Below are 72089 nucleotides of genomic sequence, written 5' to 3'. Positions count from 1 at the left end.
GCCAACCAAGCAAGCTTGCAAAGGAAATCTGCACTATAATGAAGTCTCACTTCCCCCCGGTCAGAAGGGCCATCTAAAAAAAGTGTAAAATCCAGAAAGGCAGGACAGGCCATGGAGAACTGGGAGCCTTGTTATGCTGATGGGCGTGATGTAAATTGCCAACAGCCACTCAGGAGAAATGTATGGTGTTTCCTGAAACAACTAAAAAACAAAGCAACAAAGCCTAGGGCACTTCCACTTATGGTCCTATAGCTTAGGGAAATTAAAATCAAAAAGACACAGCCACCCCAAAGTTTGGGACGGCTCTGTTTACAACAACCTCGTTTACGGGACAGTTCAATATTGCAGAAAGCGAAAAATGGATAAAGAACTTGTGGTACTTACGTACAATGCAATATCACTCAGCAAACAAATCTATGTCATCAGGCCCGTAGCAGCATAATAAGTGGATTCAGGTATTATGATTCTAACTGAAATAAGTCACACAGAAAAGGAAACATCATAAGATATCACTAATACACGGAATGTAAACTTGGCTACACAGGAACTGAATTACAAAACAGAACAGGGTCTCAAATTTAGAAAACCAACTTATGCTTGCTTAAGGGGAAAGGTGAGTAGGGGTCCTGCATAAAAGCAGAGATTGAAATGAGTACAGATAAAGTTCCTTAAGCCAAATATGTAATAGACAAGAGCTACTCCTTGCTCAACGAAATGGACTCAACACCCCATATTAAACGCCTAAGAATGTACCTGACTAGTAAGTATCTGAAAACCTATGGATTGCTTGTCTCTGAAAGAGAATCAAGTGTGTTTACAGGGGCATAAACGCAGCAGTGATAGGATTGGAGAGGTTCGCTGAGCAAATGAAGACCCTTTGAAGTCATATTGCATGGTACCCATTCCACAAGTCTCAACTCTCCAGGTTTAAGGGATTCTTCCTTCAGCTAAAACATGCATGTGGAGCCCAGAGTATGATCAACCATGTGATCGGGAGACGTGTTCCATTATGTCACAGTTCTGGTCCCCTGGTACTCGGGTGCAACATTCCAGACGCTTTACTAACACTCTCCCGACTTGGAGAGTCAGTGCCTTTAACCTCCTGTTTTGCGCAGTTTGCAATTTCTGCGGAAGACGAACAGGAATAGGGAGAACCAATGAGAGACTAGCTGGAGGTGTCTGGAAGGGAAAAATTTAACTCTCATTTCCCACCAGGAAGAGGAATTAACCAAAGGCTCAGCGTGCTGTTGCAGAACCAGATTAGGGCCTGAAGCAATCCTGCGGTGTTGCGGCCAGCTCACAAGAAGGCGAGTTGAAGAAAGGAGCTCAGGGGCACTGTAATTCACAAACCTGCAGAGTTATAAATGACAGCTATCGTCCAAAAATATACTGAAGTAAGGCTGCCAAGAGGACTTGAAAGCGGGGCAGAATTGCAGGAAACCGATTTCAGGAGGTAGACTGGAATTGCATTTAAAGCATAGGAAAAGAGGCAGAACGTCAACAATGATGCACTTGGCCAAAAAGTGCGTATGCGTTTTTTCTTGGATATATTCAGGAGAAAACGCATACGCCCTTTTTGGCCAACCAAGCAAGCTTGCAAAGGAAATCTGCACTACAATGTAGTCTCACTTCCCCCCGGTCAAAAGGGCCATCTGAAAAAAGTGTAAAATCCAGAAAGGCAGGACAGGCCATGGAGAACTGGGAGTCTTGTTATGCTGATGGGTGGGATGTAAATTGCCAACAGCCACTCGGAAGAAGTGTATGGTGTTTCCTGAAACATCTAAAAAACAAAGCAACAGATCCTAGGGCACTTCCACTTATGGTCCTATACCTCAGGGAAACTAAAATCAAAAAGACACAGCCACCCAAAATTTGGGACGGCTCTGATTACAAGAACCTCGTTTACGGTACAAGTTCAATATCGCAGAAAGTGAAAAATGGATAAAGAATTTGTGGTACTTACGTACAATGCAATATCACTCAGCAATGAAATCTATGTCAACAGGCCTGTAGCAGAAAATGAGTGGGTGCAGGTATGAGGATTCTAACTGAAATAAGTCACACAGAAAAAGAAACATCATAAGATATCACTAATACACGGAATGTAAACTTGGCTACACGGGAACTGGATTACAAAACAGAACAGGGTTTCAAATTTAGAAAACCAACTTATGCTTGCTTAAGGGGAAATGTGAGTTGGGGTGCTGCATAAACCAGAGATTGAAATGAGCACAGATAAAGTTCCTTAAGCCAAATATGGAATAAACAAGAGCTACTCCTTGCTCAACGAAATGGACTCAACACCCCATATTAAATGCCTAAGAATGTACCTGACTAGTAAGTATCTTAAAACCTATGGATTGCTATGTCTCCGAAAGAGAATCAAGCGTGAGTACAGGGGCAAAAACGCAGCAGTGATAGGATTGCAGAGGTTCGGTGAGCAAATGAAGACCCTTTGAAGTCATATTGCATGGTACCCATTCCACGGGTCTCAACTCTCCAGGTTTAAGGGATTCTTCCTTCAGCTAAAACATGCATGTGGAACCCAGAGTATGATCAACCGTGTGATCGGGAGACGTGTTCCAATATGTCTCAGTTCTCATCCCCTGGTAGTCGGGTGCAACATTCCATACACTTTACTAACACTCTCCCGACTTGGAGAGTCAGTGCTTTTAACCTCCTGTTTGGCCCAGTTTGCAATTTCTGCGGAAGATAAACAGGAATAGGGAGAACCAATGAGAGACTAGCTGGAGGTGTCTGGACGGGCAAATTTAACTCTCATTTCCCACCAGGAAGAGGAATTAACCAAAGGCTCAGCGTGCCGTTCAGGAACCAGATTAGGGCCTGAAGCATTCCTGCGGTGTTGCGGCCAGCTGACAAGAAAGCGAGTTGAAGAAAGGAGCTCAGGGGCAGTGTAATTCACAAACCTGCAGAGATATAATTGACAGCTATCATAAAAAAATATACTGAAGTAAGGCTGCCAAGAAGACTTGAATGCGCGGCAGAATTGCAGGAAACCGATTTCAGGAGGTAGACTGGAATTGCATTTAAAGCATAGGAAAAGAAGCAGAACGTCGACAATGATGCACTTGGCCAAAAAGGGCGTATGCGTTTTTTCCTGAATATATTAAGGAAAACACGCATACGTACTTTTTGGCCAACCAAGGAAGCTTGCAAAGGAAATCTGCACTACAATGAAGTCTCACTTCCCCCCGGTCAAAAGGGCCATCTGAAAAAAGTGTAAAATCCAGAAAGGCAGGACAGGCCATGGAGAACTGAGAGCCTTGTTATGCTGATGGCCGGGATGTAAATTGCCAACAACCACTCAGGAGAAGTGTATGGTGTTTCCTGAAACATCTAAAAAACAAAGCAACAGAGCCTAGGGCACTTCCACTTATGGTCCTATAGCTTAGGTAAATTAAAATCAAAAAGACACAGCCACCCCAAAGTTTGGGACGGCTCTGTTTACAAGAACCTTGTTTACGGTACAAGTACAATATCGCAGAAAGTGAAAAATGGATAAAGAAGTTGTGGTACTTACGTACAATGCAATATCACTCAGCAATGAAATCTATGTCATCAGGCCCGTAGCAGCATAATGAGTGGATTCAGGTATGATGATTCTAACTGAAATAAGTCACACAGAAAAAGAAACATCATAAGATATCACTAATACACGGAATGTAATCTTGGCTACACAGGAACAGGATTACATAACAGAACAGGGTCTCAAATTTAGAAAACCAACTTATGCTTGCTTAAGGGCAAAGGTGAGTTGGGGTGCTGCATAAAACCAGAGATTGAAATGAGCACAGATAAAGTTCCTTAAGCCAAATATGTAATAGACAAGAGCTACTCCTTGCTCAACGAAATGGACTCAACACCCCATAGTAAACGCCTAAGAATGTACCTGACTAGTAAGTATCTTAAAACCTATGGATTGCTATGTCTCCGAAAGAGAATCAAGCGTGTGTACAGGGGCACAAACGCAGCAGTGATAGGATTGGAGAGGTTCGGTGAGCAAATGAAGACCCTTTGAAGTCATATTGCATGGTACCCATTCCACGGGTCTCAACGCTCCAGGTTTAAGGGAATCTTCCTTCAGCTACATCATACATGTGGAACCCAGAGTATGATCAACCGTGTGATCGGGAGAAGTGTTCAAATATCTCTCAGTTCTCGTCCCCTGGTACTCGGGTGCAACATTCCAGACGCTTTACTAACACTCTCCCGACTTGGAGAGTCAGTGCCTTTAACCTCCTGTTTGGCCCAGTTTGCAATTTCTGCGGAAGATGAACAGGAATAGGGAGAACCAATGAGAGACTAGCTGGAGGTGTCTGGACGTGCAAATTTAACTCTCATTTCCCACCAGGAAGAGGAATTAACCAAAGGCTCATCGTGCTGTTGCAGAACCAGATTAGGGCCTGAAGCAATCATGCGGTGTTGCGGCCAGCTCACAAGAAGGCGAGTTGAAGAAAGGAGCTCAGGGGCACTGTAATTCACAAACCTGCAGAGTTATAAATGACAGCTATCGTCCAAAAATATACTGAAGTAAGGCTGCCAAGAGGACTTGAAAGCGGGGCAGAATTGCAGGAAACCGATTTCAGGAGGTAGACTGGAATTGCATTTAAAGCATAGGAAAAGAGGCAGAACGTCGACAATGATGCACTTGGCCAAAAAGGGCGTATGCGTTCTTTCCTGAGTATATTCAGGAAAAAACGCATACGCCCTTTTTGGCGAACCAAGCAAGCCTGCAAAGGAAATCTGCACTACAATGAAGTCTCACTTCCGCCCGGTCAAAAGGGCCATCTGAAAAAAGTGTAAAATCCAGAAAGGCAGGACAGGCCATGGAGAAATGGGAGCCTTGTTATGCTAATGGGCGGGATGTAAATTGCCAACAGTCACTGGGGAGAAGTGTATGGTGTTTCCTGAAACATCTAAAAAACAAAGCAACAGAGCCTAGGGCACTTCCACTTATGGTCCTATAGCTTAGGGAAATTAAAATCAAAAAGACACAGCCACCCCAAAGTTTGGGACGGCTCTGTTTACAAGAACCTCATTTACGGGACAAGTTCAATATCGCAGAAAGTGAAAAATGGATAAAGAAGTTTTGGTACTTATGTACAATGCAATATCACTCAGCAATGAAATCTATGTCATCAGGCCCGTAGCAGCATAATGAGTGGATTCAGGTATGATGATTCTAACTGAAATAAGTCACACAGAAAAAGAAACATCATAAGATATCACTAATACACGGAATGTAAACTTGGCTACACAGGAACTGGATTACATAACAGAACAGGGTCTCAAATTTAGAAAACCAACTTATGCTTGCTTAAGGGGAAAGGTGAGTTGGGGTGCTGCATAAAACCAGAGATTGAAATGAGCACAGATAAAGTTCCTTAAGCCAAATATGTAATAGACAAGAGCTACTCCTTGCTCAACGAAATGGACTCAACACCCCATATTAAACGCCTAAGAATGTACCTGACTAGTAAGTATCTTAAAAGCTATGGATTGCTATGTCTCCGAAAGAGAATCAAGCGTGTGTACAGGGGCATAAACGCAGCAGTGATAGGATTGGAGAGGTTCGGTGAGCAAATGAAGACCCTTTGAAGTCATATCGCATGGTACCCATTCCACGGGTCTCAACTCTCCAGGTTTAAGGGATTCTTCCTTCAGCTAAAACATGCATGTGGAACCCAGAATATGATCAACCGTGTGATCGGGAGACGTGTTCCAATATGTCTCAGTTCTCGTCCCCTGGTACTCGGGTGCAACATTTCAGACGCTTTACTAACACTCTCCCAACTTCGAGAGTCAGTGCCTTTAACCTCCTGTTTGGCTCAGTTTGCAATTTCTGCGGAAGATGAACAGGAATAGGGAGAACCAATGAGAGACTAGCTGGAGGTGTCTGGACGTGCAAATTTAACTCTCATTTCCCACCAGGAAGAGGAATTAACCAAAGGCTCAGCGTGCCGTGCCGGAACCAGATTAGGGCCTGAAGCAATCATGCGCTGTTGCGGCCAGCTCACAAGAAAGCGAGTTGAAGAAAGGAGCTCAGGGGCACTGTAATTCACAAACCTGCAGAGTTATAAATGACAGCTATCGTCCAAAAATATACTGAAGTAAGGCTGCCAAGAGGACTTGAAAGCGGGGCAGAATTGCAGGAAACCGATTTCAGGAGGTAGACTGGAATTGCTTTTAAAGCATAGGAAAAGAGGCAGAACGTCGACAATGATGCACTTGGCAAAAAAGGGCGTATGCGTTCTTTCCTGAGTATATTCAGGAAAAAACGCATACGCCCTTTTTGGCGAACCAAGCAAGCCTGCAAAGGAAATCTGCACTACAATGAAGTCTCACTTCCGCCCGGTCAAAAGGGCCATCTGAAAAAAGTGTAAAATCCAGAAAGGCAGGACAGGCCATGGAGAAATGGGAGCCTTTTTATGCTAATGGGCGGGATGTAAATTGCCAACAGTCACTGGGGAGAAGTGTATGGTGTTTCCTGAAACATCTAAAAAACAAAGCAACAGAGCCTAGGGCACTTCCACTTATGGTCCTATAGCTTAGGGAAATTAAAATCAAAAAGACACAGCCACCCCAAAGTTTGGGACGGCTCTGTTTACAAGAACCTCATTTACGGGACAAGTTCAATATCGCAGAAAGTGAAAAATGGATAAAGAAATTTTGGTACTTATGTACAATGCAATATCACTCAGCAATGAAATCTATGTCATCAGGCCCGTAGCAGCATAATGAGTGGATTCAGGTATGATGATTCTAACTGAAATAAGTCACACAGAAAAAGAAACATCATAAGATATCACTAATACACGGAATGTAAACTTGGCTACACAGGAACTGGATTACATAACAGAACAGGGTCTCAAATTTAGAAAACCAACTTATGCTTGCTTAAGGGGAAAGGTGAGTTGGGGTGCTGCATAAAACCAGAGATTGAAATGAGCACAGATAAAGTTCCTTAAGCCAAATATGTAATAGACAAGAGCTACTCCTTGCTCAACGAAATGGACTCAACACCCCATATTAAACGCCTAAGAATGTACCTGACTAGTAAGTATCTTAAAAGCTATGGATTGCTATGTCTCCGAAAGAGAATCAAGCGTGTGTACAGGGGCATAAACGCAGCAGTGATAGGATTGGAGAGGTTCGGTGAGCAAATGAAGACCCTTTGAAGTCATATTGCATGGTACCCATTCCACGGGTCTCAACTCTCCAGGTTTAAGGGATTCTTCCTTCAGCTAAAACATGCATGTGGAACCCAGAATATGATCAACCGTGTGATCGGGAGACGTGTTCCAATATGTCTCAGTTCTCGTCCCCTGGTACTCGGGTGCAACATTTCAGACGCTTTACTAACACTCTCCCAACTTGGAGAGTCAGTGCCTTTAACCTCCTGTTTGGCCCAGTTTGCAATTTCTGCGGAAGATGAACAGGAATAGGGAGAACCAATGAGAGACTAGCTGGAGGTGTCTGGACGTGCAAATTTAACTCTCATTTCCCACCAGGAAGAGGAATTAACCAAAGGCTCAGCGTGCCGTGCCGGAACCAGATTAGGGCCTGAAGCAATCCTGCGGTGTTGCGGCCAGCTCACAAGAAAGTGAGTTGAAGAAAGGAGCCCAGGGGCACTGTAATTCACAAACCTGCAGAGTTATAAATGACAGCTATCGTCCAAAAATATACTGAAGGAAGGCTGCCAAGAGGACTTGAAAGTGGGGCAGAATTGCAGGAAACCGATTTCAGGAGGTAGACTGGAATTGCATTTAAGGCATAGGAAAAGAGGCAGAACGTCCACAATGATGCACTTGGCCAAAAAGGGCGTATGCATTTTTTCCTGAATATATATTCAGGAAAAAACGCATACGCGCTTTTTGGCCAACCAAGCAAGCTAGCAAAGGAAATCTGCACTACAATGAAGTCTCACTTCCCCCTGGTCAAAAGGGCCGTCTGAAAAAAGTGTAAAATCCAGAAAGGCAGGACAGGCCATGGAGAACTGGGAGCCTTGTTATGCTGATGGGTGGGATGTAAATTGCAAAGAGCCACTGAGGAGAAGTGTATGGTGTTTCCTGAAACATCTAAAAAACAAAGCAACAAAGCCTAGGGCACTTCCACTTATGGTCCTATAGCTTAGGGAAATTAAAATCAAAAAGACACAGCCACCCCAAAGTTTGGGACGGCTCTGTTTACAACAACCTCGTTTACGGGACAGTTCAATATCGCAGAAAGCGAAAAATGGATAAAGAAGTTTTGGTACTTACGTACAATGCAATATCACTCAGCAATGAAATCTATGTCATCAGGCCCGTAGCAGCATAATGAGTGGATTCAGGTATTATGATTCTAACTGAAATAAGTCACACAGAAAAGGAAACATCATAAGATATCACTAATACACGGAATGTAAACTTGGCTACACAGGAACTGAATTAAAAAACAGAACAGGGTCTCAAATTTAGAAAACCAACTTATGCTTGCTTAAGGGGAAAGGTGAGTAGGGGTCCTGCATAAAAGCAGAGATTGAAATGAGTACAGATAAAGTTCCTTAAGCCAAATATGTAATAGACAAGAGGTACTCCTTGCTCAACGAAATGGACTCAACACACCATATTAAACGCCTAAGTATGTACCTGACTAGTAAGTATCTGAAAACCTATGGATTGCTTGTCTCTGAAAGAGAATCAAGTGTGTGTACAGGGGCATAAACGCAGCAGTGATAGGATTGGAGAGGTTCGCTGAGCAAATGAAGACCCTTTGAAGTCATATTGCATGGTACCCATTCCACAAGTCTCAACTCTCCAGGTTTAAGGGATTCTTCCTTCAGCTAAAACATGCATGTGGAGCCCAGAGTATGATCAACCGTGTGATCGGGAGACGTGTTCCAATATGTCTCAGTTTTCGTCCCCTGGTACTCGGGTGCAACATTCCAGACGCTTTACTAACACTCTCCCGACTTGGAGAGTCAGTGCCTTTAACCTCCTGTTTTGCGCAGTTTGCAATTTCTGCGGAAGACGAACAGGAATAGGGAGAACCAATGAGAGACTAGCTGGAGGTGTCTGGAAGGGCAAATTTAACTCTCATTTCCCACCAGGAAGAGGAATTAACCAAAGGCTCAGCGTGCTGTTGCAGAACCAGATAAGGGCCTGAAGCAGTCCTGCGGTGTTGCGGCCAGCTCACAAGAAGGCGAGTTGAAGAAAGGAGCTCAGGGGCACTGTAATTCACAAAGCTGCAGAGTTATAAATGACAGCTATCGTCCAAAAATATACTGAAGTAAGGCTGCCAAGAGGACTTGAAAGCGGGGCAGAATTGCAGGAAACCGATTTCAGGAGGTAGACTGGATTTGCATTTAAAGCATAGGAAAAGAGGCAGAACGTCGACAATGATGCACTTGGCCAAAAAGTGCGTATGCGTTTTTTCTTGAATATATTCAGGAGAAAACGAATACGCCCTTTTTGGCCAACCAAGCAAGCTTGCAAAGGAAATCTGCACTACAATGTAGTCTCACTTCCCCCCGGTCAAAAGGGCCATCTGAAAAAAGTGAAAATCCAGAAAGGCAGGACAGGCCATGGAGAACTGGGAGTCTTGTTATGCTGATGGGTGGGATGTAAATTGCCAACAGCCACTCGGGAGAAGTGTATGGTGTTTCCTGAAACATCTAAAAAACAAAGCAACAGAGCCTAGGGCACTTCCACTTATGGTCCTATACCTTAGGGAAATTAAAATCAAAAAGACAAAGCCACCCAAAATTTGGGACGGCTCTGATTACAAGAACCTCGTTTACGGTACAAGTTCAATATCGCAGAAAGTCAAAAATGGATAAAGAATTTGTGGTACTTACGTACAATGCAATATCACTCAGCAATGAAATCTATGTCAACAGGCCTGTAGCAGAAAATGAGTGGGTGCAGGTATGAGGATTCTAACTGAAATAAGTCACACAGAAAAAGAAACATCATAAGATATCACTAATACACGGAATGTAAACTTGGCTACACAGGAACTGGATTACAAAACACAACAGGGTCTCAAATTTAGAAAACCAACTTATGCTTGCTTAAGGGGAAAGGTGAGTTGGGGTGCTGCATAAAACCAGAGATTGAAATGAGCACAGATAAAGTTCCTTAAGCCAAATATGGAATAAACAAGAGCTACTCCTTGCTCAACGAAATGGACTCAACACCCCATATTAAACGCCTAAGAATGTACCTGACTAGTAAGTATCTTAAAACCTATGGATTGCTATGTCTCCGAAAGAGAATCAAGCGTGAGTACAGGGGCAAAAACGCAGCAGTGATAGGATTGGAGAGGTTCGGTGAGCAAATGAAGACCCTTTGAAGTCATATTGCATGGTACCCATTCCACGGGTCTCAACGCTCCAGGTTTAAGGGAATCTTCCTTCAGCTAAAACATGCATGTGGAACCCAGAGTATGATCAACCGTGTGATCGGGAGACGTGTTCCAATATGTCTCAGTTCTCGTCCCCTGGTACTCGGGTGCAACATTCCAGATGCTTTACTAACACTCTCCCGACTTGGAGAGTCAGTGCCTTTAACCTCCTGTTTGGCCCAGTTTGCAATTTCTGCGGAAGATGAACAGGAATAGGGAGAACCAATGAGAGACTAGCTGGAGGTGTCTGGACGTGCAAATTTAACTCTCATTTCCCACCAGGAAGAGGAATTAACCAAAGGCTCAGCGTGCTGTTGCAGAACCAGATTAGGGCCTGAAGCAATCCTGCGGTGTTGCGGCCAGCTCACAAGAAGGCAAGTTGAAGAAAGGAGCTCAGGGGCACTGTAATTCACAAACCTGCAGAGTTATAAATGACAGCTATCGTCCAAAAATATACTGAAGTAAGGCTGCCAAGAGGACTTGAAAGCGGGGCAGAATTGCAGGAAACCGATTTCAGGAGGTAGACTGGATTTGCATTTAAAGCATAGGAAAAGAGGCAGAACGTCGACAATGATGCACTTGGCCAAAAAGTGTTATGCGTTTTTTCTTGAGTATATTCAGGAAAAAACGCATATGCCCTTTTTGGCCAACCAAGCAAGCTTGCAAAGGAAATCTGCACTACAATGAAGTCTCACTTCCCCCCGGTCAAAAGGGCCATCTGAAAAAAGTGTAAAATCCAGAAAGTCAGGACAGGCCATGGAGAACTGGGAGCCTTGTTATGCTGATTGGCGGGATGTAAATTGCCAACAGCCACTCTGGAGAAGTGTATGGTGTTTCCTGAAACATCTAAAAAACAAAGCAACAGAGCCTAGGTCACTTCCACTTATGGTCCTATAGCTTAGGGAAATTAAAATCAAAAAGACACAGCCACCCCAAAGTTTGGGACGGCTCTGTTTACAAGAAACTCATTTACGGGACAAGTTCAATATCACAGAAAGTGAAAAATGGATAAAGAAGTTGTGGTACTTACGTACAATGCAATATCACTCAGCAATGAAATCTATGTCATCAGGCCCATGCAGCATAATGAGCGGATTCAGGTATGATGATTCTATCTGAAATAAGTCACACAGAAAAAGAAACATCACAAGATATCACTAATACACGGAATATAAACTTGGCTACACAGGAACTGGATTACAAATGAGAACAGGGTCTCAAATTTAGAAAACCAACTTATGCTTGCTTAAGGGGAAAGGTGAGTTGGGGTGCTGCATAAAACCAGAGATTGAAATGAGCACAGATAAAGTTCTTTAAGCCAAATATGTAATAGACAAGAGCTACTTCTTGCTCAACGAAATGGACTCAACACCCCAGATTAAACGCCTAAGAATGTAGTTGACTAGAAAGTATCTTAAAAGCTATGGATTGCTATGTCTCCGAAAGAGAATCAAACGTGTGTACAGGGGCATAAACGCAGCAGTGATAGGACTGGAGAGGTTCGATGAGCAAACGAAGACCCTTTGAAGTCGTATTGCATGGTACTCATTCCACGGGTCTCAACTCTCCAGGTTTAAGGGATTCTGCCTTCAGCTGAAACATGCATGTGGAACCCAGAGTATGATCAACCATGTGATCAGGAGAAGTGTTAAAATATGTCTCAGTTTTCGTCCCCTGCTACTCGGGTGCAACATTCCAGACGCTTTACTAACACTCTCCTGAATTGGAGAGTCAGTGCCTTTAACCTCCTGTTTGGCCCAGTTTGCAAATTCTGCGGAAGATGAACAGGAATAGGGAGGACCAATGAGAGACTAGCTGGAGGTGTCTGGACGGCAAATTTAACTCTCATTTCCCACCAGGAAAGGAATTAACCAAAGGCTCAGCGTGCCATGCCGGAACAAGATTAGTGCCTGAAGCAATCCTGCGGTGTTGCGGCCAGCTCACAAGAAAGTGAGTTGAAGAAGGAGCTCAGGGGCACTGTAATTCACAAACCTGCAGAGTTATAAATGACAGCTATCGTCCAAAAATATACTGAAGTAAGGCTGCCAAGAGGACTTGAAAGCCGTGCAGAATTGCAGGAAAACGATTTCAGGAGGTAGACTGGAATTGCATTTAAAGCATAGGAAAAGATGCAGAACGTAGACAATGATGCACTTGACCAAAAAAGGCGTATGAGTTTTTTCCTGAATATATTCAGAAAAAAACGCATACGCCCTTTTTGGCCAACCAAGCAAGCTTGCAAAGGAAATCTGCACTACAATGAAGTCTCACTTCCCCCGGTCAGAAGGGCCATCTGAAAAAAGTGTAAAATCCAGAAAGGCAGGACAGGCCATGGAGAACTGGGAGCCTTGTTATGCTGATGGGCGGGATAAAAATTGCCAACAGCCAGTCGGGAGAAGTGTATGGTGTTTCCTGAAACATCTGAAAAACAAAGCAACAGAGCCTAGGGCACTTCCACTTATGGTCCTATAGCTTAGGGAAATTAAAATCAAAAAGACACAGCCACCCCAAAGTTTGGGATGGCTCTGTTTACAAGAACCTCGTTTACGGTACAAGTTCAATATTGCAGAAAGCGAAAAATGGATAAAGAAGTTGTGGTACTTATGTACAAGGCAATATCACTCAGCAATGAAATCTATGTCATCAGGCCCGTAGCAGCATAATGAGTGGATTCAGGTATGATGATTCTAACTGAAATAAGTCACACAGAAAAAGAAACATCATAAGATATCACTAATACACGGAATGTAAACTTGGCTACACAGGAACTGGATTACAAAAGAGAACAGTGTCTCAAATTTAGAAAACCAACTTATGCTTGCTTAAGGGCAAAGGTGAGTTGGGGTGCTGCATAAAACCAGAGACTGAAATGAGCACAGATAAAGTTCCTTAAGCCAAATATGTAATAGACAAGAGCTACTTCTTGCTCACCGAAATGGACACAACACCCCATATTAAACGCCTAAGAATGTACCTGACTAGTAAGTATCTTAAAACCTATGGATTGCTATGTCTCCGAAAGAGAATCAAGCGTGTGTGAAGGGGCATAAATGCAGCAGTGATAGGATTGAAGAGGTTCGGTGAGCAAATGAAGACCCTTTGAAGTCATATTGCATGGTACCCATTCCACGGGTCTCAACTCTCCAGGTTTAAGGGATTCTTCCTTCAGCTGAAACATGCATGTGGAACCCAGAGTATGATCAACCGTGTGATCAGGAGACGTGTTCAAATATGTCTCAGTTTTCGTCCCCTGGTACTCGGGTGCAACATTCCAAACGCTTTACTAACACTCTCCTGACTTGGAGAGTCAGTGCCTTTAACCTCCTGTTTGGCCCAGTTTGCAATTTCTGCGGAAGATGAACAGGAATAGGGAGGACCAATGAGAGACTAGCTGGAGGTGTCTGGACGGGCAAATTTAACTCTCATTTCCCACCAGGAAAGGAATTAACCAAAGGCTCAGCGTGCCGTGCCGGAAACAGATTAGGGCCTGAGGCAATCCTGCGGTGATGCGGCCAGCTCACAAGAAAGTGAGTTGAAGAAGGAGCTCAGGGGCACTGTAATTCACAAACCTGCAGAGTTATAAATGACAGCTATCGTCCAAAAATATACTGAAGTAAGGCTGCCAAGAGGACTTGAAAGCCGCGCAGCATTGCAGGAAAACGATTTCAGGAGGTAGACTGGAATTGCATTTAAAGCATAGGAAAAGAGGCAGAACGTCGACAATGATGCACTTGGCCAAAAAGGGCGTATGCGTTTCTTCCTGAATATATTCAGGAAGAAACGCATATGCACTTTATGGCCAACCAAGCAAGATTCAAAAGGAAATCTGCACTACAATGAAGTCTCACTTCCCCCCGGTCAACAGGGCCATCTGAAAAAAGTGTAAAATCCAGAAAGGCAGGACAGGCCATGGAGAACTGGGAGCCTTGTTATGCTGATGGGCGGGATGTAAATTGCCAACAGCCACTCGGGAGAAGTGTATGGTGTTTCCTGGAACATATAAAAAACAAAGCAACAGACCCTAGGGCACTTCCACTTATGGTCCTATAGCTTAGGGAAATTAAAATAAAAAAGACACAGCCACCCCAAAGTTTGGGACGGCCCTGTTTACAAGAAACTCGTTTACAGTACAAGTTCAATTTCGCAGAAAGTGAAAAATGGATACAGAATTTGTGGTACTTTTGTACAATGCAATATCACTCAGCAATGAAATCTATGTCATCAGGCCCATAGCAGCATAATGAGTGGATTCAGGTATGATTATTGTAACTGAAATAAGTCACACAGAAAAAGAAACATCATAAGATATCACTAATACACGGAATGTAAACTTGGCTACACAGGAACTGGATTACAAAAGAGAACAGGGTCTCAAATTTAGAAAACCAACTTATGCTTGCTTAAGGGGAAAGGTGAGTTGGGGTGCTGCATAAAACCAGAGATTGAAATGAGCACAGATAAAGTTCCTTAAGCCAAATATGTAATACACAAGAGCTACTCCTTGCTCAACGAAATGGACTCAACACCCCATATTAAACGGCTAAGAATGTACCTGACTAGTAAGTATCTTAAAACCTATGGATTGCTATGTCTCTGAAAGAGAATCAAGCGTGTGTACAGGGGCATAAACGCAACGGTGATAGGATTGGAGAGGTTCGGTGAGCAAATGAAGACCCTTTGAAGTCATATTGCATGGTACCCATTCCACGGGTCTCAACTCTCCAGGTTTAAGGGATTCTTCCTTCAGCTAAAACATGCATGTGGAACCCAGGGTATGATCAACCATGTGATCAGGAGACGTGTTCCAATATGTCTCAGTTCTCATCCCCTGGTACTCGGGTGCAACATTCCAGACACTTTACTAACACTCTCCCGACTTGGTGAGTCAGTGCCTTTAACCTCCTGTTTGGCCCAGTTTGCAATTTCTGCGGAAGATGAACAGGAATAAGGGGAACCAATGAGAGACTAGCTGGAGGTGTCTGGACGTGCAAATTTAACTCTCATTTCCCACCAGGGAGAGGAATTAACCAAAGTCTCAGCGTGCCGTGCCGGAACCAGATTAGGGCCTGAAGCAATCCTGTGGTGTTGCGGCCAGCTCACAAGAAAGCGAGTTGAAGAAACGAGCTCAGGGGCACTGTAATTCACAAACCTGCAGAGTTATTAATGACAGCTATCGTCCAAAAATATACTGAAGTAAGGCTGCCAAGAGGACTTGAAAGCGGGGCAGAATTGCAGGAAACCGATTTCAGGAGGTAGACTGGAATTGCATTTAAAGCATAGGAAAAGAGGCAGAACGTCGACAATGATGCACTTGGCCTAAAAGGGCGTATGCGTTTTTTCCTGAATATATTCAGGAAAAAACGCATACGCCCTTTTTGGCCAACCAAGCAAGCTTGCAAAGGAAATCTGCACTACAATGAAGTCTCACTTCCCCCCGGTCAAAAGGGCCATCTGAAAAAAGTGTAAAATCCAGAAAGGCAGGACAGGCCATGGAGAACTGGGAGCCTTGTTATGCTGAAGGGCGGGATGTAAATTCCCAACAGCCACTCGGGAGAAGTGTATGGTGTTTCCTGAAACATCTAAAAAACAAAGCAACAGAGCCTAGGTCAATTCCCCTTATGGTCCCATAGCTTAGGGAAATTAAAATCAAAAATACACAGCCACCCCAAAGTTTGGGACGGCTGTGTTTACAAGAACCTCGTTTACGGGACAAGTTCAATATCGCAGAAAGTGAAAAATGGATAAAGAAGTTGTGGTACTTACGTACAATGCAATATCACTCAGCAATGAAATCTATGTCATCAGGCCCATGCAGCATAATGAGCGGATTCAGGTATGATGATTCTATCTGAAATAAGTCACACAGAAAAAGAAACATCACAAGATATCACTAATACACGGAATATAAACTTGGCTACACAGGAACTGGATTACAAATGAGAACAGGGTCTCAAATTTAGAAAACCAACTTATGCTTGCTTAAGGGGAAAGGTGAGTTGGGGTGCTGCATAAAACCAGAGATTGAAATGAGCACAGATAAAGTTCTTTAAGCCAAATATGTAATAGACAAGAGCTACTTCTTGCTCAACGAAATGGACTCAACACCCCAGATTAAACGCCTAAGAATGTAGTTGACTAGAAAGTATCTTAAAAGCTATGGATTGCTATGTCTCCGAAAGAGAATCAAACGTGTGTACAGGGGCATAAACGCAGCAGTGATAGGACTGGAGAGGTTCGATGAGCAAACGAAGACCCTTTGAAGTCGTATTGCATGGTACTCATTCCACGGGTCTCAACTCTCCAGGTTTAAGGGATTCTTCCTTCAGCTGAAACATGCATGTGGAACCCAGAGTATGATCAACCATGTGATCAGGAGAAGTGTTAAAATATGTCTCAGTTTTCGTCCCCTGCTACTCGGGTGCAACATTCCAGACGCTTTACTAACACTCTCCTGAATTGGAGAGTCAGTGCCTTTAACCTCCTGTTTGGCCCAGTTTGCAAATTCTGCGGAAGATGAACAGGAATAGGGAGGACCAATGAGAGACTAGCTGGAGGTGTCTGGACGGGCAAATTTAACTCTCATTTCCCACCAGGAAAGGAATTAACCAAAGGCTCAGCGTGCCATGCTGGAACAAGATTAGTGCCTGAAGCAATCCTGCGGTGTTGCGGCCAGCTCACAAGAAAGTGAGTTGAAGAAGGAGCTCAGGGGCACTGTAATTCACAAACCTGCAGAGTTATAAATGACAGCTATCGTCCAAAAATATACTGAAGTAAGGCTGCCAAGAGGACTTGAAAGCCGCGCAGAATTGCAGGAAAACGATTTCAGGAGGTAGACTGGAATTGCATTTAAAGCATAGGAAAAGATGCAGAACGTAGACAATGATGCACTTGACCAAAAAAGGCGTATGAGTTTTTTCCTGAATATATTCAGAAAAAAACGCATACGCCCTTTTTGGCCAACCAAGCAAGCTTGCAAAGGAAATCTGCACTACAATGAAGTCTCACTTCCCCCGGTCAGAAGGGCCATCTGAAAAAAGTGTAAAATCCAGAAAGGCAGGACAGGCCATGGAGAACTGGGAGCCTTGTTATGCTGATGGGCGGGATAAAAATTGCCAACAGCCAGTCGGGAGAAGTGTATGGTGTTTCCTGAAACATCTGAAAAACAAAGCAACAGAGCCTAGGGCACATCCACTTATGGTCCTATAGCTTAGGGAAATTAAAATCAAAAAGACACAGCCACCCCAAAGTTTGGGATGGCTCTGTTTACAAGAACCTCGTTTACGGTACAAGTTCAATATTGCAGAAAGCGAAAAATGGATAAAGAAGTTGTGGTACTTACGTACAAGGCAATATCACTCAGCAATGAAATCTATGTCATCAGGCCCGTAGCAGCATAATGAGTGGATTCAGGTATGATGATTCTAACTGAAATAAGTCACACAGAAAAAGAAACATCATAAGATATCACTAATACACGGAATGTAAACTTGGCTACACAGGAACTTGATTACAAAAGAGAACAGTGTCTCAAATTTAGAAAACCAACTTATGCTTGCTTAAGGGCAAAGGTGAGTTGGGGTGCTGCATAAAACCAGAGACTGAAATGAGCACAGATAAAGTTCCTTAAGCCAAATATGTAATAGACAAGAGCTACTCCTTGCTCACCGAAATGGACACAACACCCCATATTAAACGGCTAAGAATGTACCTGACTAGTAAGTATCTTAAAACCTATGGATTGCTATGTCTCCGAAAGAGAATCAAGCGTGTGTGAAGGGGCATAAACGCAGCAGTGATAGGATTGAAGAGGTTCGGTGAGCAAATGAAGACCCTTTGAAGTCATATTGCATGGTACCCATTCCACGGGTCTCAACTCTCCAGGTTTAAGGGATTCTTCCTTCAGCTGAAACATGCATGTGGAACCCAGAGTATGATCAACCGTGTGATCAGGAGACGTGTTCAAATATGTCTCAGTTTTCGTCCCCTGGTACTCGGGTGCAACATTCCAGACGCTTTACTAACACTCCCCTGACTTGGAGAGTCAGTGCCTTTAACCTCCTGTTTGGCCCAGTTTGCAATTTCTGCGGAAGATGAACAGGAATAGGGAGGACCAATGAGAGACTAGCTGGAGGTGTCTGGACGGGCAATTTTAACTCTCATTTCCCACCAGGAAAGGAATTAACCAAAGGCTCAGCGTGCCGTGCCGGAACCAGATTAGGGCCTGAAGCAATCCTGCGGTGTTGCGGCCAGCTCACAAGAAAGTGAGTTGAAGAAAGGAGCTCAGGGGCACTGTAATTCACAAACCTGCAGAGTTATAAATGACAGCTATCATCCAAAAATATACTGAAGTAAGGCTGCCAAGAGGACTTGAAAGTGGGGCAGAATTGCAGGAAACCTATTTCAGGAGGTAGACTGGAATTGCATTTAAAGCATAGGAAAAGAGGCAGAACGTCCACAATGATGCACTTGGCCAAGAAGCGCGTATGCGTTTTTTCCTGAATATATTCAGAAAAAAACGCATACGCCCTTTTTGGCCAACCAAGCAAGCTTGCAAAGGAAATCTGCACTACAATGAAGTCTCACTTCCCGCCGGTCAAAAGGGCTATCTGAAAAAAGTGTAAAATCCAGAAAGGCACGACAGGCAATGGAGAACTGGGAGCCTTGTTATGCTGATGGGCGGGATGTAAATTGCCAACAGCCACTGGGGAGAAGTGTATGGTGTTTCCTGAAAAATCTAAAAAACAAAGCAACAGAGCCTAGGTCAATTCCCGTTATAGTCCTATAGCTTAGGGAAATTACAATAAAAAAGACACAGCCACCCCAAAGTTTGGGACGGCTCTGTTTACAAGAACCTCGTTTACGGTACAAGTTCAATATCGCAGAAAGTGAAAAATGGAAAAAGAAGTTGTGGTACTTACGTACAATGCAATATCACTCAGCAATGAAATCTATGTCATTAGGCCCGTAGCAGCATAATGAGTGGATTCAGGTATGATGATTCTATCTGAAATAAGTGACACAGAAAAAGAAACATCATAAGATATCACTAATACACGGAATGTAAACTTGGCTACACAGGAAGTGAATTACAAAACAGAACAGGGTCTCAAATTTACAAAACCAACTTATGCTTGCTTAAGGGGAAAGGTGAGTTGGGGTGCTGCATAAAACCAGAGATTGAAATGAGCACAGATAAAGTTCCTTAAGCCAAATATGGAATAGACAAGAGCTACTCCTTGCTCAACGAAATGGACTCAACACCCCATATTAAACGCCTAAGAATGTACCTGACTAGTAAGTATCGTAAAACCTATGGATTGCTATGTCTCCAAAAGAGAATCAAGCGTGTGTACAGGGGCATAAACGCAGCAGTGATAGGATTGGAGAGGTTCGGTGAGCAAATGAAGACCCTTTGAAGTCATATTGCATGATACCCATTCCACGGGTCTCAACTCTCCAGGTTTAAGGGATTGTTCCTTCAGCTGAAACATGCATGTGGAACCCAGAGTATGATCAACCATGTGATCGGGAGTCATGTTCAAATATTTCTCAGTTCTCATACCCTGGTACTCGGGTGCAACATTCTAGACGCTATACTAACACTCTCCCGACTTGGAGAGTCAATGCCTTTAACCTCCTGTTTGACCCAGTTTACAAATTCCGCGGAAGATGTACAGGAATAGGGAGAACCAATGAGAGACTAGCTGGAGGTGTCTGGACGGGCAAATTTAACTCTCATTTCCCACCAGGAAGAGGAATTATCCAAAGGCTCAGCGTGCCATGCCGGAACCAGATTAGGGCCTGAAGCAATCCTGTGGTGTTGCGGCCAGCTCACAAGAAAGCGAGTTGAAGAAAGGAGCTAAGGGGCACTGTAATTCACAAACCTGCAGAGTTATAAATAACAGCTATCGTCCAAAAATATATTGAAGTAAGGCTGCCAAGAGGACTTGATAGTGGGGCAGAATTGCAGGAAACCGATTTCAGGAGGTAGACTGGAATTGCATTTAAAGCATAGGAAAAGATGCAGAACGTAGACAATGATGCACTTGACCAAAAAGGGCGTATGAGTTTTTTCCTGAATATATTCAGAAAAAAACGCATACGCACTTTTTGGCCAACCAAGCAAGCTTGCAAAGGAAATCTGCACTACAATAAGTCTCACTTCCCCCTGGTCAAAAGGGCCATCTGAAAAAAGTGTAAAATCCAGAAAGGCAGGACAGGCCATGGAGAACTGAGAGCCTTGTTATGCTGATGGGTGGGATGTAAATTGCCAACAGCCACTTGGGAGAAGTGTATGGTGTTTCCTGAATCATCTAAGAAACAAAGCAACAGAGCCTAGGGCACTGCCACTTATGGTCCTATAGCTTAGGGAAATTAAAATCAAAAAGACACAGCCACCCCAAAGTTTGGGATGGCTCTGTTTACAAGAAACTCGTTTACGAGACAACTTCAATATCGCAGAAAGTGAAAAATGGATAAAGAAGTTGTGGTAATTACGTACAATACAATATCACTCAGCAATGAACTCTATGTCATCAGGCCCATAGCAGCATAATGAGTGGATTCAGGTATGATGATTCTAACTGAAATAAGTCACAAGAAAAAGAAACATCATAAGATATCACTAATACACAGAATGTAAACTTGGCTACACAGGAACTGGATTACAAAACACAACAGGGTCTCAAATTTAGAAAACCAACTTATGCTTGCTTAAGGGGAAAGGTGAGTTGGGGTGCTGCATAAAACCAGAGATTGAAATGAGCACAGATAAAGTTCCTTAAGCCAAATATGTAATACACAAGAGCTACTCCTTGCTCAACGAAATGGACTCAACACCCCATATTAAACGCCTAAGAATGTACCTGACTAGTAAGTATCTTAAAACCTATGGATCGCTATGTCTCCGAAAGAGAATCAAGCATGTGTAAAGGGGCATAAACGCAGCAGTGATAGGATTGGAGAGGTTTGATGAGCAAATGAAGACCCTTTGAAGTCATATTGCATGGTACCCATTCCATGGGACTCAACTCTCCAGGTTTAAGGGATTCTTCCTTCAGCTAAATCAGGCATGTGGAACACAGAGTATGATCAACCGTGTGATCGGGAGACGTGTTCCAATATGTCTCAGTTCTCGTGCCCTGGTACTCGGGTGCAACATTTCAGACGCTTTACTAACACTCTCCCGACTTGGAGAGTCAGTGCCTTTAACCTCCTGTTTGGCCCAGTTTGCAATTTCTGCGGAAGATAAACAGGAATAGGGAGAACCAATGAGAGACTAGCTGGACGTGTCTGCACGGGCAAATTTAACTCTCATTTCCCACCAGGAAGAGGAATTAACTAAAGGCTCAGCGTGCAGTGCCGGAACCAGATTAGGGCCTGAAGCAATCCTGCGGTGTTGCGGCCAGCTCACAAGAAAGCGAGTTGAAGAAAGGAGCTCAGGGGCACTGTAATTCACAAACCTGCAGAGTTATAAATGACAGCTATCGTCCAAAAATATACTGAAGTAAGCCTGCCAAGAGGACTTGAAAGCGGGGCAGAATTGCAGGAAACCGATTTCAGGAGGTAGACTGGAATTGCATTTAAAGCATAGGAAAAGAGGCAAAACGTCGACAATGATGCACTTGGCCAAAAGGGCGTATGCGTTTTTTCCTGAATATATTCAGGAAAAAACGCATACGCACTTTTTGGCCAACCAAGCAAGCTTGCAAAGGAAATCTGCACTACAATGAAGTCTCACTTCCCCCCGGTGAAAAGGGCCATCTGAAAAAAGTGTAAAATCCAGAAAGGCAGGACAGGCCATGGAGAACTGGGAGCCTTGTTATGCTGATGGGCGGGATGTAAATTGCCAACAGCCACTCGGGAAAAGTGTATGGTGTTTCCTGAAACATCTAAAAAACAAAGCAACAGAGCCTAGGGCACTTCCACTTATGGTCCTATAGCTTAGGGAAATTAAAATCAAAAAGACACAGCCACCCCAAAGTTTGGGACGGCTCTGTTTACAACAACCTCGTTTACGGGAAAAGTTCAATATCACAGAAAGTGAAAAATGGATAAAGAAGATTTGGTACTTACGTACAATGCAATATCACTGAGAAATGAAATCTATGTCATCAGGCCCATAGCAGCATAATGAGTGGATTCAGGTATGATGATTCTAACTGAAATAAGTCACACAGAAAAAGAAACATCATAAGATATCACTAATACACGGAATGTAAACTTGGCTACACAGGAACTGGATTACAAAAGAGAACAGGGTCTCAAATTTAGAAAACCAATTTATGCTTGCTTAAGGGAAAAGGTGAGTTGGGGTGCTGCATAAAACCAGAGATTGAAATGAGCACAGATAAAGTTCCTTAAGCCAAATATGGAATAGACAAGAGCTACTCCTTGCTCAATGAAATGGACTCAACACCCCATTTTAAACGCCTAAGAATGAACCTGACTAGTAAGTATCTTAAAACCTATGGATTGCTATGTCTCCGAAAGAGAATCAAGCGTGAGTACAGGGGCATAAACACAGCAGTGATAGGATTGGAGAGGTTCGGTGAGCAAATGAAGACCCTTTGAAGTCATATTGCATGGTACCCATTCCACGGGTCTCAACTCTCCAGGTTTAAGGGATTCTTCCTTCAGCTAAAACATGCATGTGGAACCCAGAGTATGATCAACCGTGTGATCGGGAGGCGGGTTCCAATATGTCTCAGTTCTCGTCCCCTGGTACTCAGGTCCAGCATTCCAGACGCTTACCTATCACTCTCCGGACTTGGAGAGTCAGTGCCTTTAACCTCCTGTTTGGCCCAGTTTGCAATTTCTGCGGAAGATGAACAGGAATAAGGAGAACCAATGAGAGACTAGCTGGAGGTGTCTGGACGGGCAAATTTAACTCTCATTTCCCACCAGGGAGAGGAATTAACCAAAGGCTCAGCGTGCCGTGCCAGAACCAGATTAGGGCCTGAAGCAATCCTGTGGTGTTGCGGCCAGCTCACAAGAAAGCGAGTTGAAGAAAGGAGCTCAGGGGCACTGTAATTCACAAACCTGCAGAGTTATAAATGACAGCTATCGTCCAAAAATATACTGAAGTAAGGCTGCCATGAGGACTTGAAAGCGGGGCAGAATTGCAGGAAACCGATTTCAGGAGGTAGACTGGAATTGCATTTAAAGCATAGTAAAACAGGCAGAACGTCGACAATGATGCACTTGGCCAAAATGTGCGTATGCGTTTTTTTCTGAATATATTCAGGAAAAAACGCATACACCCATTTTTGCCAACCAAGCAAGCTTGCAAAGGAAATCTGCACTACAATGAAGCCTCACTTCCCCCCGGTCAAAAGGGCCATCTGAAAAAAGTGTAAAATCCAGAAAGGCAGGACAGGCCATGGAGAACTGGGAGCCTTGTTATGCTGATGGGCGGGATGTAAATTGCCAACAGCCACTTGGGAGAAGTGTATGGTGTTTCCTGAAACATCTAAGAAACAAAGCAACAGAGCCTAGGGCACTTCCACTTATGGCCCTAAAACTTAGGGAAATTAAAATCAAAAAGACACAGCCACCCCTATGTTTGGGAAAGCTCTGTTTAGAAGAAACTCGTTTAAGGGACTAGTTCAATATCGCAGAAAGTGAAAAATGGATAAAGAAGTGGTGGTACTTACGCACAATGCAATATCACTCAGCAATGAAATCTATGTCATCAGGCCCGTAGCAGCATAATGAGTGGATTCAGGTATGATGATTCTAACTGAAATAAGTCACACAGAAAAAAAACATCATAAGATATCACTAATACACGGAATGTAAATTTGGCTACACAGGAACTGGATTACAAAAGAGAACAGGGTCTCAAATTTAGAAAACCAACTTATGCTTGCTTAAGGGGAAAGGTGAGTTGGGGTGCTGCATAAAACCAGAGATTGAAATGAGCACAGATAAAGTTCCTTAAGCCAAATATGTAATAGACAAGAGCTACTCCTTGCTCAACGAAATGGACTCAACACCCCATATTAAACGCCTAAGAATGTAGCTGACTAGAAAGTATCTTAAAAGCTATGGATTGCCATGTCTCCGAAAGAGAATCAAGCGTGTGTACAGGGGCATAAACGCAGCAGTGATAGGATTGGAGAGGTTTGGTGAGCAAATGAAGACCCTTTGAAGTCATATTGCATGGTACCCATTCCACGGGTCTCAACTCTCCAGGTTTAAGGGATTCTTCCTTCAGCTAAAACATGCATGTGGTACCCAGAGTATGATCAACCGTGTGATCGGGAGACTTGTTCCAATATGTCTCAGTTCTTGTCCCCTGGTACTCGGGTGCAACATTCCAGACACTTTACTAAGACTCTCCTGACTTGGAGAGTCAGTGCCTTTAACCTCCTGTTTGGCCAAGTTTCCAATTTCTGCCGAAGATGAACAGGAATAGGGAGAACCAATGACAGACTAGCTGGAGGTGTCTGGAGGGGCAAATTTAACTCTCATTTCCCACCAGGAATAGGAATTAACCAAAGGCTCAGCGTGCCGTGCCGGAACCAGATTAGGGCCTGAAGCAATCCTGCGGTGTTGCGGCCAGCTCACAAGAAAGCGAGTTGAAGAAACGGGCTCAGGGGCACTGTAATTCACAAACCTGCAGAGTTATAAATGACAGCTATCGTCCAAAAATATACTGAAGTAAGGCTGCCAAGAGGACTTGACAGCGGGGCAGAATTGCAGGAAACCGATTTCAGGAGGTAGACTGGAATTGCATTTAAAGCATAGGAAAAGAGGCAGAACGTCCACAATGATGCACTTGGCCAAAAAGGGTGTATGCGTTTTTACCTGAATATATTCAGGAAAAAACGCATACGCCCTTTTTGACCAACCAAGCAAGCTTGCAAAGGAAATCTGCACTACAGTGAAGTCTCACTTCCCCCCGGTCAAAAGGGCCTTTTGAAAAAAGTGTAAAATCCAGAAAGGCAAGACAGGCCATGGAGAACTGGGAGCCTTGTTATGCTGATGGGCAGGCTGTATATTGCCAACAGCCACTTGGGGGAAGTGTATGGTGTTTCCTGAAACATCTAAAAAATAAAGCAACAGAGCCTAGGGCACTTCCACTTATGGCCCTATAGCTTAGGGAAATTAAAATCAAAAAGACACAGCCACCCCAAAGTTTGGGACGGCTCTGTTTACAAGAAACTCGTTTACGGGAAAAGTTCAATATCGCAAAAAGTGAAAAATGGATAAAGAAGTTGAGGTACTTACGTACAATGCAATATCACTCAGCAATGAAATCTATCTCAACAGGCCCATAGCAGCATAATGAGTGGATTCAGGTATGATGATTCTAACTGAAATAAGTCACACAGAAAAAGAAACATCATAAGATATCACTAATACATGGAATGTAAACTTGGTTACACAGGAACTGGATTACAAAAGAGAACATGGTCTCAAATTTAGAAAACCAACTTATGCTTGCTTAAGGGGAAAGGTGAGTTGGGGTGCTGCATAAAACCAGAGATTGAAATGAGCACAGATAAAGTTCCTTAAGCCAAATATGTAATAGACAAGAGCTACTCCTTGCTCAGTGAAATGGACTCAACACCCCATGTTAAACGCCTAAGAATGTACCTGACTAGTAAGTATCTTAAAAGCTATGGATTGCTATGTCTCTGAAAGAGAATCAAGCATGTGTACAGGGGCATAAACGCAGCAGTGATAGGATTGGAGAGGTTTGGTGAGCAAATGAAGACCCTTTGAAGTCATATTGCATGGTACCCATTCCACGGGTCTCAACTCTCCACGTTTAAGGGATTCTTCCTTCAGCTAAATCATGCATGTGGAACCCAGAGTATTATCAACCATGTGATCGGGAGACGTGTTCCAATATGTCGCAGTTCTCGTCCCCTGTTACTCGGGTGCAACATTCCAGAGGCTTTACTAACACTCTCCCGACTTGGAGAGTCAGTGCCTTTAACCTCCTGTTTGGCCCAGTTTGCAATTTCTGCGGAAGATGAACAGGAATAAGGAGAACCAATGAGAGACTAGCTGGAGGTGTCTGGACGGGCAAATTTAACTCTCATTTCCCACCAGGAAGAGGAATTAACCAAAGGCTCAGCGTGCCGTGTGAGAACCAGATTAGGGCCTGAAGCAATCCTGCGGTGTTGCGGCCAGCTCACAAGAAAGCGAGTTGAAGAAAGGAGCTCAGGGGCACTGTAATTCACAAACCTGCAGAGTTATAAATGACAGCTATCGTCCAAAAATATACTGAAGTAAGTCTGCCAAGAGGACTTGAAAGCGGGGCAGAATTGCAGGAAACCGATTTCAGGAGGTAGACTGGAATTGCAATTAAAGCATAGGAAAAGAGGCAGAACGTCGACAATGATGCGCTTGGCCAAAAAGGGCGTATACGTTTTTTCCTGAATATATTCAGGAAAAAACGCATACGCGCTTTTTGGCCAACCAAGCAAGCTTGCAAAGGAAATCTGTACTACAATGAAGTCTCACTTCCCCCCGGTCAAAAGGGCCAACTGAAAAAAGTGTAAAATCCAGAAAGGCAGGACAGGCCATGGAGAACTGGGAGCCTTGTTATGCTCATGGGCGGGATGTATATTGCCAACAGCCACTCGGGAGAAGTGTATGGTGTTTCCAGAAACATCTAAAAAACAAAGCAACATAGCCTAGGGCACTTCCACATATGGCCCTATAGCTTAGGGAAATTAAAATCAAAAAGACACAGCCACCCCAAAGTTTGGGTCGGCTCTGTTTACAAGAAACTCATTTACGGGACAAGTTCAATATCACAGAAAGTGAAAAATGGATAAAGATGTTGTGGTACTTACGTACAATGCAATTTCACTCAGCAATGAAATCTATGTCATCAGGCCCGTAGCAGCATAATGAGTGGATTCAGGTATGATGATTCTAACTGAAATAAGTCACACAGAAAAAGAAACATCATAAGATATCACTAATACACGGAATGTAAACTTGGCTACAAAGGAACTGGATTACAAAACAGAACAGGGTCTCAAATTTAGAAAACCAACTTATGTTTGCTTAAGGGGAAAGGTGAGTTGGGGTGCTGCATAAAACCAGAGATTGAAATGAGCACAGATAAAGTTCCTTAAGCCAAATATGGAATAGACAAGAGCTACTCCTTGCTCAACGAAATGGACTCAACATCCCATATTAAACGCCTAAGAATGTACCTGACTAGTAAGTATCTTAAAACCTATGGATCACTATGTCTCCGAAAGAGAATCAAGCGTGTGTATAGGGGCATAAACGCAGCAGTGATAGGATTGGAGAGGTTCGGTGAGCAAATGAAGACCCTTTGAAGTCATATTGCATGGTACCCATTCCACGGGTCTCAACTCTCCAGGTTTAAGGGATTCTTCCTTCAGCTAAATCATGCATGTGGAACCGAGAGTATGATCAACCGTGTGATCGGGAGACTTGTTCCAATATGTCTCAGTTCTCGTCCCCTGGTACTCGGGTGCAACATTCCAGACGCTTTACTAACACTCTCCTGACTTGGAGAGTCAGTGCCTTTAACCTCCTGTTTGGCCCAGTTTGCAATTTCTGCGGAAGATGAACAGGAATAGGGAGAACCAATGAGAGACTAGCTGGAGGTGTCTGGAGGGGCAAATTTAACTCTCATTTCCCAACAGGAAGAGGAATTAACCAAAGGCTCAGCGTGCCGTGCCGGAACCAGATTAGGGCCTGAAGCAATCCTGCGGTGTTGCCGCCAGCTCACAAGAAAGCGAGTTGAAGAAAGGAGCTCAGGGCCACTGTAATTCACAATCCTGCAGAGTTATAAATGACAGCTATCGTCCAAAAATATACTGAAGTAAGGCTGCCAAGAGTACTTGGAAGCGGGGCAGAACTGCAGGAAACCAATTTCAGGAGGTACACTGGAATTGCATTTAAAGCATAGGAAAAGAGGCAGAACGTCGACAATGATGCACTTGGCGAAAAAGAGCGTATGCGTTTTTTCCTGAATATATTCAGGAAAAAATGCATACGCACTTTTTGGCCAACCAAGCAAGCTTGCAAAGGAAATCTGCACTACAATGAAGTCTCACTTCCCCCCGGTCAAAAGGGCCAACCGAAAAAAGTGTAAAATCCAGAAAGACAGTACAGGCCATGGAGAACTGGGAGCCTTGTTATGCTGAAGGGCGGGATGTAAATTGCCAACAGCCACTCGGGAGAAGTGTATGGTGTTTCCTGAAACATCTAAAAAACAAAGCAACATAGCCTAGGGCACTGCCACTTATGGCCCTATAGCTTAGGGAAATTAAAATCAAAAAGACACAGCCACCCCAAAGTTTGGGTCTGCTCTGTTTACAAGAAACTCATTTACGGGACAAATTCAATATAGCAGAAAGTGAAAAATGGATAAAGAAGTTGTGGTACTTACGTACAATGCAATATCACTCAGCCATGAAATCTATGTCATCAGGCCCATAGCAGCATAATGAGTGGATTCAGGTATGATGATTCTAACTGAAATAAGTCACACAGAAAAAGAAACATCATAAGATATCACTAATACACGGAATGTAAACTTGGCTACACAGGAACTGGATTACAAAAGAGAACAGGGTCTCAAATTTAGAAAACCAACTTATGCTTGCTTAAGGGGAAAGGTGAGTTGGGGTGCTACATAAAACCAGAGATTGAAATGAGCACAGATAAAGTTTCTCAAGCCAAATATGTAATAGACAAGAGCTACTCCTTGCTCAACGAAATGGACTCAACATCCCATATTAAACGCCTAAGAATGTACCTGACTAGTAAGTATCTTAAAACCTATGGATCGCTTTGTCTCCGAAAGAGAATCAAGCGTGTGTACAGGGGCATAAACGCAGCAGTGATAGGATTGGAGAGGTTCGGTGAGCAAACGAAGACCCTTTGAAATCATATTGCATGGTACCCATTCCACGGGTCTCAACTCTCCAGGTTTAAGGGATTCTTCCTTCAGCTAAAACATGCATGTGGAACCCAGAGTATGATCAACCGTGTGATCGGGAGACGTGTTCCAATATGTCTCAGTTCTTGTCCCCTGGTACTCGGGTGCAACATTCCAGACGCTTTACTAACACTCTCCCGACTTGGAGAGTCAGTGCCTTTAACCTCCTGTTTGGCCCAGTTTGCAATTTCTGCGGAAGATGAACAGGAATAGGGAGAACCAATGACAGACTAGCTGGAGGTGTCTGGAGGAGCAAATTTAACTCTCATTTCCCACCAGGAAGAGGAGTTAACCAAAGGCTCAGCGTGCCGTGCCGGAACCAGAATAGGGCCTGAAGCAATCCTGCGGTGTTGCGGCCAGCTCACAAGAAAGCGAGTTGAAGAAAGGAGCTCAGGGCCACTGTAATTCACAAACCTGCAGAGTTATAAATGACAGCTATCGTCCAAAAATATACTGAAGTAAGGCTGCCAAGAGGACTTGAAAGCGGGGCAGAATTGCAGGAAACCGATTTCAGGAGGTACACTGGAATTGCATTTAAAGCATAGGAAAAGCGGCAGAACGTCCACAATGATGCACTTGGCCAAAAAGGGCGTATACATTTCTTCCTGAATATATTCAGGAAAAAACGCATACGCCCTTTTTGGCCAACCAAGCAAGCTTGCAAATGAAATCTGCACTACAATGAAGTCTCACTTCCCCCCGTCAAAAGGGCCATCTGAAAAAAGTGTAAAATCCAGAAAGGCAGGACAGGCCATGGAGAACTGGGAGCCTTGTTATGCTGATGGGCGGGATGTATATTGCCAACAGCCACTTGGGAGAAGTGTATGGTGTTTCCTGAAACATCTAAAAAACAAAGCAACAGAGCCTAGGGCACTGCCACTTATGGCCCTAGAGCTTAGGGAAATTAAAATCAAAAAGACACAGCCACCCCAAAGTTTGGGACGGCTCTGTTTACAAGAAACTCGTTTACGGGACAAGTTCAATATCACAGAAAGTGAAAAATGGATAAAGAAGTTGTGGTACTTACGTACAATGCAATATCACTCAGCAATGAAATCTATGTCATCAGGCCCATAGCAGCATAATGAGTGGATTCAGGTATGATGATTCTAACTGAAATAAGTCACACAGAAAAAGAAACATCATAAGATATCACTAATAAATGAAATGTAAACTTCGCTACACAGGAACTGGATTACAAAACAGAACAGGGTCTCAAATTTAGAAAACCAACTTATGCTTGCTTAAGGGGAAAGGTGAGTTGGGGTGCTGCATAAAACCAGAGATTGAAATGAGCACAGATAAAGTTCCTTAAGCCAAATATGTAATAGACAAGAGCTACTCCTTGCTGAACGAAATGGACTCAACACCCCATATTAAACACCTAAGAAAGTACCTGACTACTAAGTATCTTAAAACCTATGGATCGCTATGTCTCCGAAAGAGAATCAAGCATGTGTACACGGGCATAAACGCAGCAGTGATAGGATTGGAGAGGTTCGGTGAGCAAATGAAGACCCTTTTAAGTCATATTGCATGGTACCCATTCCACGGGTCTCAACGCTCCAGGTTTAAGGGATTCTTCTTTCAGCTAAATCATGCATGTGGAACCCAGAGTATGATCAACCATGTGATCGGGAGACGTGTTCCAATATGTCTCAGTTCTCGTCCCCTGGTACTCGGGTACAACATTCCAGACACTTTATTAACACTCTCCCGACTTGGAGAGTCAGTGCCTTTAACCTCCTGTTTGGCCCAGTTTGCAATTTCTGCGGAAGATGAACAGGAATAGGGAGAACCAATGAGAGACTAGCTGGAGGTGTCTGCACGGGCAAATTTAACTCTCATTTCCCACCAGGAAGAGGAATTAACCAAAGGCTCAGCATGCCGTGCCGGAACCAGATTAGGGCCTGAAGCAATCCTGCGGTGTTGCGGCCAGCTCACAAGAAAGCGAGTTGAAGAAAGGAGCTCAGGGCCACTGTAATTCACAAAGCTGCAGAGTTATAAATGACAGTTATCGTCCAAAAATATACTGAAGTAAGGCTGCCAAGAGGACTTGAAAGCGGGGCAGAATTGCAGGAAACCAATTTCAGGAGGTACACTGGAATTGCATTTAAAGCATAGGAAAAGAGGCAAAACGTCGACAATGATGCACTTGGCCAAAAAGGGCGTACGCGTTTTTTCCTGAATATATTCAGGAAAAAACGCGTACGCCCTTTTTGGCCAATGAAGCAAGCTTGAAAAGGAAATCTGCACTACAATCAAGTCTTACTTCCCCCCGGTCAAAAGGGCCAACTGAAAAAAGTGTAAAATCCAGAAAGGCAGGACAGACCATGGAGAACTGGGAGCCTTGTTATGCTGATGCGCGGGATGTATATTGACAACAGCCACTCAGGAGAAGTGTATGGTGTTTCCTGAAACATCTAAAAAACAAAGCAACAGAGCCTAGGGCACTTCCACTTATGGTCCTATAGCTTAGGGAAATTAAAATCAAAAAGACACAGCCACCCCAAAGTTTGGGATGGCTCTGTTTACAAGAAACTCGTTTACGGGATAAGTTCAATATCACAGAAAGTGAAAAATGGATAAAGAAGTTGTGGTACTTACGTACAATGCAATATCACTCAGCAATGAAATCTATGTCATCAGGCCCATAGCAGCATAATGAGTGGACTCAGATATGATGATTCTAACTGAAATAAGTCACACAGAAAAAGAAACATCATAAGATATCATTAATACACGGAATGTAAACTTGGCTACACAGGAACTGGATTACAAAAGAGAACAGGGTCTCAAATTTAGAAAACCAACTTATTCTTGCTTAAGGGGAAAGGTGAGTTGGGGTGCTGCATAAAACCAGAGATTGAAATGAGCACAGATAAAGTTCCTTAAGCCAAATATGTAATAGAAAAGAGCTACTCCTTACTCAACGAAATGGACTCAACACCCCATATTAAACGCCTAAGAATGTACCTAACTAGTAAGTATCTTAAAACCTAAGGATCACTATGTCTCCGAAAGAGAATCAAGCGTGTATACAGGGGCATAAACGCAGCAGTGATAGTATTGGAGAGGGTCGGTGAGCAAATGAAGACCCTTTGAAGTCATATTGCATGGTACCCATTCCATGGGACTCAACTCTCCAGGTTTAAGGGATTCTTCCTTCAGCTAAATCAGGCATGTGGAACACAGAGTATGATCAACCATGTGATCGGGAGACGTGTTCCAATATGTCTCAGTTCTCGTGCCCTGGTACTCGGGTGCAACATTTCAGACGCTTTACTAACACTCTCCCGACTTGGAGAGTCAGTGCCTTTAACCTCCTGTTTGGCCCAGTTTGCAATTTCTGCGGAAGATGAACAGGAATAAGGAGAACCAATGAGAGACTAGCTGGAGGTGTCTGGACGGGCAAATTTAACTCTCATTTCCCACCAGGGAGAGGAATTAACCAAAGGCTCATCGTGCCGTGCCAGAACCAGATTAGGGCCTGAAGCAATCCTGTGGTGTTGCGGGCAGCTCACAAGAAAGCGAGGTGAAGAAAGGAGCTCAGGGGCACTGTAATTCACAAACCTGCAGAGTTATAAATGACAGCTATCGTCCAAAAATATACTGAAGTAAGGCTGCCAAGAGGACTTGAAAGCGGGGCAGAATTGCAGGAAACCGATTTCAGGAGGTAGACTGGAATTGCATTTAAAGCATAGGAAAACAGGCAGAACGTCGACAATGATGCACTTGGCCAAAATGTGCGTATGCGTTTTTTCCTGAATATATTCAGGAAAAAACGCATACGCCCTTTTTGACCAACCAAGCAAGCTTGCAAAGGAAATCTGCACTACAGTGAAGTCTCACTTCCCCCCGGTCAAAAGGGCCATTTGAAAAAAGTGTAAAATCCAGAAAGGCAGGACAGGCCATAGAGAATTGGGAGCCTTGTTATGCTGATGGGCAGGCTGTATATTGCCAACAGCCACTTGGGGGAAGTGTATGGTGTTTCCTGAAACATCTAAAAAATAAAGAACCAGAGCCTAGGGCACTTCCACTTATGGCCCTAAAGCTTAGGGAAATTAAAATCAAAAAGACACAGCCACCCCTATGTTTGGGACGGCTCTGTTTACAAGAAACTCGTTTACGGGAAAAGTTCAATATCGCAGAAAGTGAAAAATGGATAAAGAAGTTGTGGTACTTACGTACAATGCAATATCACTCAGCAATGAAATCTATCTCAACAGGCCCATAGCAGCATAATGAGTGGATTCAGGTATGATGATTCTAACTGAAATAAGTCACACAGAAAAAGAAACATCATAAGATATCACTAATACATGGAATGTAAACTTGGTTACACAGGAACTGGATTACAAAAGAGAACATGGTCTCAAATTTAGAAAATCAACTTATGCTTGCTTAAGGGGAAAGGTGAGTTGGGGTGCTGCATAAAACCAGAGATTGAAATGAGCACAGATAAAGTTCCTCAAGCCAAATATGTAATAGACAAGAGCTACTCCTTGCTCAGTGAAATGGACTCAACACCCTATATTAAACGCCTAAGAATGTACCTGACTAGTAAGTATCTTAAAAGCTATGGATTGCTATGTCTCTGAAAGAGAATCAAGCATGTGTACAGGGGCATAAACGCAGCAGTGATAGGATTGGAGAGGTTTGGTGAGCAAATGAAGACCCTTTGAAGTCATATTGCATGGTACCCATTCCACGGGTCTCAACTCTCCACTTTTAAGGGATTCTTCCTTCAGCTAAAGCATGCATGTGGAACCCAGAGTATTATCAACCATGTGATCGGGAGACGTGTTCCAATATGTCGCAGTTCTCGTCCCCTGTTACTCGGGTGCAACATTCCAGAGGCTTTACTAACACTCTCCCGACTTGGAGAGTCAGTGCCTTTAACCTCCTGTTTGGCCCAGTTTGCAATTTCTGCGGAAGATGAACAGGAATAAGGAGAACCAATGAGAGACTAGCTGGAGGTGTCTGGACGGGCAAATTTAACTCTCATTTCCCACCAGGAAGAGGAATTAACCAAAGGCTCAGCGTGCCGTGTCAGAACCAGATTAGGGCCTGAAGCAATCCTGCGGTGTTGCGGCCAGCTCACAAGAAAGCGAGTTGAAGAAAGGAGCTCAGGGGCACTGTAATTCACAAACCTGCAGAGTTATAAATGACAGCTATCGTCCAAAAATATACTGAAGTAAGTCTGCCAAGAGGACTTGAAAGCGGGGCAGAATTGCAGGAAACCGATTTCAGGAGGTAGACTGGAATTGCAATTAAAGCATAGGAAAAGAGGCAGAACGTCGACAATGATGCGCTTGGCCAAAAAGGGCGTATACGTTTTTTCCTGAATATATTCAGGAAAAAACGCATACGCCCTTTTTGGCCAACCAAGCAAGCTTGCAAAGGAAATCTGCACTACAATGAAGTCTCACTTCCCACCGGTCAAAAGGGCCAACTGAAAAAAGTGTAAAATCCAGAAAGGCAGGACAGGCCATGGAGAACTGGGAGCCTTGTTATGCTCATGGGCGGGATGTATATTGCCAACAGCCACTCGGGAGAAGTGTATGGTGTTTCCAGAAACATCTAAAAAACAAAGCAACATAGCCTAGGGCACTGCCACTTATGGCCCTATAGCTTAGGGAAATTAAAATAAAAAAGACACAGTCACCCCAAAATTTGGGACGGCTCTGTTTACAAGAAACTCGTTTACGGGACAAGTTCAATATCACAGAAAGTGAAAAATGGATAAAGAAGTTGTGGTACTTACGTACAATGCAATTTCACTCAGCAATGAAATCTATGTCATCAGGCCCGTAGCAGCATAATGAGTGGATTCAGGTATGATGATTCTAACTGAAATAAGTCACACAGAAAAAGAAACATCATAAGATATCACTAATACACGGAATGTAAACTTGGCTACACAGGAACTGGATTACAAAACAGAACAGGGTCTCAAATTTAGAAAACCAACTTATGCTTGCTTAAGGGAAAAGGTGAGTTGGGGTGCTGCATAAAACCAGAGATTGAAATGAGCACAGATAAAGTTCCTTAAGCCAAATATGTAATAGACAAGAGCTACTCCTTGCTCAACAAAATGGACTCAACACCCCATATTAAACGCCTAAGAATGTACCTGACTAGTAAGTATCTTAAAACCTATGGATCGCTATGTCTCCGAAAGAGAATCAAGCATGTGTACGGGGGCATAAACGCAGCAGTGATAGGATTGGAGAGGTTCGGTGAGCAAATGAAGACCCTTTGAAGTCATATTGCATGGTACCCATTCCACGGGTCTCAACTCTCCAGGTTTAAGGGATTCTTCCTTCAGCTAAATCATGCATGTGGAACCCAGAGTATGATCAACCGTGTGATCGGGAGACGTGTTCCAATATGTCTCAGTTCTCGTCCCCTGGTACTCGGGTGCAACATTCCAGACACTTTATTAACACTCTCCCGACTTGGAGAGTCAGTGCCTTTAACCTCCTGTTTGGCCCAGTTTGCAATTTCTGCGGAAGATGAACAGGAATAGGGAGAACCAATGAGAGACTAGCTGGAGGTGTCTGGACGGGCAAATTAACTCTCATTTCCCACCAGGAAGAGGAATTAACCAGAGGCTCAGCATGCCATGCCGGAAACAGATTAGGGCCTGAAGCAATCCTGCGGTGTTGCGGCCAGCTCACAAGAAAGCGAGTTGAAGAAAGGAGCTCAGGGCCACTGTAATTCACAAACCTGCAGAGTTATAAATGACAGCTATCGTCCAAAAATATACTGAAGTAAGGCTGCCAAGAGGACTTGAAAGCGGGGCAGAATTGCAGGAAACCAATTTCAGGAGGTACACTGGAATTGCATTTAAAGCATAGGAAAGAGGCAAAACGTCGACAATGATGCACTTGGCCAAAAACGGCGTATGCGTTTTTTCCTGAATATATTCAGGAAAAAACGCATACGCCCTTTTTGGCCAACCAAGCAAGCTTGCAAAGGAAATCTGCACTACAATGAAGTCTCACTTCCCCCCGGTCAAAAGGGCCAACTGAAAAAAGTGTAAAATCCAGAAAGGCAGGACAGGCCATGGAGAACTGGGAGCCTTGTTATGCTGATGGGCGGGATGTATATTGCCAACAGCCACTCGGGAGAAGTGTATGGTGTTTCCTGAAACATCTAAAAAACAAAGCAACAGAGCCTAGGGCACTGCCACTTATGGCCCTAGAGCTTAGGGAAATTAAAATCAAAAAGACACAGCCACCCCAAAGTTTGGGACGGCTCTGTTTACAAGAAACTCGTTTACGGGACAAGTTCAATATCACAGAAAGTGAAAAATGGATAAAGAAGTTGTGGTACTTACGTACAATGCAATATCACTCAGCAATGAAATCTATGTCATCAGGCCCATAGCAGCATAATGAGTGGATTCAGGTATGATGATTCTAACTGAAATAAGTCACACAGAAAAAGAAACATCATAAGATATCACTAATACACGGAATGTAAACTTGGCTACACAGGAACTGAATTACAAAAGAGAACAGGGTCTCAAATTTAGAAAACCAACTTATGCTTGCTGAAGGGGAAAGGTGAGTTGGGGTGCTGCATAAAACCAGAGATTGAAATGAGCACAGATAAAGTTCCTTAAGCCAAATATGTAATAGACAAGAGCTACTCCTTGCTCAACGAAATGGACTCAACACCCCATATTAAACGACTAAGAAAGTACCTGACTAGTAAGTATCTTAAAACCTATGGATCACTATGTCTCTGAAAGAGAATCAAGCGTGTGTACAGGGGCATAAACGCAGCAGTGATAGGATTGGAGAGGTTCGGTGAGCAAATGAAGACCCTTTGAAATCAGATTGCATGGTAACCTTTCCACGGGTCTCAACTCTCCAGGTTTAAGGGATTCTTCCTTCAGCTAAATCATGCATGTGGAACCCAGAGTATGATCAACCGTGTGATCGGGAGACGTGTTCCAATATGTCTCAGTTCTCGTCCCCTGGTACTCGGGTGCAACATTCCATACGCTTTACTAACACTCTCCCGACTTGGAGAGTCACTGCCTTTAACCTCCTGTTTGGCCCAGTTTGCAATTTCTGCGGAAGATGAACAGGAATAGGGAGAACCAATGAGAGACTAGCTGGAGGTGTCTGGACGGGCAAATTTAAATCTCATTTCCCACCAGGAAGAGGAATTAACCAGAGGCTCAGCATGCCATGCCGGAACCAGATTAGGGCCTGAAGCAATCCTGCGGTGTTGCGGCCAGCTCACAAGAAAGCGAGTTGAAGAAAGGAGCTCAGGGCCACTGTAATTCACAAACCTGCAGAGTTATAAATGACAGCTATCGTCCAAAAATATACTGAAGTAAGGCTGCCAAGAGTACTTGAAAGCGGGGCAGAACTGCAGGAAACCAATTTCAGGAGGTACACTGGAATTGCATTTAAAGCATAGGAAAAGAGGCAAAACGTCGACAATGATGCACTTGGCCAAAAAGGGCGTACGCGTTTTTTCCTGAATATATTCAGGAAAAAACGCGTACGCCCTTTTTGGCCAATCAAGCAAGCTTGCAAAGGAAATCTGCACTACAATCAAGTCTTACTTCCCCCCGGTCAAAAGGGCCAACTGAAAAAAGTGTAAAATCCAGAAAGGCAGGACAGGCCATGGAGAACTGGGAGCCTTGTTATGCTGATGGGCGGGATGTATATTGACAACAGCCACTCAGGAGAAGTGTATGGTGTTTCCTGAAACATCTAAAAAACAAAGCAACAGAGCCTAGGGCACTTCCACTTATGGCCCTATAGCTTAGGGAAATTAAAATCAAAAAGACACAGCCACCCCAAAGTTTGGGACGGCTCTGTTTACAAGAAACTCGTTTACGGGACAAGTTCAATATCACAGAAAGTGAAAAATGGATAAAGAAGTTGTGGTACTTACGTACAATGCAATATCACTCAGCAATGAAATCTATGTCATCAGGCCCATAGCAGCATAATGAGTGGACTCAGGTATGATGATTCTAACTGAAATAAGTCACACAGAAAAAGAAACATCATAAGATATCATTAATACACGGAATGTAAACTTGGCTACACAGGAACTGGATTACAAAAGAGAACAGGGTCTCAAATTTAGAAAACCAACTTATGCTTGCTTAAGGGGAAAGGTGAGTTGGGGTGCTGCATAAAACCAGAGATTGAAATGAGCACAGATAAAGTTCCTTAAGCCAAATATGTAATAGACAAGAGCTACTCCTTGCTCAACGAAATGGACTCAACACCCCATATTAAACGCCTAAGAATGTACCTGACTAGTAAGTATCTTAAAACCTATGGATCACTATGTCTCCGAAAGAGAATGAAGCGTGTGTACGGGGGCATAAACGCAGCAGTGATAGTATTGGAGAGGGTCGGTGAGCAAATGAAGACCCTTTGAAGTCATATTGCATGGTACCCATTCCACGGGTCTCAACTCTCCAGGTTTAAGGGATTCTTCCTTCAGCTAAATCATGCATGTGGAACCCAGAGTATGATCAACCGTGTGATCGGGAGACGTGTTCCAATATGTCTCAGTTCTCGTCCCCTGGTACTCGGGTGCAACATTCCAGACGCTTTACTAACACTCTCCCGACTTGGAGAGTCAGTGCCTTTAACCTCCTGTTTGGCCCAGTTTGCAATTTCTGCGGAAGATGAACAGGAATAGGGAGAACGAATGAGAGACTAGCTGGAGGTGTCTGGACGGGCAAATTTAACTCTCATTTCCCACCAGGAAGAGGAATTAACAAAAGGCTCAGCATGCCATACCGGAACCAGATTAGGGCCTGAAGCAATCCTGCGGTGTTGCAGCCAGCTCACAAGAGAGCGAGTTGAAGAAAGGAGCTCAGGGCCACTGTAATTCACAAACCTGCAGAGTTATAAATGACAGCTATCGTCCAAAAATATACTGAAGTAAGGCTGCCAAGAGGACTTGAAAGCGGGGCAGAACTGCAGGAAACCAATTTCAGGAGGTACACTGGAATTGCATTTAAAGCATAGGAAAAGAGGCAAAACATCGACAATGATGCACTTGGCCAAAAAGGGCGTATGCGTTTTTTCCTGAATATATTCAGGAAAAAACGCATACGCCCTTTTTGGCCAACCTAGCAAGCTTGCAAAGGAAATCTGCACTACAATGAAGTCTCATTTCCCCCCGGTCAAAAGGGCCAACTGAAAAAAGTGTAACATCCAGAAAGGCAGGACAGGCCATGGAGAACTGAGAGCCTTGTTATGCTGATGGGCGGGATGTATATTGCCAACAGCCACTCGGGAGAAGTGTATGGTGTTTCCTGAAACATCTAAAAAACAAAGCAACAGAGCCTAGGGCCCTGCCACTTATGGCCCTATAGCTTAGGAAATTAAAATCAAAAAGACACAGCCACCCCAAAGTTTGTTACGGCTCTGTTTACAAGAAACTCGTTTACGGGACAAGTTCAATATCACAGAAAGTGAAAAATGGATAAAGAAGTTGTGGTACTTACGTACAATGCAATATCACTCAGCAATGAAATCTATGTCATCAGGCCCGTAGCAGCATAATGAGTGGATTCAGGTATGATGATTCTAACTGAAATAAGTCACACAGAAAAAGAAACATCATAAGATATCACTAATACACGGAATGTAAACTTGGCTACACAGGAACTGTATTACAAAACAGAACAGGGTCTCCAATTTAGAAAACCAACTTATGCTTGCTTAAGGGGAAAGGTGAGTTGGGGTGCTGCATAAAACCAGAGATTGAAATGAGCACAGATAAAGTTCCTTAAGCCAAACATGGAATAGACAAGAGCTACTCCTTGCTCAACGAAATGGACTCAACACCCCATATTAAACGCCTAAGAATGTACCTGACTAGTAAGTATCTTAAAACCTATGGATCACTATGTCTCCGAAAGAGAATGAAGCGTGTGTACGGGGGCATAAACGCAGCAGTGATAGGATTGGAGAGGTTCGGTGAGCAAATGAAGACCCTTTGAAATCATATTGCATGGTAACCTTTCCACGGGTCTCAACTCTCCAGGTTTAAGGGATTCTTCCTTCAGCTAAATCATGCATGTGGAACCCAGAGTATGATCAACCGTGTGATCGGGAGACGTGTTCCAATATGTCTCAGTTCTCGTCCCCTGGTACTCGGGTGCAACATTCCAGACGCTTTACTAACACTCTCCCGACTTGGAGAGTCAGTGCCTTTAACCTCCTGTTTGGCCCAGTTTGCAATTTCTGCGGAAGATGAACAGGAATAGGGAGAACGAATGAGAGACTAGCTGGAGGTGTCTGGACGGGCAAATTTAACTCTCATTTCCCACCAGGAAGAGGAATTAACAAAAGGCTCAGCATGCCATACCGGAACCAGATTAGGGCCTGAAGCAATCCTGCGGTGTTGCAGCCAGCTCACAAGAGAGCGAGTTGAAGAAAGGAGCTCAGGGCCACTGTAATTCACAAACCTGCAGAGTTATAAATGACAGCTATCGTCCAAAAATATACTGAAGTAAGGCTGCCAAGAGGACTTGATAGCGGGGCAGAACTGCAGGAAACCAATTTCAGGAGGTACACTGGAATTGCATTTAAAGCATAGGAAAAGAGGCAAAACATCGACAATGATGCACTTGGCCAAAAAGGGCGTATGCGTTTTTTCCTGAATATATTCAGGAAAAAACGCATACGCCCTTTTTGGCCAACCTAGCAAGCTTGCAAAGGAAATCTGCACTACAATGAAGTCTCACTTGCCCCCGGTCAAAAGGGTCATATGTAAAAAGTGTAAAATCCAGAAAGGCAGGACAGGCCATGGAGAACTGGGAGCCTTGTTATGCTGATGGGCGGAATGTAAATTGCCAACAGACACTCCAGAGAAGTGTATGGTGTTATCTGAAACATCTAAAAAACAAAGCAACAGAGCCTAGGGCACTTCCACTTATGGTCCTATAGCTTAGGGAAATTAAAATCAAAAAGACACAGCCACCCCAAAGTTTGGGACGGCTCTGCTTACAAGAACCTCATTTATGGTACAAGTTCAATATTGCAGAAAGTGAAAAATGGATAAAGAAGTTGTGGTACTTACGTACAATACAATATCACTCAGCAATGAAATCTATATCATCTGGCCCATAGCAGCATAATGAGTGGATTCAGGTATGATGATTCTAACTGAAATAAGTCACACAGAAAAAGAAACATCATAAGATATCACTAATACACGGAATGGAAACTTGGCTACACAGGAACTTGATTAGAAAACAAAACAGGTTCTCAAATGTAGAAAACCAACTTATGTTTGCTTAAGGGCAAAGGTGAGTTTGGGTGCTGCATAAAACCAGAGATTGAAATGAGCACAGATAAATTTCCTTAAGCCAAATATGTAATAGACAAGAGCTACTCCTTGCTCAACGAAATGGACTCAAAACACCATATTAAACGCCTAATAATGTACCTGACTAGTAAGTATCTTAAAACCTATGGATTGCTATGTCTGTGAAAGAGAATCAAGCGTGAGTACAGGGGCATAAACGCAGCAGTGATAGGATTGGAGAGGTTCGCTGAGCAAATGAAGACCCTTTGAAGTCATATTGCATGGTACCCATTCCACGGGTCTCAACTCTCCAGGTTTAAGGGATTCTTCCTTCAGCTAAACATGCATGTGGAACCCAGAGTACGATCAATCATGTGATCGGGACACGGGTTCAAATATGTCTCAGTTCTTTTCCCCTGGTACTCGGGTGCAACTTTCCAGACGCTTTACTAACACTCTCCCGACTTGGAGAGTCAGTGCCTTTAACCTCCTGTTTGGCCCAGTTTGCAATTTCTCTGGAAGATGAACAGGAATACGGAGAACCAATGAGAGACTAGCTGGAGGTGTCTGGACGGGCAAATTTAACTCTCATTTCCCACCAGGAAGAGAAATTAACCAAAGGCTCAGCGTGCCGTGCTGGAACCAGATTAGGGCCTGAAGCAATCCTGCGGTGTTGCGGCCAGCTCACAAGAAAGCGAGTTGAAGAAAGGAGCTCAGGGGCACTGTAATTCACAAACCTGCAGAGTTATAAATGACAGCTATCGTCCAAAAATGTACTGAAGTAAGCCTGCCAATAGGACTTGAAAGCGGGGCAGAATTGCAGGAAACCGATTTCAGGAGGTAGACTGGAATTGCATTTAAAGCATAGGAAAAGAGGCAGAACGTCGACAATGATGCACTTGGCCAAAAAGGACGTATGCGTTTTTTCCTGAATATATTCAGGAAAAAACGCATACGCACTTTTTAGCCAACCAAGCAAGCTTGCAAAGGAAATCTGCACTACAATGAAGTCTCACTTCCCCCTGGTCAAAAGGGCCATCTGAAAAAAGTGTAAAATCCAGAAAGGCAGGACAGGCCATGGAGAACTGGCAGCCTTGTTATGCTGATGGGCGGGATATATATTGCCAACAGCCACTAGGGAGAAGTGTATGGTGTTTCCTGAAACATCTAAACAACAAAGCAACAGAGCCTAGGGCACTTCCACTTATGGCCTTATAGCTTAGGGAAATTAAAATCAAAAAGACACAGCCACCCCTAAGTTTGGGACAGCTCTGTTTACAAGAAACTCGTTTATGGGACTAGTTCAATATCGCAGAAAGTGAAAAATGGATAAAGAAGTTGTGGTACTTACGTACAATGCAATATCACTCAGCAATGAAATCTATGTCATCAGGCCCGTAGCACCATAATGAGTGGATTCACGTATGATGATTCTAACTGAAATAAGTCACACAGAAAAAGAAACATCATAAGATATCACTAATACACGGAATGTAAACTTGGCTACACAGGAACTGGATTACAAAAGAGAACAGGGTCTCAAATTTAGAAAACCAACTTATGCTTTCTTAAGGGGAAAGGTGAGTTGGGGTGCTGCATAAAACCAGAGATTGAAATGAGCACAGATAAAGTTCCTTAAGCCAAATATGTAACAGACAAGAGCTACTCCTTGCTCAACGAAATGGACTCAACACCCCATATTAAACGCCTAAGAATGTACCTGACTAGTAAGTATCTTAAAACCTATGGATCGCTATGTCTCCAAAAGAGAATCAAGCGTGTGTACAGGGGCATAAATGCAGCAGTGATAGGATTGGAGAGGTTCGGTGAGCAAATGAAGACCCTTTGAAGTCATATTGCATGGTACCCATTCCACGGGTCTCAACGCTCCAGGTTTAAGGGATTCTTCCTTCAGCTAAATCATGCATGTGGAACCCAGAGTATGATCAACCGTGTGATCAGGAGACGTGTTCCAATATGTCTCAGTTCTCGTCCCCTGGTACTCGGGTGCAACATTCCAGAGGCTTTACTAACACTCTCCCGACTTGGAGAGTCAGTGCCTTTAACCTCCTGTTTGGCCCAGTTTGCAATTTCTGTGGAAGATGAACAGGAATAGGGAGAACCAATGAGAGACTAGCTGGAGGTGTCTGGACGGGCAAATTTAACTCTCATTTCCCACCAGGAAGAGATATTAACCGAAGGCTCAGCGTGCCGTGCCGGAACCAGATTAGGGCCTGATGCAATCCTGCGGTGTTGCGGCCAGCTCACAAGAAAGCGAGTTGAAGAAAGGAGCTCAGGGGCACTATAATTCACAAACCTGCAGAGTTATAAATGATAGCTATCGTCCAAAAATATACTGAAGTAAGGCTGCCAAGAGGACTTGAAAGCGGGGCAGAATTGCAGGAAACCGATTTCAGGAGGTAAACTGGAATTGCATTTAAAGCATAGGAAAAGAGGCAAAACGTCGACAATGATGCACTTGGCTAAAAAGGGCGTATGCGTTTTTTCCTGAATATATTCAGGAAAAAACGCATACGCCCTTTTTGGCCAACCAAGCAAGCTTGCAAAGGAAATCTGCACTACAATGAAGTCTCACTTGCCCCCGGTCAAAAGGACCATCTGAAAAATCTGTAAAATCCAGAAAGGCAGTACAGGCCATGGAGAACTGGGAGCCTTGTTATGCTGATGGGCGGGATGTATATTGCCAACAGCCATTCGGGAGAAGTGTATGGTGTTTCCTGAAACATCTAAACAACAAAGCAAAAGAGCCTAGGGCACTTCCACTTATGGCCCTATAGCTTAGGGAAATTAAAATCAAAAAGACACAGCCACCCCTAAGTTTGGGACGGCTCCGTTTACAAGAAACTCGTTTACGGGACTAGTTCAATATCGCAGAAAGTGAAAAATGGATAAAGAAGTTGTGGTATTTACGTACAATGCAATATCACTCAGCAATGAAATCTATGTCATCAGGCCCGTAGCAGCATAATGAGTGGATTCAGGAATGATGATTCTAACTGAAATAAGTCACACAGGAAAAGAAACATCATAAGATATCACTAATACACGGAATGTAAACTTGGCTACACAGGAATTGGATTACAAAAGAGAACAGGGTCTCAAATTTAGAAAACCAACTTATGCTTGCTTAAGGGGAAAGGTGAGTTGGGGTGCTGCATAAAACCAGAGATTGAAATGAGCACAGATAAAGTTCCTTAAGCCACATATGGAATAGACAAGAGCTACTCCTTGCTCAACGAGATGGACTCAGCACCCCATATTAAACGCCTAAGAATGTACCTGTCTAGTAAGTATCTTAAAACCTATGGATCGCTATGTCGCCGAAAGAGAATCAAGCGTGTGTACAGAGGCATAAATGCAGCAGTGATAGGATTGGAGAGGTTCGGTGAGCAAATGAAGACCCTTTGAAGTCATATTGCATGGTACCCATTCCACGGGTCTCAACGCTCCAGGTTTAAGGGATTCTTCCTTCAGCTAAATCATGCATGTGGAACCCAGAGTACGATCAATCGTGTGATCGGGACACGGGTTCAAATATGTCTCAGTTCTTGTCCCCTGGTACTCGGGTGCAACATTCCAGAGGCTTTACTAACACTCTCCCCACTTGGAGAGTCAGTGCCTTTAACCTCCTGTTTGGCCCAGTTTGCAATTTCTGCGGAAGATGAACAGGAATAGGGAGAACCAATGAGAGACTAGCTGGAGGTGTCTGGACGGGCAAATTTAACTCTCATTTCCCACCAGGAAGAGAAATTAACCGAAGGCTCAGCGTGCCGTGCCGGAACCAGATTAGGGCCTGAAGCAATCCTGCGGTGTTGCGGCCAGCTCACAAGAAAGCGAGTTGAAGAAAGGAGCTCAGGGGCACTGTAATTCACAAACCTGCAGAGTTATAAATGACAGCTATCGTCCAAAAATGTACTGAAGTAAGCCTGCCAAGAGGACTTGAAAGCGGGGCAGAATTGCAGGAAACCGATTTCAGGAGGTAGACTGGAATTGCATTTAAAGCATAGGAAAAGAGGCAGAACGTCGACAATGATGCACTTGGCCAAAAAGGGCGTATGCGTTTTTTCCTGAATATATTCAGGAAAAAACGCATACGCCCTTTTTGGCCAACCAAGCAAGCTTGCAACGGAAATCTGCACTACAATGAAGTCTCACTTCCCCCCGGTCAAAAGGGCCATCTGAAAAAAGTGTAAAATCCAGAAAGGCAGGACAGGCCATGGAGAACTGGCAGCCTTGTTATGCTGATGGGCGGGATGTATATTGCCAACAGCCACTAGGGAGAAGTGTATGGTGTTTCCTGAAACATCTAAACAACAAAGCAACAGAGCCTAGGGCACTTCCACTTATGGCCTTATAGCTTAGGGAAATTAAAATCAAAAAGACACAGCCACCCCTAAGTTTGGGACAGCTCTGTTTACAAGAAACTCGTTTATGGGACTAGTTCAATATCGCAGAAAGTGAAAAATGGATAAAGAAGTTGTGGTACTTACGTACAATGCAATATCACTCAGCAATGAAATCTATGTCATCAGGCCCGTAGCAGCATAATGAGTGGATTCAGGTATGATGATTCTAACTGAAATAAGTCACACAGAAAAAGAAACATCATAAGATATCACTAATACACGGAATGTAAACTTGGCTACACAGGAACTGGATTACAAAAGAGAACAGGGTCTCAAATTTAGAAAACCAACTTATGCTTTCTTAAGGGGAAAGGTGAGTTGGGGTGCTGCATAAAACCAGAGATTGAAATGAGCACAGATAAAGTTCCTTAAGCCAAATATGTAACAGACAAGAGCTACTCCTTGCTCAACGAAATGGACTCAACACCCCATATTAAACGCCTAAGAATGTACCTGACTAGTAAGTATCTTAAAACCTATGGATCGCTATGTCTCCGAAAGAGAATCAAGCGTGTGTACAGGGGCATAAATGCAGCAGTGATAGGATTGGAGAGGTTCGGTGAGCAAATGAAGACCCTTTGAAGTCATATTGCATGGTACCCATTCCACGGGTCTCAACGCTCCAGGATTAAGGGATTCTTCCTTCAGCTAAATCATGCATGTGGAACCCAGAGTATGATCAACCGTGTGATCGGGAGACGTGTTCCAATATGTCTCAGTTCTCGTCCCCTGGTACTCAGGTGCAACATTCCAGAGGCTTTACTAACACTCTCCCGACTTGGAGAGTCAGTGCCTTTAACCTCCTGTTTGGCCCAGTTTGCAATTTCTGCGGAAGATGAACAGGAATAGGGAGAACCAATGAGAGACTAGCTGGAGGTGTCTGGACGGGCAAATTTAACTCTCATTTCCCACCAGGAAGAGGAATTAACCGAAGGCTCAGCGTGCCGTGCCGGAACCAGATTAGGGCCTGATGCAATCCTGCGGTGTTGCGGCCAGCTCACAAGAAAGCGAGTTGAAGAAAGGAGCTCAGGGGCACTGTAATTCACAAACCTGCAGAGTTATAAATGATAGCTATCGTCCAAAAATATACTGAAGTAAGGCTGCCAAGAGGACTTGAAAGCGGGGCAGAATTGCAGGAAACCGATTTCAGGAGGTACACTGGAATTGCATTTAAAGCATAGGAAAAGAGGCAAAACGTCGACAATGATGCACTTGGCCAAAAAGGGCATATACGTTTTTTCCTGAATATATTCAGGAAAAATCGCATATGCCCTTTTTGGCCAACCAAGCAAGCTTGCAAAGGAAATCTGCACTACAATGATGTCTCACTTGCCCCCGGTCAAAAGGGTCATATGTAAAAAGTGTAAAATCCAGAAAGGCAGGACAGGCCATGGAGAACTGGGAGCCTTGTTATGCTGATGGGCGGGATGTAAATTGCCAACAGCCACTCTGGAGAAGTGTATGGTGTTTCCTGAAACATCTAAGAAACAAAGCAAGAGAGCCTAGGGCACTTCCACTTATGGTCCTATAGCTTAGGGAAATTAAAATCAAAAAGACACAGCCACCCCAAAGTTTGGGACGGCTCTGCGTACAAGAACCTCATTTATGGTACAAGTTCAATATTGCAGAAAGTGAAAAATGGATAAAGAAGTTGTGGTACTTACGTACAATACAATATCACTCAGCAATGAAATCTATATCATCTGGCCCATAGCAGCATAATGAGTGGATTCAGGTATGATGATTCTAACTGAAATAAGTCACACAGAAAAAGAAACATCATAAGATATCACTAATACACGGAATGGAAACTTGGCTACACAGGAACTTGATTAGAAAACAAAACAGGTTCTCAAATGTAGAAAACCAACTTATGTTTGCTTAAGGGCAAAGGTGAGTTTGGGTGCTGCATAAAACCAGAGATTGAAATGAGCACAGATAAATTTCCTTAAGCCAAATATGTAATAGACAAGAGCTACTCCTTGCTCAACGAAATGGACTCAAAACACCATATTAAACGCCTAATAATGTACCTGACTAGTAAGTATCTTAAAACCTATGGATTGCTATGTCTGTGAAAGAGAATCAAGCGTGAGTACAGGGGCATAAACGCAGCAGTGATAGGATTGGAGAGGTTCGCTGAGCAAATGAAGACCCTTTGAAGTCATATTGCATGGTACCCATTCCACGGGTCTCAACTCTCCAGGTTTAAGGGATTCTTCCTTCAGCTAAACATGCATGTGGAACCCAGAGTACGATCAATCATGTGATCGGGACACGGGTTCAAATATGTCTCAGTTCTTTTCCCCTGGTACTCGGGTGCAACTTTCCAGACGCTTTACTAACACTCTCCCGACTTGGAGAGTCAGTGCCTTTAACCTCCTGTTTGGCCCAGTTTGCAATTTCTCTGGAAGATGAACAGGAATACGGAGAACCAATGAGAGAGTAGCTGGAGGTGTCTGGACGGGCAAATTTAACTCTCATTTCCCACCAGGAAGAGAAATTAACCAAAGGCTCAGCGTGCCGTGCCGGAACCAGATTAGGGCCTGAAGCAATCCTGCAGTGTTGCGGCCAGCTCACAAGAAAGCGAGTTGAAGAAAGGAGCTCAGGGGCACTGTAATTCACAAACCTGCAGAGTTATAAATGACAGCTATCGTCCAAAAATGTACTGAAGTAAGCCTGCCAATAGGACTTGAAAGCGGGGCAGAATTGCAGGAAACCGATTTCAGGAGGTAGACTGGAATTGCATTTAAAGCATAGGAAAAGAGGCAGAACGTCGACAATGATGCACTTGGCCAAAAAGGACGTATGCGTTTTTTCCTGAATATATTCAGGAAAAAACGCATACGCACTTTTTAGCCAACCAAGCAAGCTTGCAAAGGAAATCTGCACTACAATGAAGTCTCACTTCCCCCTGGTCAAAAGGGCCATCTGAAAAAAGTGTAAAATCCAGAAAGGCAGGACAGGCCATGGAGAACTGGCAGCCTTGTTATGCTGATGGGTGGGATATATATTGCCAACAGCCACTAGGGAGAAGTGTATGGTGTTTCCTGAAACATCTAAACAACAAAGCAACAGAGCCTAGGGCACTTCCACTTATGGCCTTATAGCTTAGGGAAATTAAAATCAAAAAGACACAGCCACCCCTAAGTTTGGGACAGCTCTGTTTACAAGAAACTCGTTTATGGGACTAGTTCAATATCGCAGAAAGTGAAAAATGGATAAAGAAGTTGTGGTACTTACGTACAATGCAATATCACTCAGCAATGAAATCTATGTCATCAGGCCCGTAGCAGCATAATGAGTGGATTCAGGTATGATGATTCTAACTGAAATAAGTCACACAGAAAAAGAAACATCATAAGATATCACTAATACACGGAATGTAAACTTGGCTACACAGGAACTGGATTACAAAAGAGAACAGGGTCTCAAATTTAGAAAACCAACTTATGCTTTCTTAAGGGGAAAGGTGAGTTGGGGTGCTGCATAAAACCAGAGATTGAAATGAGCACAGATAAAGTTCCTTAAGCCAAATATGTAACAGACAAGAGCTACTCCTTGCTCAACGAAATGGACTCAACACCCCATATTAAACGCCTAAGAATGTACCTGACTAGTAAGTATCTTAAAACCTATGGATCGCTATGTCTCCAAAAGAGAATCAAGCGTGTGTACAGGGGCATAAATGCAGCAGTGATAGGATTGGAGAGGTTCGGTGAGCAAATGAAGACCCTTTGAAGTCATATTGCATGGTACCCATTCCACGGGTCTCAACGCTCCAGGTTTAAGGGATTCTTCCTTCAGCTAAATCATGCATGTGGAACCCAGAGTATGATCAACCGTGTGATCGGGAGACGTGTTCCAATATGTCTCAGTTCTCGTCCCCTGGTACTCGGGTGCAACATTCCAGAGGCTTTACTAACACTCTCCCGACTTGGAGAGTCAGTGCCTTTAACCTCCTGTTTGGCCCAGTTTGCAATTTCTGTGGAAGATGAACAGGAATAGGGAGAACCAATGAGAGACTAGCTGGAGGTGTCTGGACGGGCAAATTTAACTCTCATTTCCCACCAGGAAGAGATATTAACCGAAGGCTCAGCGTGCCGTGCCGGAACCAGATTAGGGCCTGATGCAATCCTGCGGTGTTGCGGCCAGCTCACAAGAAAGCGAGTTGAAGAAAGGAGCTCAGGGGCACTATAATTCACAAACCTGCAGAGTTATAAATGATAGCTATCGTCCAAAAATATACTGAAGTAAGGCTGCCAAGAGGACTTGAAAGCGGGGCAGAATTGCAGGAAACCGATTTCAGGAGGTAAACTGGAATTGCATTTAAAGCATAGGAAAAGAGGCAAAACGTCGACAATGATGCACTTGGCTAAAAAGGGCGTATGCGTTTTTTCCTGAATATATTCAGGAAAAAACGCATACGCCCTTTTTGGCCAACCAAGCAAGCTTGCAAAGGAAATCTGCACTACAATGAAGTCTCACTTGCCCCCGGTCAAAAGGACCATCTGAAAAATCTGTAAAATCCAGAAAGGCAGTACAGGCCATGGAGAACTGGGAGCCTTGTTATGCTGATGGGCGGGATGTATATTGCCAACAGCCATTCGGGAGAAGTGTATGGTGTTTCCTGAAACATCTAAACAACAAAGCAAAAGAGCCTAGGGCACTTCCACTTATGGCCCTATAGCTTAGGGAAATTAAAATCAAAAAGACACAGCCACCCCTAAGTTTGGGACGGCTCCGTTTACAAGAAACTCGTTTACGGGACTAGTTCAATATCGCAGAAAGTGAAAAATGGATAAAGAAGTTGTGGTATTTACGTACAATGCAATATCACTCAGCAATGAAATCTATGTCATCAGGCCCGTAGCAGCATAATGAGTGGATTCAGGAATGATGATTCTAACTGAAATAAGTCACACAGGAAAAGAAACATCATAAGATATCACTAATACACGGAATGTAAACTTGGCTACACAGGAATTGGATTACAAAAGAGAACAGGGTCTCAAATTTAGAAAACCAACTTATGCTTGCTTAAGGGGAAAGGTGAGTTGGGGTGCTGCATAAAACCAGAGATTGAAATGAGCACAGATAAAGTTCCTTAAGCCACATATGGAATAGACAAGAGCTACTCCTTGCTCAACGAGATGGACTCAGCACCCCATATTAAACGCCTAAGAATGTACCTGTCTAGTAAGTATCTTAAAACCTATGGATCGCTATGTCGCCGAAAGAGAATCAAGCGTGTGTACAGAGGCATAAATGCAGCAGTGATAGGATTGGAGAGGTTCGGTGAGCAAATGAAGACCCTTTGAAGTCATATTGCATGGTACCCATTCCACGGGTCTCAACGCTCCAGGTTTAAGGGATTCTTCCTTCAGCTAAATCATGCATGTGGAACCCAGAGTACGATCAATCGTGTGATCGGGACACGGGTTCAAATATGTCTCAGTTCTTGTCCCCTGGTACTCGGGTGCAACATTCCAGAGGCTTTACTAACACTCTCCCCACTTGGAGAGTCAGTGCCTTTAACCTCCTGTTTGGCCCAGTTTGCAATTTCTGCGGAAGATGAACAGGAATAGGGAGAACCAATGAGAGACTAGCTGGAGGTGTCTGGACGGGCAAATTTAACTCTCATTTCCCACCAGGAAGAGAAATTAACCGAAGGCTCAGCGTGCCGTGCCGGAACCAGATTAGGGCCTGAAGCAATCCTGCGGTGTTGCGGCCAGCTCACAAGAAAGCGAGTTGAAGAAAGGAGCTCAGGGGCACTGTAATTCACAAACCTGCAGAGTTATAAATGACAGCTATCGTCCAAAAATGTACTGAAGTAAGCCTGCCAAGAGGACTTGAAAGCGGGGCAGAATTGCAGGAAACCGATTTCAGGAGGTAGACTGGAATTGCATTTAAAGCATAGGAAAAGAGGCAGAACGTCGACAATGATGCACTTGGCCAAAAAGGACGTATGCGTTTTTTCCTGAATATATTCAGGAAAAAACGCATACGCCATTTTTAGCCAACCAAGCAAGCTTGCAAAGGAAATCTGCACTACAATGAAGTCTCACTTCCCCCCGGTCAAAAGGGCCATCTGAAAAAAGTGTAAAATCCATAAAGGCAGGACAGGCCATGGAGAACTGGGAGCCTTGTTATGCTGATGGGCGGGATGTAAATTGCCAAAAGCCACTGGGGAGAAGTGTATGGTGTTTCCTGAAACATCTAAAAAACAAAGCAACAGAGCCTAGGGCACTTCCACTTATGGTCCTATAGCTTAGGGAAATTAAAATGAAAAAGACACAGCCACCCCAAAGTTTGGGACGGCTCTGTTTACAAGAACCTCGTTTACGGTACAAGTTCAATATCACAGAAAGTGAAAAATGGATAAAGAATTTGTGGTACTTACGTACAATGCAATATCACTCAGCAAAGAAATCTATGTCATCAGGCCCGTAGCAGCATAATGAGTGGATTCAGGTATGATGATTCTAACTGAAATAAGTCACACAGAAAAGGAAACATCATAAGATATCACTAATACACAGAATGTAAACTTGGCTACACAGGAACTGGATTACAAAACAGAAGAGGGTCTCAAATTTAGAAAACCAACTTATGATTGCTTAACGGGAAAGGTGAGTTGGGGTGCTGCATAAAACCAGAGATTGAAATGAGCACAGATAAAGTTCCTTAAGCCAAATATGTAATAGACAAGAGCTACTCCTTGCTCAACGAAATGGACTCAACACCCCATATTAAACGCCTAAGAATGTACCTGACTAGTAAGTATCTTTAAACCTATGGATTGCTATGTCTCCGAAAGAGAATCAAGCGTGTGTACAGGGGCATAAATGCAGCAGTGATAGGATTGGAGAGGTTCGGTGAGCAAACGAAGACCCTTTGAAATCATATTGCATGGTACCCATTCCACGGGTCTCAACTCTCCAGGTTTAAGGGATTCTTCCTTCAGCTAAAACATGCATGTGGAACCCAGAGTATGATCAACCGTGTGATCGGGAGACATGTTCCAATATGTCTCAGTTCTCGTCCCCTGGTACTCGGGTGCAACATTCCAGACGCTTTACTAACACTCTCCCGACATGGAGAGTCAGTGCCTTTAACCTCCTGTTTGGCTCAGTTTGCAATTTCTGCGGAAGATGAACAGGAATAGGGAGAACCAATGAGAGACTAGCTGGAGGTGTCTGGACGGGCAAATTTAACTCTCATTTCCCACCAGGAAGAGGAATTAACCAAAGGCTCAGCGTGCCATGCCGGAACCAGATTAGGGCCTGAAGCAATCCTGCGGTGTTGCTGCCAGCTCACAAGAAAGCGAGTTGAAGAAAGGAGCTCAGGGGCACTGTAATTCACAAACCTGCAGAGTTATAAATGACAGCTATCGTCCAAAAATATACTGAAGTAAGGCTGCCAAGAGGACTTGAAAGCGGGGCAGAATTGCAGGAAACCGATATCGGGAGGTAGACTGGAATTGCATTTAAAGCATAGGAAATGAGGCAGAACGTCCACAATGATGCACTTGGCCAAAAAGGGCGTATGCGTTTTTTCCTGAATATATTCAGGATAAAATGCAAACGCCCTTTTTGGCCAACCAAGCAAGCTTGAAAAGGAAATCTGCACTACAATGAAGTCTCACTTCCCCCTGGTCAAAAGGGCCATCTGAAAAAAGTGTAAAATCCAGAAAGGCAGGACAGGCCATGGAGAACTGGGAACCTTGTTATGCTGATGGGTGGGATGTAAATTGCCAACAGCCACTCAGGAGAAGTGTATGGTGTTTCCTGATACATCTAAAAAACAAAGCAACAAAGGCTAAGGCACTTCCACTTATGGTTCTATAGCTTAGGGAAATTAAAATCAAAAAGACACAGCCACCCCAAAGTTTGGGACGGCTCTGTTTACAAGAACCTCGTTTACGGGACAAGTTCAATATCGCAGAAAGCGAAAAATGCATAAAGAAGTTGTGGTACTTACATACAATGCAATATCACTCAGCAATGAAATCTATGTCGTCAGGCCCGTAGCAGCATAATGAGTGGATTCAGGTATGATGATTCTAACTGAAATAAGTCACACATAAAAAGAAACATCATAATATATCACTAATACACGAAATGTAAACTTGGCTACACAGGAACTGGATTACAAAACAGAACAGGGTCTCAAATTTAGAAAACCAACTTATGCTTGCTTAAGGGGAAAGGTGAGTTGGGGTGCTGCATAAAACCAGAGATTGAAATGAGCACAGATAAAGTTCCTTAAGCCAAATATGTAATAGACAAGAGCTACTCCTCGCTCAACGAGATGGACTCAGCACCCCATATTAAACGCCTAAGAATGTACCTGTCTAGTAAGTATCTTAAAACCTATGGATCGCTATGTCTCCGAAAGAGAATGAAGCGTGTGTACGGGGGCATAAACGCAGCAGTGATAGGATTGGAGAGGTTCGGTGAGCAAATGAAGACCCTTTGAAGTCATATTGCATGGTACCCATTCCACGGGTCTCAACGCTCCAGGTTTAAGGGATTCTTCCTTCAGCTAAATCATGCATGTGGAACCCAGAGTACGATCAATCGTGTGATCGGGACACGGGTTCAAATATGTCTCAGTTCTTGTCCCCTGGTACTCGGGTGCAACATTCCAGAGGCTTTACTAACACTCTCCCGACTTGGAGAGTCAGTGCCTTTAACCTCCTGTTTGGCCCAGTTTGCAATTTCTGCGGAAGATGAACAGGAATAGGGAGAACCAATGAGAGACTAGCTGGAGGTGTCTGGACGGGCAAATTTAACTCTCATTTCCCACCAGGAAGAGAAATTAACCGAAGGCTCAGCGTGCCGTGCCAGAACCAGATTAGGGCCTGAAGCAATCCTGCGGTGTTGCGGCCAGCTCACAAGAAAGCGAGTTGAAGAAAGGAGCTCAGGGGCACTGTAATTCACAAACCTGCAGAGTTATAAATGACAGCTATCGTCCAAAAATGTACTGAAGTAAGCCTGCCAAGAGGACTTGAAAGCGGGGCAGAATTGCAGGAAACCGATATCGGGAGGTAGACTGGAATTGCATTTAAAGCATAGGAAAAGAGGCAGAACGTCGACAATGATGCACTTGGCCAAAAAGGACGTATGCGTTTTTTCCTGAATATATTCAGGAAAAAACGCATACGCCCTTTTTGGCCAACCAAGCAAGCTTGCAAAGGAAATCTGCACTACAATGAAGTCTCACTGCCCCCCGGTCAAAAGGGCCATCTGAAAAAAGTGTAAAATCCAGAAAGGCAGGACAGGCCATGGAGAACTGGGAGCCTTGTTATGCTGATGGGCGGGATGTAAATTGCCAAAAGCCACTGGGGAGAAGTGTATGGTGTTTCCTGAAACATCTAAAAAACAAAGCAACAGAGCCTAGGGCACTTCCACTTATGGTCCTATAGCTTAGGGAAATTAAAATCAAAAAGTCACAGCCACCCCTAAGTTTGGGATGGCTCTGTTTACAAGAACCTCGTTTACAGTACAAGTTCAGTATCGCAGAAAGCGAAAAATGGATAAAGAAGTTCTGGTACTTACGTACAATGCAATATCACTCAGCAATGAAATCTATGTCATCAGGCCCGTAGCAGCATAATGAGTGGATTCAGGTATGATGATTCTAACTGAAATAAGTCACACAGAAAAAGAAACATCATAAGATATTACTAATACACGGAATGTAAACTTGGCTACACAGGAACTGAATTACAAAATAGAACAGGGTCTGAAATTTAGGAAACCAACTTATGCTTGCTTAAGGGGAAAGGTGAGTTGGGGTGCTGCATAAAACCAGAGATTGAAATGAGCACAGATAAAGTTCCTTAAGCCAAATATGGAATAGACAAGAGCTACTCCTTGCTCAACGAAATGGACTCAACACCCCATTTTAAATGCCTAAGAATGTACCTGACTAGTAAGTATCTTAAAACCTATGGATTGCTATGTCTCTGAAAGAGAATCAAGCGTGTGTACAGGGGCATAAACGCAGCAGTGATAGGATTGGAGAGGTTCGGTGAGCAAATGAAGACCCTTTGAAGTCATATTGCATGGTACCCATTCCACGGGTCTCAACTCTCCAGGTTTAAGGGATTCTTCCTTCAGCTAAAACATGCATGTGGAACCCAGAGTATGATCAACTGTGTGATCGGGAGACGTGTTCAAATATGGCTCAGTTCTCGTCCCCTGGTACTTGGGTGCAACAATCCAGACGCTTTACTAACACTCTCCCAACTTGGAGAGTCAGTGCCTTTAACCTCCTGTTTGGCCCAGTTTGCAATTTCTGCGGAAGACGAACAGGAATAGGGAGAACCAATGAGAGACTAGCTGGAGGTGTCTGGACGGGCAAATTTAACTCTCATTTCCCACCAGGAAGAGAAATTAACCAAAGGCTCAGCGTGCCGTGCCGGAACCAGATTAGGGCCTGAAGCAATCCTGCGGTGTTGCGGCAAGCTCACAAGAAAGCGAGTTGAAGAAAGGAGCTCAGGGGCACTGTAATTCACAAACCTGCAGAGTTATAAATGACAGCTATCGTCCAAAAATATACTGAAGTAAGGCTGCCAAGAGGACTTGAAAGCGGGGCAGAATTGCAGGAAACCGATTTCAGGAGGTAACCTGGAATTGCATTTAAAGCATAGGAAAAGAGGCAGAACGTCGACAATGATGCACTTGGCCAAAAAGGACGTATGCGTTTTTTCCTGAATATATTCAGGAAAAAACGCATACGTACTTTTTGGCCAAACAAGCAAGCTTGCAAAGGAAATCTGCACTACAATGAAGTCACACTTCCCCCCATCAAAAGGGCCATCTGAAAAAAGTGTAAAATCCAGAAATGTGGGACAGGTCATGGAGAACTGGGAACCTTGTTATGCTGATGGGCGGGATGTAAATTGCTAACAGCCACTCAGGAGAAGTGTATGGTGTTTCCTGAAACATCTAAAAAACAAAGCAACAGAGCCTAGGGCACTTCCACTTATGGTCCTATAGCTTAGGGAAATTAAAATCAAAAAGACACAGCCACCCCAAAGTTTGGGACGGCTCTGTTTACAGGAACCTCGTTTACGGTACAAGTTCAATATCACAGAAAGTGAAAAATGGATAAAGAAGTTGTGGTACTTACGTACAATGCAATATCACTCAGCAATGAAATCTATGTCATCAGGCCCGTAGCAGCATAATGAGTGGATTCAGGTATGATGATTTTAACTGAAATAAGTCACACAGAAAAAGAAACGTCATAAGATATCACTAATACAAATGTAAACTTGGCTACACAGGAACTGAATTACAAAACAGAACAGGGTCTCAAATTTAGAAAACCAACTTATGCTTGCTTAAGGGCAAAGGTAAGTTGGGGTGTTGCATAAAACCAGAGATTGAAATGAGCACAGATAAAGTTCCTTAAGCCAAATATGTAATAGACAAGAGCTACTCCTTGCTCAACGAGATGGACTCAACGCCCCATATTAAACCCCTAAGTATGTACCTGACTAGTAAGTATCTTAAAACCTATGGATTGCTATGTCTCTGAAAGAGAATCAAGCATGTGTACAGGGGCATAAACGCAGCAGTGATAGGATTGGAGAGGTTCGGTGAGCAAATGAAGACCCTTTGAAGTCATATTGCATGGTACCCATTCCACGGGTCTCAACTCTCCACGTTAAGGGATTCTTCCTTCAGCTAAAACATGCATGTGGAACCCAGAGTATGATCAACCATGTGATCGGGAGACGTGTTCAAATATGTCTCAGTTCTGGTCCCCTGGTACTCGGGTGCAACATTCCAGATGCTTTACTAACACTCTCCCGACTTGGAGAGTCAGTGCCTTTAACCTCCTGTTTGGCCCAGTTTGCAATAACTGCGGAACATGGACAGGAATAGGGAGGACCAATGAGAGACTAGCTGGAGGTGTCTGGACGGGCAAATTTAACTCTCATTTCCCACCAGGAAGAGGAATTAACCAAAGGCTCAGTGCGCCGTGCCGGAACCAGATTAGGGCCTGAAGCAATCCTGCGGTGTTGCGGCCAGCTCACAAGAAGGCGAGTTGAAGAAAGGAGCTCAGGGGCACTGTAATTCACAAACCTGCAGAGTTATAAATGAGAGCTCTCGTCCAAAAATATACTGAAGTAAGGCTGCCAAGAGGACTTGAAAGCCGGGCAGAATTGCAGGAAAAGGATTTCAGGAGGTAGACTGGAATTGCATTTAAAGCATAGGAAAAGAGGCAGAACGTCGACAATGATGCACTTGGCCAAAAAGGGCGTATGCGTTTTTTCCTGAATATATTCAGGAAAAAACGCATACGCCCTTTTTGGCAAACCAAGCAAGCTTGCAAAGGAAATCTGCACTACAATGAAGTCTCACGTCCCCCCGGTCAAAAGGACCATCTGAAAAAAGTGTAAAATCCAGAAAGGCACGACAGGCCATGGAGAACTGGGAGGCTTGTTATGCTGATGGGCGGGATGTAAATTGCCAACAGCCACTCCGGAGAAGTGTATGGTGTTTCCTCAAACATCTAAAAAACAAAGCAACAGAGCCTAGGGCACTTCCACTTATGGTCCTATAGCTTAGGGAAATTAAAATGAAAAAGACACAGCCACCCCAAAGTTTGGGACAGCTCTGTTTACAAGAACCTCCTTTACGGTACAAGTTCAATATCACAGAAAGTGAAAAATGGATAAAGAATTTGTGGTACTTACGTACAATGCAATATCACTCAGCAAAGAAATCTATGTCATCAGGCCCGTAGCAGCATAATGAGTGGATTCAGGTATGATGATTCTAACTGAAATAAGTCACACAGAAAAGGAAACATCATAAGATATCACTAATACACAGAATGTAAACTTGGCTACACAGGAACTGGATTACAAAACAGAAGAGGGTCTCAAATTTAGAAAACCAACTTATGATTGCTTAACGGGAAAGGTGAGTTGGGGTGCTGCATAAAACCAGAGATTGAAATGAGCACAGATAAAGTTCCTTAAGCCAAATATGTAATAGACAAGAGCTACTCCTTGCTCAACGAAATGGACTCAACACCCCATATTAAACGCCTAAGAATGTACCTGACTAGTAAGTATCTTTAAACCTATGGATTGCTATGTCTCCGAAAGAGAATCAATCATGTGTACAGGGGCATAAATGCAGCAGTGATAGGATTGGAGAGGTTCGGTGAGCAAACGAAGACCCTTTGAAATCATATTGCATGGTACCCATTCCACGGGTCTCAACTCTCCAGGTTTAAGGGATTCTTCCTTCAGCTAAAACATGCATGTGGAACCCAGAATATGATCAACCGTGTGATCGGGAGACATGTTCCAATATGTCTCAGTTCTCGTCCCCTGGTACTCGGGTGCAACATTCCAGACACTTTACTAACACTCTCCCGACATGGAGAGTCAGTGCCTTTAACCTCCTGTTTGGCTCAGTTTGCAATTTCTGCGGAAGATGAACAGGAATAGGGAGAACCAATGAGAGACTAGCTGGAGGTGTCTGGACGGGCAAATTTAACTCTCATTTCCCACCAGGAAGAGGAATTAACCAAAGGCTCAGCGTGCCATGCCGGAACCAGATTAGGGCCTGAAGCAATCCTGCGGTGTTGCTGCCAGCTCACAAGAAAGCGAGTTGAAGAAAGGAGCTCAGGGGCACTGTAATTCACAAACCTGCAGAGTTATAAATGACAGCTATCGTCCAAAAATATACTGAAGTAAGGCTGCCAAGAGGACTTGAAAGCGGGGCAGAATTGCAGGAAACCGATATCGGGAGGTAGACTGGAATTGCATTTAAAGCATAGGAAATGAGGCAGAACGTCCACAATGATGCACTTGGCCAAAAAGGGCGTATGCGTTTTTTCCTGAATATATTCAGGATAAAATGCAAACGCCCTTTTTGGCCAACCAAGCAAGCTTGAAAAGGAAATCTGCACTACAATGAAGTCTCACTTCCCCCTGGTCAAAAGGGCCATCTGAAAAAAGTGTAAAATCCAGAAAGGCAGGACAGGCCATGGAGAACTGGGAGCCTTGTTATGCTGATGGGTGGGATGTAAATTGCCAACAGCCACTCAGGAGAAGTGTATGGTGTTTCCTGATACATCTAAAAAACAAAGCAACAAAGGCTAAGGCACTTCCACTTATGGTTCTATAGCTTAGGGAAATTAAAATCAAAAAGACACAGCCACCCCAAAGTTTGGGATGGCTCTGTTTACAAGAACCTCGTTTACGGGACAAGTTCAATATCGCAGAAAGCGAAAAATGCATAAAGAAGTTGTGGTACTTACATACAATGCAATATCACTCAGCAATGAAATCTATGTCGTCAGGCCCGTAGCAGCATAATGAGTGGATTCAGGTATGATGATTCTAACTGAAATAAGTCACACATAAAAAGAAACATCATAATATATCACTAATACACGAAATGTAAACTTGGCTACACAGGAACTGAATTACAAAACAGAACAGGGTCTCAAATTTAGAAAACCAACTTATGCTTGCTTAAGGGGAAAGGTGAGTAGGGGTGCTGCATAAAAGCAGAGATTGAAATGAGTACAGATAAAGTTCCTTAAGCCAAATATGTAATAGACAAGAGCTACTCCTTGCTCAACGAAATGGACTCAACACCCCATATTAAACGCCTAAGAATGTACCTGACTAGTAAGTATCTTAAAAGCTATGGATTGCTATGTCTCCGAAAGAGAATCAAGCGTGTGTACAGGGACATAAACGCAGCAGTGATAGGATTGGAGAGGTTCGGTGAGCAAATGAAGACCCTTTGAAGTCATATTGCATGGTACCCATTCCACGGGTCTCAACTCTCCAGGTTTAAGGGATTCTTCCTTCAGCTAAATCATGCATGTGGAACCCAGAGTATGATCAACCATGTGATCGGGAGACGTGTTCCAATATGTCTCAGTTCTCGTCCCCTGGTACTCGGGTTCAACAATCCATACGCTTTACTAACACTCTCCCGACTTGGAGAGTCAGTGCCTTTAACCTCCTGTTTGGCCCAGTTTGCAATTTCTGCGGAAGATGAACAGGAATAGGGAGAACCAATGAGAGACTAGCTGGAGGTGTCTGGACGGGCAAATTTAACTCTCATTTCCCACCAGGAAGAGGAATTAACCAAAGGCTCAGCGTGCCGTGCCGGAACCAGATTAGGGCCTGAAGCAATCCTGCGGTGTTGCGGCCAGCTCACAAGAAACCGAGTCGAAGAAAGGAGCTCAGGGGCACTCTAATTCACAAACCTGCAGAGTTATAAATGATAGCTATCATCCAAAAATGTACTGAAGTAAGGCTGCCAAGAGGACTTGAAAGCGGGGCAGAATTGCAGGAAACCAATTTCAGGAGGTAGACTGGAATTGCATTTAAAGCATAGGAAAAGAGACAGAACGTTTACAATGATGCACTTGGCCAAAAAGGGCGTATGAGTTTTTTCCTGAATATATTTAGGAAAAAATGCATACGTACTTTTTGGCCAAACAAGCAAGCTTGCAAAGGAAATCTGCACTACAATGAAGTCACACTTCCCCCCCGGTCAAAAGGGCCATCTGAAAAAAGTGTAAAATCCAGAAAGGTGGGACAGGTCACAGAGAACTGGGAACCTTGTTATGCTGATGGGCGGGATGTAAATTGCTAACAGCCACTCAGGAGAAGTGTATGGTGTTTCCTGAAACATCTAAAAAACAAAGCAACAGAGCCTAGGGCACTTCCACTTATGGTCCTATAGCTTAGGGAAATTAAAATCAAAAAGACACAGCCACCCCAAAGTTTGGGACTGCTCTGTTTACAGTAACCTCGTTTATGGTACAAGTTCAATATCACAGAAAGTGAAAAATGGATAAAGAAGTTGTGGTACTTACGTACAATGCAATATCACTCAGCAATGAAATCTATGTCATCAGGCCCGTAGCAGCATAATGAGTGGATTCAGGTATGATGATTTTAACTGAAATAAGTCACACAGAAAAAGAAACGTCATAAGATATCTCTAATACAAATGTAAACTTGGCTACACAGGAACTGAATTACAAAACAGAACAGGGTCTCAAATTTCGAAAACCAACTTATGCTTGCTTAAGGGCAAAGGTAAGTTGGGGTGTTGCATAAAACCAGAGATTGAAATGAGCACAGATAAATTTCCTTAAGCCAAATATGTAATAGACAAGAGCTACTCCTTGCTCAACGAGATGGACTCAACGCCCCTTATTAAACCCCTAAGTATGTACCTGACTAGTAAGTATCTTAAAACCTATGGATTGCTATGTCTCTGAAAGAGAATCAAGCATGTGTACAGGGGCATAAACGCAGCAGTGATAGGATTGGAGAGGTTCGGTGAGCAAATGAAGACCCTTTGAAGTCATATTGCATGGTACCCATTCCACGGGTCTCAACTCTCCACGTTAAGGGATTCTTCCTTCAGCTAAAACATGCATGTGGAACCCAGAGTATGATCAACCGTGTGATCGGGAGACGTGTTCAAATATGTCTCAGTTCTGGTCCCCTGGTACTCGGGTGCAACATTCCAGACGCTTTACTAACACTCTCCCGACTTGGAGAGTCAGTGCCTTTAACCTCCTGTTTGGCCCAGTTTGCAATATCTGTGGAACATGGACAGGAATAGGGAGGACCAATGAGAGACTAGCTGGAGGTGTCTGGACGGGCAAATTTAACTCTCATTTCCCACCAGGAAGAGGAATTAACCAAAGGCTCAGCGTGCCGTGCCGGAACCAGATTAGGGCCTGAAGCAATCCTGCGGTGTTGCGGCCAGCTCACAAGAAAGCGAGTTGAAGAAAGGAGCTCAGGGACACTGTAATTCACAAACATGCAGAGTTATAAATGAGAGCTCTTGTCCAAAAATATACTGAAGTAAGGCTGCCAAGAGGACTTGAAAGCCAGGCAGAATTGCAGGAAAAGGATTTCAGGAGGTAGACTGGAATTGCATTTAAAGCATAGGAAAAGAGGCAGAACGTCGACAATGATGCACTTGGCCAAAAAGGGCGTATGCGTTTTTTCCTGAATATATTCAGGAGAAAACGCATACGCCCTTTTTGGCCAACCAAGCAAGCTTGCAAAGGAAATCTGCACTACAATGAAGTCTCACTTCCCCCCGCTCAAAAGGACCATCTGAAAAAAGTGTAAAATCCAGAAAGGCACGACAGGCCATGGAGAACTGGGAGCCTTGTTATGCTGATGGGCGGGATGTAAATTGCCAACAGCCACTCCGGAGAAGTGTATGGTGTTTCCTCAAACATCTAAAAAACAAAGCAACAGAGCCTAGGGCACTTCCACTTATGGTCCTATAGCTTAGGGAAATTAAAATGAAAAAGACACAGCCACCCCAAAGTTTGGGACGGCTGTGTTTACAAGAACCTCGTTTACGGTACAAGTTCAATATCACAGAAAGTGAAAAATGGATAAACAATTTGTGGTACTTACGTACAATGCAATATCACTCAGCAAAGAAATCTATGTCATCAGGCCCGTAGCAGCATAATGAGTGGATTCAGGTATGATGATTCTAACTGAAATAAGTCACACAGAAAAAGAAACATCATAAGATATCACTAATACACGGAATGTAAACTTGGCTACACAGGAACTGGATTACAAAACAGAAGAGGGTCTCAAATTTAGAAAACCGACTTATGCTTGCTTAAGGGGAAAGGTGAGTTGGGGTGCTGCATAAAACCAGAGATTGAAATGAGCACAGATAAAGTTCCTTAAGCCAAATATGGAATAGACAAGAGCTACTCCTTGCGCAACGAAATGGACTCAACACCCCATATTAAACGCCTAAGAATGTACCTGACTAGTAAGTATCTTTAAACCTATGGATTGCTATGTCTCCGAAAGAGAATCAAGCATGTGTACAGGGGCATAAACGCAGCAGTGATAGGATTGGAGAGGTTCGATGAGCAAACGAAGACCCTTTGAAGTCATATTGCATGGTACCCATTCCACGGGTCTCAACTCTCCAGGTTTAAGGGATTCTTCCTTCAGCTAAAACATTCATGTGGAACCGAGAGTATGATCAACCATGTGATCGGGAGACATGTTCCAATATGTCTCAGTTCTCGTCCCCTGGTACTCGGGTGCAACATTCCAGACACTTTATTAACACTCTCCCGACTTGGAGAGTCAGTGCCTTTAACCTCCTGTTTGGCCCAGTTTGCAATTTCTGCGGAAGATGAACAGGAATAGGGAGAACCAATGAGAGACTAGCTGGAGGTGTCTGGACGGGCAAATTTAACTCTCATTTCCCACCAGGAAGAGGAATTAACCAAAGGCTCAGCGTGCCGTGCCGGAACCAGATTAGGGACTGAAGCAATACTGCGGTGTTGCGGCCAGCTCACAAGAAAGCGAGTTGAAGAAAGGAGCTCAGGGCACTGTAATTCACAAACCTGCAGAGTTATAAATGACAGCTATCGTCCAAAAATATACTGAAGTAAGGCTGCCAAGAGGACTTGAAAGCGGGGCAGAATTGCAGGAAACCGATATCGGGAGGTAGACTGGAATTGCATTTAAAGCATAGGAAATGAGGCAGAACGTCCACAATGATGCACTTGGCCAAAAAGGGCGTATGCGTTTTTTCCTGAATATATTCAGGATAAAATGCAAACGCCCTTTTTGGCCAACCAAGCAAGCTTGAAAAGGAAATCTGCACTACAATGAAGTCTCACTTCCCCCTGGTCAAAAGGGCCATCTGAAAAAAGTGTAAAATCCAGAAAGGCAGGACAGGCCATGGAGAACTGGGAGCCTTGTTATGCTGATGGGTGGGATGTAAATTGCCAACAGCCACTCAGGAGAAGTGTATGGTGTTTCCTGATACATCTAAAAAACAAAGCAACAAAGGCTAAGGCACTTCCACTTATGGTTCTATAGCTTAGGGAAATTAAAATCAAAAAGACACAGCCACCCCAAAGTTTGGGACGGCTCTGTTTACAAGAACCTCGTTTACGGGACAAGTTCAATATCGCAGAAAGCGAAAAATGCATAAAGAAGTTGTGGTACTTACATACAATGCAATATCACTCAGCAATGAAATCTATGTCGTCAGGCCCGTAGCAGCATAATGAGTGGATTCAGGTATGATGATTCTAACTGAAATAAGTCACACATAAAAAGAAACATCATAATATATCACTAATACACGAAATGTAAACTTGGCTACACAGGAACTGGATTACAAAACAGAACAGGGTCTCAAATTTAGAAAACCAACTTATGCTTGCTTAAGGGGAAAGGTGAGTTGGGGTGCTGCATAAAACCAGAGATTGAAATGAGCACAGATAAAGTTCCTTAAGCCAAATATGTAATAGACAAGAGCTACTCCTCGCTCAACGAGATGGACTCAGCACCCCATATTAAACGCCTAAGAATGTACCTGTCTAGTAAGTATCTTAAAACCTATGGATCGCTATGTCTCCGAAAGAGAATGAAGCGTGTGTACGGGGGCATAAACGCAGCAGTGATAGGATTGGAGAGGTTCGGTGAGCAAATGAAGACCCTTTGAAGTCATATTGCATGGTACCCATTCCACGGGTCTCAACGCTCCAGGTTTAAGGGATTCTTCCTTCAGCTAAATCATGCATGTGGAACCCAGAGTACGATCAATCGTGTGATCGGGACACGGGTTCAAATATGTCTCAGTTCTTGTCCCCTGGTACTCGGGTGCAACATTCCAGAGGCTTTACTAACACTCTCCCGACTTGGAGAGTCAGTGCCTTTAACCTCCTGTTTGGCCCAGTTTGCAATTTCTGCGGAAGATGAACAGGAATAGGGAGAACCAATGAGAGACTAGCTGGAGGTGTCTGGACGGGCAAATTTAACTCTCATTTCCCACCAGGAAGAGAAATTAACCGAAGGCTCAGCGTGCCGTGCCAGAACCAGATTAGGGCCTGAAGCAATCCTGCGGTGTTGCGGCCAGCTCACAAGAAAGCGAGTTGAAGAAAGGAGCTCAGGGGCACTGTAATTCACAAACCTGCAGAGTTATAAATGACAGCTATCGTCCAAAAATGTACTGAAGTAAGCCTGCCAAGAGGACTTGAAAGCGGGGCAGAATTGCAGGAAACCGATATCGGGAGGTAGACTGGAATTGCATTTAAAGCATAGGAAAAGAGGCAGAACGTCGACAATGATGCACTTGGCCAAAAAGGACGTATGCGTTTTTTCCTGAATATATTCAGGAAAAAACGCATACGCCCTTTTTGGCCAACCAAGCAAGCTTGCAAAGGAAATCTGCACTACAATGAAGTCTCACTGCCCCCCGGTCAAAAGGGCCATCTGAAAAAAGTGTAAAATCCAGAAAGGCAGGACAGGCCATGGAGAACTGGGAGCCTTGTTATGCTGATGGGCGGGATGTAAATTGCCAAAAGCCACTGGGGAGAAGTGTATGGTGTTTCCTGAAACATCTAAAAAACAAAGCAACAGAGCCTAGGGCACTTCCACTTATGGTCCTATAGCTTAGGGAAATTAAAATCAAAAAGTCACAGCCACCCCTAAGTTTGGGATGGCTCTGTTTACAAGAACCTCGTTTACAGTACAAGTTCAGTATCGCAGAAAGCGAAAAATGGATAAAGAAGTTCTGGTACTTACGTACAATGCAATATCACTCAGCAATGAAATCTATGTCATCAGGCCCGTAGCAGCATAATGAGTGGATTCAGGTATGATGATTCTAACTGAAATAAGTCACACAGAAAAAGAAACATCATAAGATATTACTAATACACGGAATGTAAACTTGGCTACACAGGAACTGAATTACAAAATAGAACAGGGTCTGAAATTTAGGAAACCAACTTATGCTTGCTTAAGGGGAAAGGTGAGTTGGGGTGCTGCATAAAACCAGAGATTGAAATGAGCACAGATAAAGTTCCTTAAGCCAAATATGGAATAGACAAGAGCTACTCCTTGCTCAACGAAATGGACTCAACACCCCATTTTAAATGCCTAAGAATGTACCTGACTAGTAAGTATCTTAAAACCTATGGATTGCTATGTCTCTGAAAGAGAATCAAGCGTGTGTACAGGGGCATAAACGCAGCAGTGATAGGATTGGAGAGGTTCGGTGAGCAAATGAAGACCCTTTGAAGTCATATTGCATGGTACCCATTCCACGGGTCTCAACTCTCCAGGTTTAAGGGATTCTTCCTTCAGCTAAAACATGCATGTGGAACCCAGAGTATGATCAACTGTGTGATCGGGAGACGTGTTCAAATATGGCTCAGTTCTCGTCCCCTGGTACTTGGGTGCAACAATCCAGACGCTTTACTAACACTCTCCCAACTTGGAGAGTCAGTGCCTTTAACCTCCTGTTTGGCCCAGTTTGCAATTTCTGCGGAAGACGAACAGGAATAGGGAGAACCAATGAGAGACTAGCTGGAGGTGTCTAGACGGGCAAATTTAACTCTCATTTCCCACAAGGAAGAGAAATTAACCAAAGGCTCAGCGTGCCGTGCCAGAACCAGATTAGGGCCTGAAGCAATCCTGCGGTGTTGCGGCAAGCTCACAAGAAAGCGAGTTGAAGAAAGGAGCTCAGGGGCACTGTAATTCACAAACCTGCAGAGTTATAAATGACAGCTATCGTCCAAAAATATACTGAAGTAAGGCTGCCAAGAGGACTTGAAAGCGGGGCAGAATTGCAGGAAACCGATTTCAGGAGGTAACCTGGAATTGCATTTAAAGCATAGGAAAAGAGGCAGAACGTCGACAATGATGCACTTGGCCAAAAAGGACGTATGCGTTTTTTCCTGAATATATTCAGGAAAAAACGCATACGTACTTTTTGGCCAAACAAGCAAGCTTGCAAAGGAAATCTGCACTACAATGAAGTCACACTTCCCCCCATCAAAAGGGCCATCTGAAAAAAGTGTAAAATCCAGAAATGTGGGACAGGTCATGGAGAACTGGGAACCTTGTTATGCTGATGGGCGGGATGTAAATTGCTAACAGCCACTCAGGAGAAGTGTATGGTGTTTCCTGAAACATCTAAAAAACAAAGCAACAGAGCCTAGGGCACTTCCACTTATGGTCCTATAGCTTAGGGAAATTAAAATCAAAAAGACACAGCCACCCCAAAGTTTGGGACGGATCTGTTTACAGGAACCTCGTTTACGGTACAAGTTCAATATCACAGAAAGTGAAAAATGGATAAAGAAGTTGTGGTACTTACGTACAATGCAATATCACTCAGCAATGAAATCTATGTCATCAGGCCCGTAGCAGCATAATGAGTCGATTCAGGTATGATGATTTTAACTGAAATAAGTCACACAGAAAAAGAAACGTCATAAGATATCACTAATACAAATGTAAACTTGGCTACACAGGAACTGAATTACAAAACAGAACAGGGTCTCAAATTTAGAAAACCAACTTATGCTTGCTTAAGGGCAAAGGTAAGTTGGGGTGTTGCATAAAACCAGAGATTGAAATGAGCACAGATAAAGTTCCTTAAGCCAAATATGTAATAGACAAGAGCTACTCCTTGCTCAACGAGATGGACTCAACGCCCCATATTAAACCCCTAAGTATGTACCTGACTAGTAAGTATCTTAAAACCTATGGATTGCTATGTCTCTGAAAGAGAATCAAGCATGTGTACAGGGGCATAAACGCAGCAGTGATAGGATTGGAGAGGTTCGGTGAGCAAATGAAGACCCTTTGAAGTCATATTGCATGGTACCCATTCCACGGGTCTCAACTCTCCACGTTAAGGGATTCTTCCTTCAGCTAAAACATGCATGTGGAACCCAGAGTATGATCAACCATGTGATCGGGAGACGTGTTCAAATATGTCTCAGTTCTGGTCCCCTGGTACTCGGGTGCAACATTCCAGATGCTTTACTAACACTCTCCCGACTTGGAGAGTCAGTGCCTTTAACCTCCTGTTTGGCCCAGTTTGCAATATCTGCGGAACATGGACAGGAATAGGGAGGACCAATGAGAGACTAGCTGGAGGTGTCTGGACGGGCAAATTTAACTCTCATTTCCCACCAGGAAGAGGAATTAACCAAAGGCTCAGTGCGCCGTGCCGGAACCAGATTAGGGCCTGAAGCAATCCTGCGGTGTTGCGGCCAGCTCACAAGAAAGCGAGTTGAAGAAAGGAGCTCAGGGGCACTGTAATTCACAAACCTGCAGAGTTATAAATGAGAGCTCTCGTCCAAAAATATACTGAAGTAAGGCTGCCAAGAGGACTTGAAAGCCGGGCAGAATTGCAGGAAAAGGATTTCAGGAGGTAGACTGGAATTGCATTTAAAGCATAGGAAAAGAGGCAGAACGTCGACAATGATGCACTTGGCCAAAAAGGGCGTATGCGTTTTTTCCTGAATATATTCAGGAAAAAACGCATACGCCCTTTTTGGCAAACCAAGCAAGCTTGCAAAGGAAATCTGCACTACAATGAAGTCTCACGTCCCCCCGGTCAAAAGGACCATCTGAAAAAAGTGTAAAATCCAGAAAGGCACGACAGGCCATGGAGAACTGGGAGGCTTGTTATGCTGATGGGCGGGATGTAAATTGCCAACAGCCACTCCGGAGAAGTGTATGGTGTTTCCTCAAACATCTAAAAAACAAAGCAACAGAGCCTAGGGCACTTCCACTTATGGTCCTATAGCTTAGGGAAATTAAAATGAAAAAGACACAGCCACCCCAAAGTTTGGGACGGCTCTGTTTACAAGAACCTCGTTTACGGTACAAGTTCAATATCACAGAAAGTGAAAAATGGATAAAGAATTTGTGGTACTTACGTACAATGCAATATCACTCAGCAAAGAAATCTATGTCATCAGGCCCGTAGCAGCATAATGAGTGGATTCAGGTATGATGATTCTAACTGAAATAAGTCACACAGAAAAGGAAACATCATAAGATATCACTAATACACAGAATGTAAACTTGGCTACACAGGAACTGGATTACAAAACAGAAGAGGGTCTCAAATTTAGAAAACCAACTTATGCTTGCTTAACGGGAAAGGTGAGTTGGGGTGCTGCATAAAACCAGAGATTGAAATGAGCACAGATAAAGTTCCTTAAGCCAAATATGTAATAGACAAGAGCTACTCCTTGCTCAACGAAATGGACTCAACACCCCATATTAAACGCCTAAGAATGTACCTGACTAGTAAGTATCTTTAAACCTATGGATTGCTATGTCTCTGAAAGAGAATCAAGCATGTGTACAGGGGCATAAACGCAGCAGTGATAGGATTGGAGAGGTTCGGTGAGCAAATGAAGACCCTTTGAAGTCATATTGCATGGTACCCATTCCACGGGTCTCAACTCTCCACGTTAAGGGATTCTTCCTTCAGCTAAAACATGCATGTGGAACCCAGAGTATGATCAACCATGTGATCGGGAGACGTGTTCAAATATGTCTCAGTTCTGGTCCCCTGGTACTCGGGTGCAACATTCCAGATGCTTTACTAACACTCTCCCGACTTGGAGAGTCAGTGCCTTTAACCTCCTGTTTGGCCCAGTTTGCAATATCTGCGGAACATGGACAGGAATAGGGAGGACCAATGAGAGACTAGCTGGAGGTGTCTGGACGGGCAAATTTAACTCTCATTTCCCACCAGGAAGAGGAATTAACCAAAGGCTCAGTGCGCCGTGCCGGAACCAGATTAGGGCCTGAAGCAATCCTGCGGTGTTGCGGCCAGCTCACAAGAAAGCGAGTTGAAGAAAGGAGCTCAGGGGCACTGTAATTCACAAACCTGCAGAGTTATAAATGAGAGCTCTCGTCCAAAAATATACTGAAGTAAGGCTGCCAAGAGGACTTGAAAGCCGGGCAGAATTGCAGGAAAAGGATTTCAGGAGGTAGACTGGAATTGCATTTAAAGCATAGGAAAAGAGGCAGAACGTCGACAATGATGCACTTGGCCAAAAAGGGCGTATGCGTTTTTTCCTGAATATATTCAGGAAAAAACGCATACGCCCTTTTTGGCAAACCAAGCAAGCTTGCAAAGGAAATCTGCACTACAATGAAGTCTCACGTCCCCCCGGTCAAAAGGACCATCTGAAAAAAGTGTAAAATCCAGAAAGGCACGACAGGCCATGGAGAACTGGGAGGCTTGTTATGCTGATGGGCGGGATGTAAATTGCCAACAGCCACTCCGGAGAAGTGTATGGTGTTTCCTCAAACATCTAAAAAACAAAGCAACAGAGCCTAGGGCACTTCCACTTATGGTCCTATAGCTTAGGGAAATTAAAATGAAAAAGACACAGCCACCCCAAAGTTTGGGACGGCTCTGTTTACAAGAACCTCGTTTACGGTACAAGTTCAATATCACAGAAAGTGAAAAATGGATAAAGAATTTGTGGTACTTACGTACAATGCAATATCACTCAGCAAAGAAATCTATGTCATCAGGCCCGTAGCAGCATAATGAGTGGATTCAGGTATGATGATTCTAACTGAAATAAGTCACACAGAAAAGGAAACATCATAAGATATCACTAATACACAGAATGTAAACTTGGCTACACAGGAACTGGATTACAAAACAGAAGAGGGTCTCAAATTTAGAAAACCAACTTATGCTTGCTTAACGGGAAAGGTGAGTTGGGGTGCTGCATAAAACCAGAGATTGAAATGAGCACAGATAAAGTTCCTTAAGCCAAATATGTAATAGACAAGAGCTACTCCTTGCTCAACGAAATGGACTCAACACCCCATATTAAACGCCTAAGAATGTACCTGACTAGTAAGTATCTTTAAACCTATGGATTGCTATGTCTCCGAAAGAGAATCAAGCATGTGTACAGGGGCATAAATGCAGCAGTGATAGGATTGGAGAGGTTCGGTGAGCAAACGAAGACCCTTTGAAATCATATTGCATGGTACCCATTCCACGGGTCTCAACTCTCCAGGTTTAAGGGATTCTTCCTTCAGCTAAAACATGCATGTGGAACCCAGAGTATGATCAACCGTGTGATCGGGAGACGTGTTCCAATATGTCTCAGTTCTCGTCCCCTGG

The sequence above is a fragment of the Orcinus orca genome, chromosome 1, assembly GCF_937001465.1.
Source record: "Orcinus orca chromosome 1, mOrcOrc1.1, whole genome shotgun sequence".
NCBI classification, from domain to species: domain Eukaryota; kingdom Metazoa; phylum Chordata; class Mammalia; order Artiodactyla; family Delphinidae; genus Orcinus; species Orcinus orca.
The sequence above is the reverse complement of the archived record's forward strand: the minus strand, read 5'-3'. Positions refer to the sequence as shown.